The sequence below is a fragment of the Podarcis filfolensis genome (assembly GCF_964270895.1).
Source record: "Podarcis filfolensis genome assembly, chromosome: 8".
Taxonomy (NCBI): domain Eukaryota; kingdom Metazoa; phylum Chordata; class Lepidosauria; order Squamata; family Lacertidae; genus Podarcis; species Podarcis filfolensis.
The window spans coordinates 72,941,158-73,011,369 of NC_139611.1; the positions used below are offsets into that span (position 1 = coordinate 72,941,158).

General features: G+C 45.4%; 3 protein-coding genes and 1 long non-coding RNA gene across 10 annotated transcripts; 2 read left to right on the plus strand and 2 right to left on the minus strand.

Annotated features, from left to right (window-relative positions):
* The first annotated feature begins 237 nt into the window (after positions 1 to 237).
* On the plus strand, positions 238 to 32,292 carry LOC310768822 (free fatty acid receptor 3-like). Of its 2 annotated transcripts, none has more exons than XM_083627647.1 (2): positions 238 to 529; positions 23,685 to 32,292. In XM_083627647.1, the coding sequence occupies exons 1-2, from the start codon at positions 322 to 324 to the stop codon at positions 24,665 to 24,667; spliced, it is 1,191 nt and encodes a 396-aa protein (XP_083483773.1). In that variant the 5' UTR covers positions 238 to 321; the 3' UTR covers positions 24,668 to 32,292. The 2 variants fall into 2 exon arrangements, with proteins under 2 accessions (XP_083483773.1, XP_083483774.1); XM_083627648.1 differs by lacking the exon at positions 238 to 529 and adding an exon at positions 17,389 to 17,471.
* Positions 32,293 to 32,736: 444 nt separating this feature from the next.
* LOC310768913 (immunoglobulin kappa light chain-like) lies at positions 32,737 to 39,297 on the minus strand. The gene is made up of 5 exons (XM_083627826.1): positions 39,061 to 39,297; positions 37,701 to 38,039; positions 35,809 to 36,093; positions 33,893 to 33,994; positions 32,737 to 33,138 (listed from the first exon to the last, which is right to left on the minus strand). The coding sequence occupies exons 1-5, from the start codon at positions 39,128 to 39,130 to the stop codon at positions 33,035 to 33,037; spliced, it is 900 nt and encodes a 299-aa protein (XP_083483952.1). The 5' UTR covers positions 39,131 to 39,297; the 3' UTR covers positions 32,737 to 33,034.
* Positions 39,298 to 43,785: 4,488 nt separating this feature from the next.
* Positions 43,786 to 54,995, plus strand: LOC310768522 (uncharacterized protein). Of its 5 annotated transcripts, XM_083626656.1 has the most exons (12): positions 43,786 to 43,954; positions 45,683 to 45,739; positions 46,574 to 46,597; positions 47,585 to 47,641; positions 48,232 to 48,255; positions 48,884 to 48,940; positions 49,702 to 49,725; positions 50,355 to 50,411; positions 51,620 to 51,643; positions 52,558 to 52,614; positions 53,907 to 53,933; positions 54,843 to 54,995. In XM_083626656.1, exons 1-12 carry the CDS (start codon positions 43,880 to 43,882, stop codon positions 54,846 to 54,848), a joined length of 489 nt encoding a protein of 162 aa, XP_083482782.1. In that variant the 5' UTR covers positions 43,786 to 43,879; the 3' UTR covers positions 54,849 to 54,995. The 5 variants fall into 5 exon arrangements, with proteins under 5 accessions (XP_083482782.1, XP_083482783.1, XP_083482784.1 ...); XM_083626657.1 differs by lacking the exon at positions 46,574 to 46,597 and having other exon boundaries at positions 43,799 to 43,954; positions 45,683 to 45,763; XM_083626658.1 differs by lacking the exon at positions 49,702 to 49,725 and having other exon boundaries at positions 43,799 to 43,954.
* Positions 54,996 to 60,601: 5,606 nt separating this feature from the next.
* LOC310769134 lies at positions 60,602 to 64,377 on the minus strand. 2 transcript variants are annotated; one of them, XR_014551420.1, is made up of 4 exons: positions 64,282 to 64,377; positions 64,160 to 64,185; positions 62,123 to 62,173; positions 60,602 to 60,803 (listed from the first exon to the last, which is right to left on the minus strand). It is a non-coding gene; the product is annotated as an uncharacterized lncRNA (long non-coding RNA). The 2 variants fall into 2 exon arrangements; XR_014551421.1 differs by having other exon boundaries at positions 64,160 to 64,179; positions 64,216 to 64,377.
* Between the last annotated feature and the right edge of the window lie 5,835 nt (positions 64,378 to 70,212).

Below are 70,212 nucleotides of genomic sequence, written 5' to 3' on the forward strand. Positions count from 1 at the left end.
GGCTTACTCGGAGCAAGGATGTGCGCGGGTAGGATTGCCTCCCCAGCCCCATTTTCCAGATATGGCTCGGGAAGGTTCCAGGATCTGCTTACCTGGGAAGATGGCCTCGCACGCTGAACGTGCCGGGAGTTACTTCCGAGTAAGCACGAAGAGGATCGGGAGGCGCGCTCACTCACGGGCGCTCTCCTGGCAAGCCCCATTCAGCATCTCCCGCGCCACGGCTCTCCTCGAAGTCCCGCCCACCCTCTTGGCAGCTCCGCCCCCTGGCTCTTCGCGAGTCAGACGTCTTCCAAGCGGTCCGCTGGGACACTTTTCGGTTGGATGCAAAGGGTCCAGGTGGAGCGGCGGGCGAGATCCAGGACTCGAGCGAAGAGAAGCCAGCAAGGGGTCTGCTACCTCCAAATTTACAGAGCAGAGAATCTTGCAAAAGAAATATCGAGGACAAGACTGGGCGGTGGTGATGCAATAGAGGTTTTCCTTCCTCCTTTCCTTAAGGGACCCAGGTGTCCGGTTTCCCCAACCCAGGGAGGTAAGTGCTAAGGTGGATGTCAAATATATGTTCGGGAGGTGCTGAGTGATTGATTTCTAATATCTAAGATTCTCCTGCATTTCTGATCCCCATTCTCTTAACAAACCAAGAAATGAGTAACCAGTTGTTGATTCAGGTCCTCCAAAACTTGTGCTCCAAAACTTGTCCTCCAAATACATATGCATTTCCCACCCCACACCCCACAAAAAGAGAGAAATCTTTGTAATCTGCTGCAGAGCCAGCTGGGAAGAGAGCAAAAGAAAAAGGGTCCTGATTATGCCTGTGAAAGGCAAGAGATACACATGGCATTTATTCATCATTTTGTATCTGTCTCTTTCAGTCCAAGAAGCTCAGAGATGGCGTATCAGGAGTGGGGATTATCTGCACAACAACCTTGTGAGGTTTAGTCATATACAGATAGATGAGAATTATTGGAGGCAGTGTGGTGTAGCAGTTAGAGCATCGGACTAGGACCTGGGAGATCAAGGTTCAAATCCCCACTTAGCCACAAAGCCCACCTGGGACCAGTCACTGCCTCTCAGCCTAACCTACCTCAGAGGGTTGTTGTTCAGATTAAAGGGCAGATGGCAGGGGGAAGAACCATGTAGCCACCTTGAGCTCCTGGGAGAAAAAGGTAGAAGAAGCTTACTCAAGGCAGTAAGCTTTGCTGCTGAGTGAGGATTTGAACCCAGGGCTTCCTGCTGTGCAAGAAGCCACACATCTAAAGTTCTGTTGAGTTTGCACGATTTGTTGGGTGGTGGTTTGGGATATTGGCCAGAAACTCTAGAGCTGTTGCCTATTCTACACTTCCAGAAGTGATATCAGGAGGGGGTTGGGGTGGGAAGGAAGCAACTACTGGAGTTCCATCTCCAAGGATGACATACCTTCTGTGAAACTGACTTCCAAAAATGGGGTTTCCAGTTCCCACAGTGCATAAGCTCTCTGCAAGCACATAGGAGCATGTGTAGAGCCCCTTCCGACGTGCTGCAAACACCCAAGAACTTGGAGAAGGCTGGCTTCAGCCTGTGGTGCCAAGAGGCATACCAAGTCCATGTGTCTAAGTGAATCCCAGCATATAGGAATTTATATCCTTGGATCTTGTTCTCAACCATTCCTGTAAGTGGTAAGCTCACAGCAGAGAGCAATTCCCTTTCTGGACATGCTTGCTTTCACTGCTGAGCACCCCATTAGTCACTAGCAGCTAGATGACTTGTGCCTATACCAACAAAGTCTTAGATTCATTTGATTGGATTCTGTTTTCATTCAGGCTCTGCATAAGTACTTTGGCACTCCTCCAACCATCTAACTCTTACACTGTTGGTGTTTGAGGGGCAATATTTTTTCTTATTGTGCGTGTAGCCAGGATATTTATACCCTATAAGTTATTGCTTTATGCATGCTCTGGCCCATAAAAACGTTTTGTTGTTTAGTCGTTTAGTCGTGTCCGACTCTTCGTGACCCCATGGACCAGAGCACGCCAGGCACTCCTGTCTTCCACTGCCTCCCGCAGTTTGGTCAGACTCATGTTTGTAGCTTCGAAAACACTGTCCAACCATCTCATCCTCTGTCGTCCCCTTCTCCTTGTGCTCTCAATCTTTCCCAACATCAGGGTCTTTTCCAAGGAGTCTTCTCTTCTCATGAGGTGGCCAAAGTATTGGAGCCTCAGCTTCATGATCTGTCCTTCCAGTGAGCACTCAGGGCTGATTTCCTTCAGAATGGATAGGTTTGATCTTCTTGCAGTCCATGGGACTCTCAGGAGTCTCCTCCAGCACCATAATTCAAAAGAATCAATTCTTTGGTGATCAGCCTTCTTTATGGTCCAGCTCTCACTTCCATACATCACTACTGGGAAAACCATGGCTTTAACTAAAGCCATAAAAACATATGCCGCGATAAGCTTGTTCACCTTCAAGATGCAGTAAGACTCTATGTTTCCTGTAACCCACAAACATGGTTTCCCCTCCAGAAGGACATCCCGCTGAAACTCTCAACCTCCAACAGAGGCTCCAAGTTTGACGGGATCCTTGGCAAAGTGTCTGGATGGGCTCATGCAGGAGTCATTGAGCACCCTGGTGGACTCACCTGGCTGCGGTAGAAATGGCAGTGACATCAGAACTGCCATCAGAGCCAAGCGGCAGGCGGCCATTTAAATTTCCCACAATGCCCTGCAGCAATGCTTCATTGGAGGAAATCAAAATGGTGACTTGGTGGCTTGCATCCTTGTTGATCATAGGGCATAGGGCACTGGTGCTAGCATGGTGTCAGCAAGGAAGTGTGCTTGTTCCCGCTGGATGAATTATCCCCAGATTTCCCACCTTCCTTTAAAAAAGAAAGAAAAAGAGTAAGTTTCAAGCATTTGTAGAACCTGAGACACCATATACAGGAACTATCTTCTCATTTTTGCTAGGAGAGATGACCCTGATCTCCTCTTTCAGTATTTAACTTCTGCCTCCACCCCTAAAATACATGCAGACTCCTGTGGCATCTGCCCCAAGATAACACCTGTTGGAGCCCGGCCTCTATGGAACTGACAACTGACAACTACCGTAGTTAACATAAGAATATAAGAAGGCCATTCTGGTTTAGACCAAAGACACATCTGTTCCAGCACCTTGATCTCACACTGACCAACCAGATGCCTATGGGAAGCCTGCAAGATGGAACTGAGTTCAAGAACAACTCTACCCACTTTTTATTCCCAGCAAATGGTATTCAGAGGAATGAGTAACCATGGGGTTGCATGATCAGATGTGATGAGCTGAAGCTCTTAATGCAGCAGGTGAAACAGCCCTCAGGTGTCTGCAGAGCACATGGTTCATGTATCTCGCCACCCAAGGGAGCTGCAAATGAACTTCCTGTCTTCTTTCCCCATTTTGTGGGCAAGTGCAATCCCAGTTTCCACCATTCCCCTTACATGGCAACCAGGTTGTATTCCCCCCCAGAGGTGGCTGAATTCCAGGCACTCTTAATGTCTCCATTTATAATCCAGAGAAGTCCAAATACACTTGAGCTGATTTAGGGAAGGCTAGGGTTTAATTCATGCCAGGGTTCTTCCCAGGCATCTGTTTTTCAGTGTTATGCCTCTCTGAAGCCTGAAACAGATGAAGTAAAAACAGATGAAATTGACAAACCACTAAGGAGTATCCCAACACTGTGAAAGGAAGATTAGAGACAGGTATTGACATCTGATGACTCCTTTCTTCTTGAAATTAAAGGCCATCTACAAGGATGGTGGTTGCCTATCCCTGTGCAACACGAACCACCAAGCTGGCCTCAGCTCATCAGCCACAAACCATAGTCTGCTAGAAAGTCATTCAAATTGATGTTTTCCTTGTTTTCCTGGGAGAGCTGAAAGATGGGGTTGTTGAGTACAAGGCAGACCACAACACATTGGGGAAGTGGACTGTGTTCAGCTTGGTGGGTCACCGGTTGTGGAGGCCCGATTTTGGTACTAATTGCACCAGCTCTGCCATATTCCTCAATCCTAGGGTTGCCATATTGCAAAAAAGTAAAAACCAGGACACCCCACAAAGTTGTTGAGCTTTTGGGCCATGCTCACAGGTGACTCACATAACCTGTGCGAGATTGCAGCCTCCTAAAAAGCACTTTTTCAGGCCCATGTGCTTGCATGAGAGCATGATGCCCCAAAACACATGTTTTGGAGGGCCACACAAGTTCACAGCCCTGGAGAGGGGGGGGGAAAGCTTGTTGAGTGAGATTGTGGCACAAAATCATGAAAGATTGTGATGCCATAAATTGCTGCTGTGCTCTCCTGTCAAAAAAATGTGATGTAACTAATAATAATATCCAGTGACTGATTGGTTTAACATGTGCACTTAGCTTTCTCAACAACAGTGTCAAGCTCAATGCAGCTCTCACAATGATAACAATAGCATTAAAATAATAATAAATAAATGACTACCCTGTGCCAGTTGACTTACTCATACACACACACACACAGAGAGAGAGAGAGAGAGAGAGAGAGACACCCTCCAGGAGGGACCAAAGCAGCTTCGAAGCAGTTACATCCCAGCCACGTGCTCAGAAGGATAGTGTGGCTGATAATGGTACTGAAGCGTCACTGAGAGGTCCACCAGAATCAACAGGAATACACTCCCGTTGTCTGTTGTTGTTTAGTCATTTAGTCATGTCCGACTCTTCATGACCCCATGGACCAGAGCACGCCAGGCACTCCTGTCTTCCACTGCCTCCCGCAGTTTGGTCAAACTCATGCTGGTAGTTCCAAGAACACTGTCCAACCATCTCGTCCTCTGTCGTCCCCTTCTCCTTGTGCCCTCCATCTTTCCCAACATCAGGGTCTTTTCCAGGGAGTCTTCTCTTCTCATGAGGTGGCCCAGCTTCACGATCTGTCCTTCCAGTGAGCACTCAGGGCTGATTTCCTTCAGAATGGATAGGTTTGATCTTCTTGCAGTCCATGGGACTCTCAAGAGTCTCCTCCAGCACCATAATTCAAAAGCATCAATTCTTCCGACAATCAGCCTTCTTTATGGTCCAGCTCTCACTTCCATACATCACTACTGGGAAAACCATAGCTTTAACTATACGGACCTTTGTTGGCAAGGTGACGTCTCTGCTTTTCCCAGCAAAAGTCACACACCAAAGTAATCTCACCACTGCAAGTACACAGGAGCCAGGTTTCCATGCAGGGCAAACCAAGCCTGAGCTCAATTTAAGGTGGTGCCAGGCACCTAGATTCCATTCCATCTGCCACTGAGTAATGCAGACCTCTTCGGCAACCAGGGTTGACAGACAGATCCTCTGTGCATTGGCCTAATTCCCTTCAAAAGACGTCAGAGCTAGTGACACAATGCCACACCATGATGTGCATAGGATCAGACTGCTAATTCTTTTTTATCTTAGCTGGGGTTATATATAAGGATTTGGCACTTGTTTTCTTGAAAAGAGAAGTGGTGTGACTCAGGCTTGTGGGAAAGCCGTAGCCTTTGAACTAGAAGGTGTTCTCCTCTGTCCTAAGTCTGCAGGGTCTTGCATCGTGAGTGATGCGGGGCAGTGACTCTGCGCATGCTCCTGGGGTGATCTTGAATGGTACGAGTTGTTTGAGAGTGGACCAGGTTGCCTTGCAAGGTGGTGGGTCTTCTTTTTGTTAGAAGTTTTCAAGCAGAGGCTGGATAGCTGCCTATCAAAGACAGAAGCAGCTGGGGTGGTACAGAAGAGTTTTCCAGTCACCCTCTGGGCATGGGTGCCGCGGCAGCTTACCTGGATGGGACCAGGGCAGCAGCAAGGTTAGGTTGCATGGATACATGGGTGGATTGTCTGCAGGTGCTTCTGTGCAGTCAAACCTTCCTCGCTGCTCTACCCAATCTATCCAGGTAAATTGCACTGATACTGGTGATGAAGGGCAGCTGTGCCCCACCTCACCCACTGCCACTGATCAGAGAATCTCCTCTTACATTGGCAGGGAGGGATGGACTAGATGAGTGTGCACTGTGCATTGTATCCACCTGAGTTCTACTCAGAATACACCCATTCATGGGCCTAAGTTAGCCACGCTGAGCAATTTCAGTGGGTCTGCTCTGAGCATGGCAAGTGATGGGTTTAGCCCATGGGGTCTACATTTTTTCCCCATAAATAAGATGGCGGGCTGGAGAAGCTTCATTTACTACTCAAGGGAGAAAGCCCTCAAAGCTGGCTTGCTTGTTTCCTGCTTATCCCCTGCCCAAGTGCCTTAGCTTTTTGAAAACCTTGCGTTGAGCATCCAGGGGAAGGGTCAGCTTGGTCTGCATTGAGTGGCAGTGGCTCTCAGGCAAAAATGGGCCTTTTCCTGTTCACCTGCCGTGTGATCCTTTGGGGTGACTGGGAGGTTCTGCAGGTGATATGCTCTCTCAGCCTTTGCAGCCAGCCTCTAGATGAAGGCATGGCCAAACTTGGCCCTCCAGATGTTTTGGGACTACAACTCCCATCACCCCTAGCTAACAGGACCAGTGGTCAGGGATGATGGGAATTGTAGTTCCAGAACATCAGGAGGGCCAAGTTTGGCCATGCCTGCTCTAGACTAAGCAGCAAGCCCTGATCTCCGGATTGCAAGGGCTCAGCTGCCTGCTGCCAGGTGTGTGTGATCATATCAGTACAGAGGAGAAAGGTGGTGTGTAATGTTTGAAGCTGAACAACTGCACCGTGCAATAGACTTCCTAGCTCGGAGGGCTGTCTGCCATCTCCCAGTAACAGAGGTTAAAGACCATCTTGTTAAGATTGCTGACAAGCTCATTGTTTTTGCTGGCGTATAGCAGAAGAGCCTCTGCAATTTGCAAATCCCATCATGCCTTAGGAAGCATAACTGGGCAACTTGCCATCTGCCCCCCCCCTACAACTTTATCCCATCCAGAGCTGTATGCCTTCTGTGCTCTGTAGAATTTTCACAGGTAAAAAACAGTTTTTCCAGGTAGGCTATCCCAGACAGGGAACAGTCTGTTGGGCCACATTCACACAATATATTTAAAGCACAATGATACCCCTTTGAACAGTCATGGCTTCCCCCAAAGGATTCTGGGAGCAGTAGATTGCTGAGAGATGTTAGCAGGCCCATATCCTTCCCTAAACTACAATTCCCAGAGTAGTTTATCTAACAGTTCGCTCTTCCCAGGAAACTCTGGGAATTGTAGCTCTGGGAGCGGACTTGGGGTTTCGCCTAACAACAGCTCTCAGCACTCACCTCAAACTTCAGCTCCCAGAATCCTTTGAGGGAAGCCATGACTGTAGCACAATGCTCTAAAATTTAAATATATTGTGTGAAAGTGGCCTTGGATTAGAATGTGGGGTATTTGGGTTCAGGCAGCCATGAATGAAACAGAGGCTGTTTCTTAGCAGTTAGAGTGCCTACTTTGCAGGCACAAAGTCCCAGGTTCAGTTCCCAGCACCTCCATGCCGAGTTGGGAAAGGCAAATGTCTGAAGCACTGGCGAACGCCCCCTACCTGCAAAAAAAGACCCACTCTAATATGGATTGAGCATGCTCCGTAGCCATGGAGTGTTGAACATCAGTTGAGAGCTATGAGGAAACTGACAGGTGAGGGGAAGGGGATGCTGGGAGGTGCAGCAACTCACCAACGAGGAACGGTTGCAGCTCTTTAGGATGTTTTAGTTTAGAGAAGAGGCAAGGAAGTGGCAACGTGATACAAGTGTATAAAATGATGCATGGAAAGGGGGCTAGAGAGAAGTTTTCTCTCTCTTTCTCCTAACAGCAGAAATGGTGGGCATCCTATGAAGCTGATTGCTGGACAGGACAGGCAAAAGAAAACACTCCTTCCCACAGCACATGGTTAAACTATGGAATGGCCACCAACTTGGATGGCTTTAAAAGAGGATAAGTAAATTCATGGAGGATAAAGCTATCACTGGCTACTGAACACAATGGTCATGATGATGATGATGATGATGATGATGATGATGATATATTATTTATATCCCACCCATCTGGCTGGGTTTCCCCAGCCACTCTGGGCTGCTTCCAACTGAATATTAAAAATAACAGCATCAGACATTAAAAACTTCCCTAAACAGGGCCGCCTTCAGTTGTCTTTTAAAAGTAAAATAGTTGTTTATTGCCTTGACATCTGGTGGGAGGGCGTTCCACAGGGCAGGCGCCACTACCGAGAAGGCCCTCTGCCTGGTTCCCTGTAACCTCACTTCTTGCAGTGAGGGAACCGCCAGAAGGCCCTCGGTGCTGGACCTCAGTGTCTGGGCTGAACTATGGGGGTGGAGACACTCCTTCAGGTATACAGGACCGAGGCCATTTACGGCTTTAAAGGTCAGCACCAACACTTTGAATTGTGATCGGAAACATACTGGGAGCCAATGAAGATCCTCCACTGTCACAGAAAGCATGTGTCTGAATACCAGGTGCTGGGAATCGCAAGGAGGGAGGGCGCTGTTGTGCTTAGGTCCTGCTTGTGAGCTGGTTGTCCACTGTAAGAACAAGATGCTGGGCTGGATAGACCATCTGCCTCACCCAGATGGCTCTTCTTATACCAGATTTAAGCTTTTTATGGCTGTCAGGAACCCTAAAGAGCAGTACACTGCAACATTTTGCTGCAGATCCCACTTATGAAGCTCTTAAGACAACAAGCATGCCCTGGCAACCACTGGCACTTCTCAGCCAATCACATTTCAGAGAAGGAGGATATGAGAGAATGCCTATTCAAACCCTGAGGGGCAATAATGTTCCAAGGCACATTCACCTCTGCGGAGCCAGCCAGCCAGGGCTTCCTATGATATCATCAAAAACAAGGCACAACACTTTTGATCTGACAGCCCGGTTCTATTGCATGAATGACCCTGGAAGAGGTGCTGTCAACAAAGCGCAAATCTTCCTGTCGCCTTCGTCATGTTCTCAGAGCAAAAGTAGCCAGCGCTTCTAGGTCAAAAGCAAGGAGGTTAGAAGATCTGGGGTGGGTGGAACAAAATGGCTTGGCATCTCATGCTGTCATATGAGGCTTCTGTAGTTTAGGCATCTTGCTAAAGAACTATTGTTTACAGATTAGGATTCTGGACGCTTAGTGGGGGAAAGGGCTCCCCATCAAGGCCCAATCAGTGGCTAGGGAATTGAAATGTTCCTTCTGCCCTAGATTCTGTGTAGGTCTTGGTTGGGACAGGAAATTAATCACAGATCAGACTGGCTCCCCCAATACGTCTCCCCCTGCTCCCAGTATCCTGAGTGTCATATGTTTCCCATGGGTTGCCTCACCCCGGTGGGATATTAATCGGCAAGAGAACTTCTCAGGAAACATATTGCAGATGTCGAATGCCAATATGATCTAGGCTTAAAATCAAATCACACATTCATTGACAAAGCACTCCAGCCGTATAAACCAGCAAGCATTCCCTGCCCCCCTTTAATGTGCTCTCTGTTGAAAAACAAAGCCTTTTTTCTGAACAGGCCCAAGTTAGTCACATTCATTAGTTTCAATGGGTCTCCTCTGTGTAGGACTAGCATTGGCTACAACCAGAGTGAGAATGTGGAGGAGACACTTCCGCTTGCTCTGGAGGGATAGGGCAAATGAGATAGGGCAGCGGTGGCAGAAGCAGAAAAGTGTAGGCTCACCCAAGACAGCAGACTCTCTGGAGGCATCTTGCCAAAGGCGCCCACAGAAACTGGATTGAACATTGCCAACTATTCTTGTGCAGTTGGCAGGTGTTGAGCATTCCATTTTTGATATGAAACTTTTTTGGGGTTGTGTGTGTGGGTCACAGGGTCTCCACACTTTTATTACGAAGCTCTGTCCATCAGTAGCCCTGTGCCTCCCTTTCTCCCTTAGGCCCAGGAGAAGCTTTTCAAGGGTCGATTGTCAAAATGATGGTGCCAGCCCACCCATGAGGCAAGGTGAGGTGACTGCTTCAGCCAGCAGGATCCATAGGGGCAGCAGATCCAGCCTTCAAGGAATGTATTGTCTGCTGCTGGTGGTGTGGTGGCAGCAATGGCTGTGGCATGCTCCTTGGAGGCCGAATCAGCTGCCCTCTCAGCAGCAGCCCCCATGTCACCTCTCCAGCAGCCTCTTGGTGAATGGGAGGAACTGCTGATCTCCTCCCACCCCTGGGGAGAAAATGGCAAGGGATGGTCTCTTGGGCTCTGTCCTACCCAGTTTTGATTCAGTGTGGGCTCCTTTCTCTCCCATAACAGCCTTTGATTCCCACTTTGATTCAGGTAAGGTTGATTCGATTCCTTGCCCCTTTTTCCAGATGTAGATATCTATTCCATACTTGACCCTGATGGAGATATTTATTCCCCCCTTGTTCTTCACTCACCCCCTTTTCCCTGGCATTTTGTGGTTCGCCTCAGGTGCCAAAATGTCTTGGGTCGGCCCTGTGCATTGTCCTGCCCAGTTGGCTTCCATTCAGACATCGCTTAATAGTGTCGGGCCACCATCAGGCCCCGCAGTAAATTGGCCTTTAATTGCCTGCCTTTTATTGGTCCCCAGACATCGGTGAGAATCATTACAGCTAATGGCGAGGGGGCCATCTGATTTCCTGGCTCACATATTCTTACGAAGTTGTGCCTTAATTTCCGGGAATCAGGAAGGAGCCCAATTATGACAAACTTGCTGAAAGCAAGGAGCAGTGGGGTGGGGTGGAGGGAAGCAAAGTAGGATGAGAATTCAAATGGGTACCCTCTCATTGCATAATCTACCCCCCTCTCCCCAGGAAAACATCCCATCTCCAGTCTTGGGTGCTTTTGCCTAGTTATAATGTGTCTTTGAACTCTGGACACATAACTCCGTGCTTATCTCAGTGGAGGATAGGGAGGAGTTGGTGTGCATACAGAGTGAGCTTACTGCACAAAGCTATGATTCACATTCCTTCCTCCACCCATCTTTGCGTTTGTTCCTGCCCACCATCAGTATGCGGCCCCTGCAAGGTCACCCAGAATGGAATGCGGCCCTCTGGCAGAAAAAGTTTCCCCTCCTCTGTTGCACAATTCCTGCTTTTTATAATTAAAACCAGCCCTGACTGTGAGATCAAATTCCAGGATTAATTCCTGGTGAGCTGCACAAGAAGAGTTTGGATTTGATATTCCGCTTTATCACTACCCGAAGGAGTCTCGAAGTGGCTAACATTTTCCTTTCCCTTCCTCCCCCACAACAAACACTCTGTGAGGTGAGTGAGGCTGAGAGACTTCAGAGAAGTGTAACTAGCCCAAGGTCACCCAGCAGCTGCATGTGGAGGAGCGGGGAATCGAACCCGGTTCACCAGATTGCGAGACTACCGCTCTTAACCAGTACACCACACTGGCTCCCTCATATTTAGCAAATCCCTCCTTCTATTCAAGACAGTGTAGAGTGGTCTTCCCAAGCAAGTTTCTCTTCTAGGTATTGACCTTTGCGAGTTGATGTTGTGTCCTCTCTGGGATCCAGTCGACAGAGTGAGGTCCTTAGGCTTGGAAGTGAATTTCCAACTTTCCCCGCAGTTCCTTCATCAAAGCCAGCATATGTCGTAGGAGTGATTCAACTCAACCATGCAACTGAGTGTCCGGAAAGGTCTTATTATTATTATTATTCACCTTAACAGGGACAGGAGCAATAGAGTTAGATCTGCAGCCACTTCCTCCCCAGTGATATGAGAACACAGAACAACCGCCGCAGCCAGCAACCATTTGCCATCTGATCTGGCATAATCTCATCTCCGTCACCTCTTGAGCTCATCTCCTTCCATCAACAGCTTTGCTGTCTCAGATGGATCATTTCAAGGAACAGGGCTGGCTGTTCATGACCTTTTGCACAGGGTGGTTTGGTGATGTATCCAGGAAAGTGGCAATTAGGCTGGGGGACAAAGCCTGTAAGTGATGCCATGCGCCAGCTGGCCCCTGCCGCCCCCACGGCTGCTCCCAGGGCACTGAAGAACATAGGTCACAGAACATAGGAGGCTGCCTTCTACTGAGTCACACCACTGACTCATCTAGCTTAGTACTATCTTCTCTGACCAGCAGCTGCTCTCCAGGGTTTCAGATAGAGGACAACCCGACTTGGAGATTCAACCTGGGATCTTCTGCATGTAAAGCAGATGCTCTGCCACTGAGTGACAGCTGTTCCCCAAACCCTTGGAAGATCTTGGGCCAAAGGAATTCCTCATACCGGGTGGCAATACTGGAGATGAACAAATCTCCCAATTTTGGATTCTCTTAGTTTCTCATTTTTTCCAACCTTAAATTTGGTTCTCAAAATACCGTATTTTTTGCTCTATAAGACTCACTTTTTCCCTCCTAAAAAGTAAGGGGAAATGTGTGTGCATCTTATGGAGCGAATGCAGGCTGTGCAGCTATCCTAGAAGCCGGAACAGCAAGAGGGATCGCTGCTTTCGCTGTGCAGCAATCCCTCTTGTTGTTCTGGCTTCTGAGATTCAGAATATTTTTTTTCTTGTTTTCCTCCTCCAAAAACTAGGTGCATCTTATGCTCTGGTGCGTCTTACAGAGCAAAAAATATGGTAGATTTGCAGTTTCCCTTAAATTCCACATGGAAATTCATCAGTAATTTAGTGCGATTTTCTCCCGATCTACATATTTTTGGCATGCACATTTCATAGAATTGTAGAGTTGGAAGGGACTATAAGGATCATCTCGTCCAACCACATGCGATACAGGAATCTTCCTTTTCTTTTTTCTGCCCCATGTGGGGCTTGAACCCACGACCCTGAGATAAAGAGCCCCATGCTTTACCAGCTGAGCTATCCATCGCTGATTCATGGGAACAGGCACAGGCCACCAAGGTAGACTTTTACCCTGCCCTCCTGCCCATCAGATGATGTCACAAGAGACATCAGCTAACAGATGGGTGTAGTTTGGGGGAAATGGCCCTGTGGGGTAGAGGTTTCCCACCCCTGCACCATACCATCCAACTTCTTCAGAAATACTGGGACATGTGTCTTCTGGGACGTGCTCTTGGGCAAGTCCCATGACAATGTGTGCCTTTTTTCAATGTGATCTCTGCCCCCTTTTTTCTGGAGCCCTTGGCAGGTATACTGCACTACAACTTGCTGGCAGAAATGTCTTCTGAGAAATTTTGGCTCAGCTTTAATGTGAAATATAGGGGTATCCCCCACTTCCTTTCTAACGTGTGTGAGGGAGGCTCTCCATCTCCACCCAATGCACTTTGGCCCTTCGGTGCTTCCCCATTATTTCTTCCTTCCTTCCTTCCCGGTGCCAACCTTGCTCCACACCCAATGATGCCACAGCCCCGTCCAGTGTGCGTAAGAATCAGACACACACACCCCAGCAGCTCTTACCACCAATCAACATCTACTCCAGGGGGCATTTCATTAGCTTATTCCGATAGCATGTTATTATTGCCATTGGCTGGTGCATCTCTTAGCAGGACAACCATTAACAATGTCTGATAGCTTATGTCAACAGCTGGATTGTTTCAATTTATGGGCAATAAATTGTGTGCCAACTTGTAACTTGGGTTTTATTTGAATGAACTTTACACAGAGTTGCTAAACTTTAGCATTAGGAAATGAGCTTGTGTCATTTTGGCCGAATCTCTATATTAAATAAGAAGAGAACTAAAACACAAAAGCGGGATTAACAGATGCCCGAAAAACAAAAATTTTTTAACAAATGCAATGAAAACAAGAAAAGTCATTGATGATGTCATTGAAGGCATTATAGCAGTCTTTAAATGCCTGGAAGGCTAACAGGCAGGGGTTCTCAGTCTTTCTATCCTCAGGGTCCTCTTGAGATAGCTGAAAGTTACCAAGGCCCACCAGTCACAAAATGGTAGTGCAGGGGCAGAGACAGTCACAAAATGGTGGCAGGTGGAGGAAAAGCTTGGCATCCTTTTCTGCTGACAGCCTGATCCACCTTTGAAAACATTGCTAAATTCTTTGCTGCGGTGATTTCCTTGCACAGAGATCCTGAGTTCCATTTTCCTCAAGAAAAGTGTGTTCTTTTTCTGTGGAGGTATTTTGACTTGGTCTTTTCATGTCAAGCAAATCCAGAGACTCTAAGCGAAGAAGGCTTTTTTGCTTTTACATTTTCCCCTTAAAAGTATTTTTACCCCTGTTGTGTAATTTCTTCTCCCATTCTCCTTGCACATTCAAATTGTTACTTCTCCCCCACTCACCCAACTGCCAAGTTCTTCCGTTCCTCCTCCCTCTTTCTTTCACATTACGGTACTTCTTTCTCCTCTAACAGCTTTCCTAAGAGCATGAGAAGAGCTTGCTGAATTGGGCCAATGCGCATGCAGCTCCTGGGTGACCTTGGGCTAGTCACACTTCTCTGAAGTCTCTCAGCCCCACTCACCTCACAGAGTGTTTGTTATGGGGGAGGAAGGGAAAGGAGAATGTTAGCCGCTTTGAGACTCCTTCGGGTAGTGATAAAGCAGGATATCAAATCCAAACTCTTCTTCTATCTGAATTGGGCCAATGGTGAATCAGAAATCTGCAAGGTTTGGACTATAGCTTCCATCATTAATGAACATTGGCCATGATGGCTGGGCCTGATGGGAGTTGGATGTTCAGCAACCTCTGGAGGGCACCAGGTTAGGGAAGGATGGGTCAGCCCTTGAGCTTTATGGCTGAACAGGGATTCAAGGTGTCTTCTTATAGGTCCATCTTTCTCTGGACCACAGCCCAGGCTCTCTCTGCCTCTCAAGCTTGTCATCACAAGGAATTCACTCACCTGTTCACTTGGGCTTGGGGGGGGGGGAACCTCCTGATATCTCCAGAACCATTTTGTATTAATATTTTCATGTGGTAGGAAGGATGTTTGCGGAACAGTTTATCTCCCTGCTGCTTTATACAGAGGCTGTTGTATTGAAGTTTTATTGTATTTGACCATGTGCCTTACTGTCTGATAACATTGTTATTTTATTGCTTTATGCTTTGAACTGTGATTTTTAATGAAGGGTGGTATAGAAATTAATTGAGCAAATTAGGGCACAGTCACGCAAAGTAGAGCACAGAGACAGTAACCCAGTCATGGAAAATAAATCTTATTGATTTCACCCCTTCTGTCTTCTAAGATTTCAGCAGGCATTTTGCACCTGCTTTTCAGTACATCTTTGTCCACAAGGACTAGAAACCTGCCTTAAAAAGCAAGCCAGTATTCTTTGCAACTGGAATCCTGTGCTTCCTTGCACCCCTTTTGATGTGGTTCACCAGAATGGTGGAATATATGTACAACTGTGTTTATAAAATCCACATTACTTGGCTTGGGAACTGCATTGCAAACTTCGGTGGAGTGTAAATTTTGAAGGAAGACTGTGTTTTGGTTTGCATGCTGCTTGGAAAATGCCAATTACATAGATTTGCCTTTTATGCAAACAGAATCAAATTTGTCCCTCATCCCTAGGTGGAGGTCAACCACCATACCCCAGCACTGTGGTTCTGATCTGAATCTAAAAACTCAATGCTCAGATATTAAGAGACAGCTGCAGAGAGGGAAAGAAAGTGACTGAGTGTGAGAAAGGGCAGATCCACACCATGCCTTTAAAGCACACCCAGCACACATTTAAAGCACACAACTTCCCCCAAAGAATCCTGGGAAATGTCGTTTGTCAAGGGTGCTGAGAACTGCATCTCTGGGAGGAGGAAACTACAGATTCATGCTGTGGATCTGTCCACAGTGAGAGTGAGAGGGAAAAGATAGGCCTACTCCTATGTGTAGGAAGTTTGTTTGAGCTACCCTATACATTGCCCCTAGAAGAAGCAAATCAAGAGGTCTGCCATGCGTCACCGAGTCTCAGACGGGTCGCTTTCGTAGAAGTGGCAGCTCCTTTGTGTCTCTCGAAGCGGCTTTCGCAAGCGTCCGCTCTGTAAACAAGCGAAAGAACAGAGAGAAATAATCCGTGCGAAAATCTGCAAGATTCAGAGCTCCCATTTCCAAAGCAAACAGCAGTTCTGAGATGGAAAACAGTTTCCTCTGGAGTCCAAGCAGGCCCCCTGCCACTGTTTGGGGGCCAGCATTTGTTATGGAAAATGGTTGTGTGTGTGTGTCCTCCCCTGCCACCACAACGACCCCCATCCATCCTTGTGCTTGCTCAAAGAGTTTATTGACCTTGTTTACAGACAGCTCCAAATATTTTCTCTATCTCTCATTTTCGTCTTGAAGTTTCCGTTCTGATCCCATTCGCTAGCCTGGGACAAACAATGCAGTGAGTCTGGCCATCTGCTGCTCGCCAGTCTGTCCAGAGAGTCATGCTGACTAAGCACTTCTGCCAGGCGACCAATGAAGGTGCTGCTGGAACTCACAATGTTAATCTCAGAAATTCATCTCCCTTTCTAGAGTCAAGTGGGTTAGCGCAGCGATGAGAACATTTCCTGCTCAGCCACAAACCTTGCTGTGTGTCTCTGGACCAGTCACTGGCTCTCAGCCTCACCTACCTCACAGGCTTGTTGTTGTGAGAACAAAAGTGTAGGGATCTTGCATTCCACCCTGCGTTGTCCATGCTCACATGGGCATTGTGCCACCGAGCCTGAGGTGAAGAGAGCCAACAGGTGTGAAGGGCAGCTGTGCTCATGTGCCACTTATGGGTTTCCTGGAATCTTTGGCCTGTAGGGCCGGCCCTGTCGTGAGACAACTTCAGCCTCCGCACGCCCCCTGCGGCCAAGTGCCACCTTCATTCTACATGCTGCAGCCACCACCACATGCCCCCCACTGCCACCACTGCATGCCCACCACCGAAAACAATGTATGCCACCTCCACGGAAGCACGGGCACCATCCTGTTGTCATCACCGCGGCGCTGGAGGTCGCTCACTGCGCCATCATGACACCCACAGTGGGCATTGGGTGCCCACAGTGTGGGGCCCAAGTCAGCGTCCCTGTCCATGGGGACTAGTATTTGCCAGGCTGAGGCCTACCCAGATGGGCGGGGTATAAATAATAAAATTGTTATTACTACTCCTCTTCCTCCTGTTCTTCCCTTTACCTCATGGCCCTGATCCTTCTTAGGAACAGACCTTTCACCAGCATAGACCGCCAGGAGGGGCAAAAAGAAGATGGGAAGGGGAAAAAAGCCAATGATTGCCCAGGGCATAGTGCCAAGTGTGCCAGGATGGTTTATGCCAGCAGGCTGGCGCTGGACCAGTGCCCATATCACTCTGTCCAAACACATGGCTGCAGGCTTTGTAAACCAAAAGTGCCTGTTGACCTTTTCTGGGGATGCTGCCAGGCTGGAAGAGATTGTTGTAGATCAAAGCCAACTCTGGAACAAGCTGATTCTTGCAGTTGGCACACACACAGGGAGAGAGAGAGAGAGAGAGAGAGAGAGAGAGAGAGAGAGAGAGAGAGAGAGAGAATAAAGTAAGACCCTATTAATAGAGATGGGGAATTGGGTGTGATGCGAAAGAATTCCTACCAGTCATTTGTAGGAATGCATCGTCTTCTCCTGCGACACTTACCCCAAATTATCGTTTAGGAACACAGGAAGCTGACCAGGCCCGGTTTTCGGTTTGATGTGGCCCTAAGCTACTGAAGGTAATGGGGCCCTTTATATGTCCAGCTGTCCTTTGTCAACAACAAACTGTCGCTATTTTTTGTGTTGAATAGATGCTATATGGTAATATGGACCTAATAGGTATCTTAAGCTATTTGCACATCACAAAATAAGTAATTGTTGAACCGAAATACAATTAAGAAGTATATTAATAGTGAAATACAATTAAGAAGAAGTGTATTAATAGTGAAATAATTATTAAGCTCTAACTTAAAATGATTGGGGGCCCATTATTTACACCATAGGAGCCTACACAACACAAAACACTGTTGCTATACAGTGGTACCTCTGTTTTTTTTTTTATTTAAATATTTATTGGTATTTTCAAGAAACATATAACAAACAAAAACACAAAAATAACCAAATTAAAAACAACACTAAAATCCAAACTTAACAGAAATATAATTAAAAAAAAACACATAAAGTTTCAGATACTTATTTTCCTTAACCTTATTTCTCAGACCTCCTCACACCTCCCCTTCTTGTATTCCAATTTAAATTGTCAATTCAGCAAGTCCTTAACTTATTTCTTCACCCTAACTTAAACGTTTATTCTAACATACTATTATTTTACTTTGCTTCTTTTTTCCATTTCCTCAATTTATTTTTACTAACCTTATTTTCTTTTAATTTAAAAAAGAAAGAGAGGAGAAACCAATTTTACCTTATCAAAATTACACATCAATACTTATACCTCCTTACTTATTCTTAAACCTTTTTCCTAAAGTCGACCAAAATTTCCCTTCCACGGTTTCCCCAATTTCCATACAACTAACAAAAAAAATATAGCAAGAAAAGAAGAATAAAAGACAGATTATACTTATATACCCTTTGGATTTCCAACCTCCACCCACCCTTTTCCCGGTTCCAGTCCCCAACCAATACCCATCAGTCTTTATGTTCTTTAGCCTGGAGATCTCACGTCCGAGGCCCTTATATCTCTCTCAGTTCCTTTCTGCCGGCCTCTTTGATAGTCCTTGATGTTAAACCCCAAGTCTCGGAGAGGCTCCGGCCCAACAAGATCCATGTTACTTCCAGCCCGTCCTCCACACTTAAAAGCGAAGCCTACGGGGTATTCTAGCTCTTGCTTCAAATTTCTTACAAATCCATATGTCCCCGAAGCTCCAGCTTTCACCTTCAACAATTCTGTGATCCTCAGGTCTTCAGATCTCCTCCAAAGGGGATCTCTCCATTTTTCAGACTCCCATTCAGACCGGGCTTTCCACATCCAATTTTTATTGTCCTTTTTTGTCATCATGTCAGGCCTCCTATTACCACTCTCCTTTGACTCGTGCAGAATTCCAGCTCCTCCTTCATTTTCTTCAAAAGCAACATGTTGTTCCATCGTGTCTACACTTTCAGTTTCATTTATTTGTTCAGTAGAATGGGCTCCCTGTTTCAAATCCTTATCAGGCTCAAGACAGTTGTTTACTGTTAAGTGTAGTGCTGAGACCTCTGTAGACAAAGCACTGTACTCTTCTTGTAACTTTCCCAAGAGAACAAATGCTCTGTCCAATTCTGCTTGAATTTTACATGCTCCAGCCATTTTTGTAATGTAATGTCCCTATTACCCCTCTAGGGGGATTTTAGTTCCTTGATATTCCTTTCAGCTCAAAACCAAAAGTCCAGTTATTTTGTATCAGCCCTCCTTATTTTCAACAAGTTATACCGAGTGAGCCAGCAGAAACAGCAAAAACAATTTTCTCTTTTTCCAGCTGACAGCTAGTTGACTGGCAGCTAACTTGACAGCTGTCAAACTCTTCGATACAACAGGCTTTCTCCTAGGACGTTCCCGGGTCTGGGGGGGGGGGTGAAATTTCAATTTCCCAAAAATTCTTTTAATCCTCCGGTAAATTTTCTTATAATGTTAAAACCGTGAAGTCAAGATCTTTTATTAACAAACAAGAAACAGATTTCCTCGACCTTAGCTGCTCGGTCCTTTGCTTTAAGTTGTTTACAAAGGGGGGGGGGGTGGACTTCCTTTTTAGCCCCTTCCCGCTCGTTCCAGATCCAGAATAGAAAAATTTTTTTAGAGTTCCAATCTCCGTATTACTCACGGGTTGATGTTTGTAATCCAATCGATCAAAAGAAGAAGTTGGCGCTCTCTGTCAATGGCTTGCGGCTTCACTCCGTAGACGAGGGAGTACTCTCAGCACCACGCTGCCCTGCCTCCGTTCCGAAGCCTTTAAAAAGGCTCCGTCGCGGATTGGGGGGGCGCAAATGGTGCCCGCCGAGTCTCTGTGTTCACAGGCATCCGCGCCTGTGATTTTAAGGGTCCCCGCTTCGCCGCAGCGGCCAGACCCAGACGCTACGGAGCCGATTCCCTCCGGAGCTCGGAGGGAATCCGCCATTAAACAATGGCGCCAACCGGAAGTCTCTATACAGTGGTACCTCTGGTTACGTACTTAATTCGTTCCAGAGGTCCATTCTTAACCTGAAACTGTTCTTAACCTGAAGCACCACTTTAGCTAATGGGGCCGCTTGCTGCCGCCGCGCCACCAGAGCATGATGTCTGTTCTCTTCCTGAAACAAAGTTCTTAACCCAAGGTACTATTTCTGGGTTAGCGGAGTCTGTAACCTGAAGCATATGTAATCTGAAGCATATGTAACCCGAGGTACCATTGTATGTAGACTTTATTTTATTTTATTTTTATCTTATATTTTGGAATTGTACATCCAGTTTTATTTCACCTTTAAAATTTTTTTGGGGGGGCCCTGAGAGAGAGTGGGGCCCAGAGCTATAGCTTATTTAGCTTACATGTAAATCCGGCAGTGAAGCAGTGGCATCTGTGGCTCCATGCTAAGCTGTAAGAAGCTATCCCTTCTTACACACAGGGCTGGCACATTCACGAGGCAAGGTGAGGCGACTGCAGGATCCACAGGGGCAGCAGAACTAGCCTTCATGAAATGTATTGCCTATTGCTGCCACGGTGGTCGTGACAGCTGTGTCGCGTACTTTGGAAGCCAGATCTGCTTCCTCCTTGGCAGCCCCCCACCCCACCCAATGCTGCCACTACAGTGGCCGCTTGGCAAATAGGAGGCACTGTGGTCTCTTCGCACCCTTGTTTCGAATGTAGAGCTTCACTCGCTCCTTCTGCTTTTTATGGTGCTGGTTTTTATGAGGCCCTAGGAATGAAGAATGTCCTTGTGTGCATCCCTCGAAGGAGCCAGTTCAGGCCCCAGTGCAGAACTGAGAAAACAGGGGTGAATATGGTAAGGAGCGAAGCCTGGGAGTTTTATAGATGCTCTGGCATCTCCTCTCAGAGCAAGGTTTCCTCAGACCTCGCTTGGATAACCTTCAGCCACCATGGCGTGTAAATCAATGCAGAGAAGTAGAAGCCCAGTTTTAATACCCCTAAATTGCTGGGCTTCCAGACTTGGGGAGGAGAAAAATGTAAAGAAGGAGGCAGAGGCACCAACCCCAGGGCAGAAAAGAGACATTATTTTATTTTATTTATTTCATAGAATTTACATGCCACTTGGTTGTTAAAAAAGCAAGCAAGCAAGCAAGCAAGCAAGCAAGCAAACAAACAAACAAACCTCAAAGCAGTTTGCAGCCATTAGGAACAACAAGAGTGGACTCAGCTATACAGCTGCAAATAAAACATTTTAAATATGGTGTGAAGTGTGACACTAGATGGCGACAGTGAGCTATGCAAAATGCAATGTATTTTTCAAAACGTTTTAATAAGCTTTTTCACAGTGCTTTTTAAATATGTGTGTAGATTCCACCAGTGTAGCCCCATCTGCACTATGTTGTTGTTGTTGTTGTTGTTGTTGTTGTTATTTCTATAATACTCTTCATCCAAAGATCCCAAGGCACTTTACCATATAAAGACACAGAAATACATACCACAGTAACAAAAACAAAACCAATACACCCTCAAAAGTTTAAAAGGCCATAGATTGTTTAATTAGTCAAAGGTCTAGAACTTTCTCATACTCCTCAAACTCGTTCCTCCAGATGTTTTGAGAATACAATTCCCACCATCCCTGACCACTGGTCCTGCTAGTTAGGGATCATGGGAGTTGTAGGCCAAAACATCTGGAGGGCCGAGTTTGAGGATGCCTGGTCTGACTCTAAAAGAAGAGGAATGCTTTTGGCTGGCACCTAAAAGATACAGAATGAAGGCACCAGGTGAGCTTCCCTGGTGAGCGCGTTCCACACGCAGAGAGCCAGCGCAGAAAAGGCCTGTTATTGTGCTGCCACCCCCCAGACCTCACAAGGAGGGGGCTCATGGTGAAGGGCTTCAGATGATGATTGCAGGGTCTGAGTTGCTTCATCTGGAGAGAGAGGTGGTCCTTGAGGTATTGCGGTCCTGAGCCGTTTAAGGCTTTATAGGTCAAAACCAGCATTTTGAATTGGGAAACTAATTGGCAGCCAATGCAGTCAGGCCAGAATCGGTGCAATATGCTCAAACCATCTTGCCCTGGTGAGCGATCGAGCCTCCAAATTCTGCACCAGCTGAAGTTTCCAAACCATCTTCAGGACAGACCCACACATTGCAGCAATCTAACCTCACTGGAAGGACAGATCCTGAAGCTGAGGCTCCAATACTTTGGCCACCTCATGAGAAGAGAAGATTCCCTGGAAAAGACCCTGATGCTGGGAAAGATGGAGGGCACAAGGAGAAGGGGGCGACAGAGGACAAGATGGTTGGACAGTGTTCTCGAAGCTACAAACATGAGTCTGACCAAACTGCGGGAGGCAGTGGAAGACAGGAGTGCCTGGTGTGCTCTGGTCCATGGGGTCACCAAGAGTCGTACATGACTAAACGACTAAACAACAACAAACCTTTAGGTTACCAGAGCACAGACAACAGAAGCTAGGCTATCCCTGTTCAGACTGGGGTGGGCCACAAGCAGAAGCTGATGGAAGGCACTCTGCACCACAGACACACTGATACCAATTTAAACAGTCAAGGCTCCCCCCCCCAAAAAAAAATCATGGGAACTGCTGTAGTGGATTAAGGATGCTGAGTGTTGTCTGCAGACCCCTATTGTCCTCAGAGAGTGACAATTCCCAGAGTAATATAAAAAATCGAACTCTGAGAACTGTAGCCCTCTGATAGGAATAGGGGCCCCCTACAGCTCTCAGCACCCTTTGAGGGAAGCTACGTCTGTTTAAAATGGTATGATACTGCCTTAAATGCATGGTGCAGATGGGGACCTTAAAGACAAAGAATAAACCAGGCATGTTTTATTTCCCAAGTATTCACAGCAGAAAACTCCCAAACCAGAGCAGTCAGTCTGGCAGAGATTGGAACAGGCTGGCACAGAAAGATTGGCTCCAGACCTACCAAGGTGGACAAATAAATGCTGGGTTTGATTGGCTGCCCTCTCAATTTCTCCCTGGCTCACATGTATTGCAAAGCAAATAATAAATAAATAAACTTTCTTCACCTCTTCTTGGCTGACTTCCAGTCCCTGGCTGGATTACGTCTCACCTGCCCTACACAGGACCACTGTGGGGGGTAAATTCAGAGGGTGGATTAAAAATGGTTTGCGAAGCAAACAGAGAAGCAGATGCTCTGGTTGCCATCTTGTCTCAGCAACCTTCAGATACATCGCAGCTCTTATCCACAACCTCTCAGTGTATGTGTGTGTGTGTGTGTGTGTGTGTGTGTGAGAGAGAGAGAGAGAGAGAGAGAGAGAGAATAAATCCAGTTCTCATTTAAAGGCAAACCTACCTAATTTGCACTTTCTGAAATAATACCTGAGCAAACACAGCATCCTTTGAAATTTGCCAGTCTCTGTATTTTGAGATGCTGTTCTCTACCCAACTCATATGTATAAAGCCAGAACTCACTGGAACTCAGTTCCGGCACCTCTCAGGTGGGCGCCGTTGTCATTCTAAGAGACTGAGAGAGGTGTTCACGATGAGTTCTGGCACCTCTTTTTCTAGAAAAATAGCACTGCATATACTCAGGCGAGGCGTGCATAAGAATGCACCCATTAGTGAAAACAGCAGACCAAAACCCATTATGGAAAGGAAAGCTGTTTTGCTAAAATGTGCCATTGTTATCTATATATGTGCATATTAGGAATTTGCACTAAAATGCTGATGAACTTCCACAACGACATTTTTAAAAAGGAAATGTCTGAGGGCAACCGCTTGGCATCAGATTTATTTTCCCTCCTCTTTCATCCTCCTCACAAATGGCTTCTCTCACACACCTTATCTCCCCGCACAGGTGAAAAAGCATCTGGCATGCCTTCTGGTGTTTACCTCTCCATCTACCTGCTCACCATCCTGACGGGCTTTCCCACCAACCTTCTGGCCCTGTATGCCCTCATCAAGAAGCTGAAGACCAAAGCCACGCCCAACTGTGTCCTTCTCCTCAACCTCACTGTTTCTGACCTCTGCTTCCTGGCTTTCCTGCCCTTCAAGGTGGCAGAGGCGGTTGCCGGGCAGTGGCCTCTCCCCGCTCCCCTATGTCCCCTCAGCGGCCTCTTCTACTTCAGCACCATCTACTCCAGCACCCTCTTCCTCACGGCGGTGAGTGTGGAGCGCTACCTGGGTGTGGCCTACCCCATCCACTACAAGCTGAGGCGCCATTCGGCTTACGCGGCTGTGGCCAGCCTAGGCCTCTGGGCCTGCTCCTTTGCCCATTGCAGCATTGTGTACATCACCGAGTTTCAGCCATACAACAACACAGAGCCAGACAACGGCTCCCATAAGAACTGCTACAAGAACTTCACAGATGTCCAGCTCGCCATCCTTCTCCCCGTCCGCCTGGAGCTTGGCATCGTCCTTTTCCTGGTCCCGTCCTTGCTCACTTGCTTCTGCTACTTCGGCTTCATGAGGATCGTGATCTCCTCGCCGCACATCCGCAGGAGCAAAAAGCAGCGAGCCGTGGGGCTGGTGTCAGCCACGTTAGCCGTCTTCATCGTCTGCTTCTCGCCTTACAATATCTCCCACGTGGTGGGCTTCATCCAATGGGAAGATCCACGGTGGAGGGATGAGGCCTTGCTCCTCAGCACCTTCAATGCCAGCTTGGATCCAGTCATCTTCTACTTTTCTTCCTCTGCAGTGCAACGTTCATGCTGGGGCTTCCTGACCCGGGTAGAGAGGGTCTGTGCCTTGCCTTCAGTGATCCGCAAGGTGTTCTATAGAGAGAGTGAAAAACTGGGGAGAGCAGGTCCCCAGGAGCCAGTTTGCTGTTCCAGGTTATGAACATCTACATCTATGGACATGACCAGAGACTGAGACTTTCTTTGTGGGCCAAGCAGATACTACAACATTTGATTTAAGTCTGACAGAAATGGCTCCAGGCCCCCGAAACTGAAATCTCAGTATCATGCACCTCTGCGGTTTCTGCACCTCTGAGGCTAGCTGGACTGTGCCCAGAGAAGCTCCGTAAGTCCTTTTCCACGCTGGGTTGAGGAATCATGGAATGTAGAGTTGGACATCTAGTCTAACCCCTTGCAATGCAGGAATCATTTGCCCAACATGGGGCTTGAACCCACAACCCCAAGATTAAGGGTCTCATGCTCTACCAATTAAGCCTCTCCCCTCTTGGTTCTTGAAGGCTAGAAGTAATGATGGGTGAGAGCCACTTCCCTCCAGTTTTATTTTGATTATGTTTTGAAGAAAATAAGTTTAATTTGGTGAGTGCATGTAGGATGCAAGCTCATTCTGACTAGGCACCACTGTCATGAGCTCCACAAGGCATGGGGCTCTCCCTTCTCCATCCATTGAGCTCCCATGCCACGCATGAGCTTCCCCCCATGTCTTGCTTCTTGTCTGTATCCCCCAAAGTCAGCCAGTGGTGAATGTGGCTTACAAGGCCTCCACTAGGTCCTAGGCCAGGCATGGGGAACTCGGCCCTCCAGATGTTTTGGGACTACAACTCCCATCACCCCTGACCACTGGTCCTGTTAACTAGGGATGATGGGAGTTGTAGTCCCAAAACATCTGGAGGGCCGAGTTCACCTATGCCTGCCCTAGGCACTGCTCTGATAGTTATGGAGGAGACAAATAAATCAGGAGCCATGAGAAATGTTCCCATGGCTCCTGATATCCTGGATGCTGCTCCACATGTTCCTAGCGGCATTGTGGAGATGGCTCACAGCAGGGCGAGGTGCTTGGTGATGCCTAGCAGAGACTCTTATTCTCCAACTGTTTCCAGAAAAGGGATGATGTGACACTGAGTTCCTATTTTCCTTGCTCTGATGGAGAAGGGGCATATATGTGCTTTTCGGCACTCAGACTCATTTCTGGAAAAGGGTTTTCTGAAGAAACAAGGACTCTGTTCGCTGCCTCAAAGAACGCCAAGTGTTAAAACTGTAGAGAATCATGTTCCATGTTTGTGTGTGGTGGTGTTGGATGGGTGGGGGGCCAGATCCCATCGAAAGTGACTTCACAAAAGAAGGAGGGTGCACATCTCCCCAAGGAGGGTGGGGGAACCTGAATGCATATTGTCTACTTTGCATGTTAACCCATCAGTGCCAAAAGAGGAAATACGATTCTACGGTTCATGCCTTGGCACTTCCTTTTTTTTCGTTTTTTGTCATGTTTGAAGCTGCTCTCAAGATGTGTGAGAAATCTAAGAGGCCCTCTGGGCAGCCAGGATGGTCCCAATGTGGCCTGTTAACACCTCCCAGAGGACATGCGAGGAAGCCCATCCTTTTTACTGAATGCAAGTAATTTGAAGTGGCAAGATGCAGTGAACCCGTGTAACACAAGCAGGAGTTGCTAAGGAGTGTGGGAATGCTCAGGGTGGCAGGAGAGGATATATTGTTTATTAATATCCTTCCTAACTTGTGCTAGCAAGTCCCTGTACTTAGCAGAGTTTACTTTCCCCTTCTAACATGCAGCAGATAGCTGGTTGCAGGCTTGTGTAAGCCTCTCACTATCATACAATTCAGTATTGAATTGTATGTTCCTGGTAAGTTCCCCTTTATCCCTCTTAAAAGAATAAAGACATGACAATCTTACTGAAAGTCAATAAAATAAGTTTACTCACATTCAGTTCACAGTTGGATTCCTGAAGACAGACTTAGTTACAAATATGTACATGTGGATCTGCCCCATATTGGGGGGGGGGTTAATTCCAGTGACTGCAGACTGGCGAAAGGAAGATGGAAAAGAGAGAGAGTGGTAGCATGCCATGTTCTTTTGTTACCTGGACAGGTAAGGTCACACCCACATCTAGTCACATGCAAAGGAAGGATGCTCCAGCCAGGAGGAAATAGGAAGTTTTTGACTGGCTGGACCAAACATTCCCCCGCATGTCTTCTCTAGGAAAACAAAGAATGTTGTATTTGACTGCTCCCAGTGGATTACATCCCACAAGGATTGATGGTTAATGTTAACCGTCATTAATAACCATAGCTAAAGCTAAAATGGATTATTATAAAACAAAAACAAAAACATGACCAGCAAGCTTTGAGAGCTTTTTGAAACTTTTGCTGCTTCTCACTCATAGCTCTGTTGTTTTGGGGGCAGGGATAACTCCTTAACTATTGTTCAGTGAAAAGGCCAGGTTTACATGTAAAACGAACTTTATGAACCAAATACAACCCTTGGTTAATAGTTACTCAACCATTGCTAAGCTACTGTGCTAGGTTCACAAAAGCCATGGTGAGGACCAGGGGTAAAACATGGATAAAGAACAGGACTGCTCTACCATTAGGCAGAGTGAGGCAGTTGCCTCAGGTGGCAAATGCTGGAGGTCCACCAACCATTGTCCCATAAGGGAACCTGTATTTGCTGTGTTTGTGCTTAAGAGCGTTACTTTTTATTGTAATAATGTGGGTCTCCTTTATAAAATAAACAAATAATGACCGCAAAAACATCCCAGCTCAAAGCCATTTTTTTTCAAGGCCTCCTTAAAAGCCAGAACTGATGGGGTTAACCATATCCTTCAGGAAGGTGTTCTACAGATTGGAGGACACCACCAAGAAAGCCCTCCTTCAGCTCATCAATCTGAATCTGAACTTGCAGCACAAACAGCAGTGGCAAACCTGCCATAGCAAACCAGAGGATGACTGGTCTCTCTCCCTCTTAACAGTATAATTAATTCAGCCAGACTGATGAGCTGTAAGGGCTGGGTCAGGCTTGGAGAGATTTAGTTCACGGGGATATATCTCTGCTTCCCCTGAAGTTCAAAGTACCTAATTACAGTGGTACCTTTGGTTCTCAAACTTAATCTGTTCCGGAAGTCCATTCCAAAACCAAAGCGTTCCAAAACCAAGGTGCACTTTCCCATAGAAAGTAATGCAAAATGGATTAATCCGTTCCAGACTTTTAAAAACAACCCCTAAAAGAGCAATTTAACATGAATTTTACTATCTAACGAGACCATTGATCCATAAAATGAAAGCAATAAACAATGTACTGTAGTCACACAATCAATCAATCAGTAGCTGAACTGGGTTCCACACAGTCACAAAAACAAAACAAAAAGGGCTGCAAAAACAAAAACGCAAAATAAATAGCAAAAACAGGCAGACCTCAGTGTAACACTCAAAACAGAAGTGTGGCACTTAAATCGGAAGCATAACACTCAAAATGGAGCACATTTGGCTTCCAAAAAAAGTTTGCAAACCGGAACACTTACTCCCTGGTTTGCAGTGTTTGGGTTCCAAGTTGTTTGAGTACCAAGGTGTTTGAGAACCAAGGTACCACTGTAGTGATTTGGGTGACAGACTAAAGAGGTTGACACACACAGAGACCTTTGGAAAACAGCCTTTGGAAGCCAAATGTTTATTATCCTAGAGATCATAACCCTTTCATGGTGATGCAGAGTGGCTCAGGGAGTGATGCATAAGCACATCAGAGGGTGAATATGGGGGGTGGCAGTATTTCCTCTTTTTAAATTTGTTTCTTTAAATTGCATTTAAGGCAGTCTGTTTGGATGGAACCGGCTGGAACCAGGGCAAGGGGGGGGGGAGTTTGTGGCCTGATCCTCCTGGCTTTCTTCCTTTACACCTGAAAACCGATAGAAGTGACCAAAGGTGAAGGATGGAACAAGGGTGGGTGAAGAGAGAAGAGGGATGATTTCTAGGTTCATTGATTCCCTTTATCTCTCCTCCCTTCCTGAGCCTCTCTCCCATTGTACACACACAATTCAGCTGTCGCAACCTCCAGGGGGAGGTTAAGAAAATGCAATTAGCTGATGTTTGCAAAGCACTTGTAGCTCTTAGATGAGATGGTAATGTGATAAAGGCTGTACTGTTCTCTCTGGGAATAGAAAAAGGCATAGGCACCCCAGGGATGAAGAGGGAGCCAGCTGCCCACATCTGCAACACAGATAGACATGAGGAGGGACCACAGTTAGGGATACTTGGTGCGGCAGTTTGCACTTTGAAACAGAGGTGTGGAGGCCTGGAGGCTGTGGCCCTCCACACCTCTCTTTCTGGCCCTCAGAACTCTCCCTAGGCCATGCCTCCTCTCTAGGTCAAACCCTTCACCAGCCCTGCTTCACACCATCCTTGAGTGTTTTTGTCTGGCTACAACATGTCATTGAACTGTGATAATGCCCCTCACTTGCCTGGATGGAATTTGTGTGTGTGCACAGTAACTTGTAGGGACACGGGTGGCGCTGTGGGTTAAACCACAGAGCCTAGGACTTGCCGATCAGAAGGTCGGTGGTTCGAATCCCCGCAACGGGGTGAGCTCCCGTTGCTCGGTCCCTGCTCCTGCCAACCTAGCAGTTTGAAAGCACGTCAAAGTGCAAAGTAAATAAATAGGTACCACTCTGGTGGGAAGGTAAACGGCATTTCCATGCACTGCTCTGGTTCACCAGTGGATTAGTCATGCTGGCTACATGACCCGGAAGCTGTACGCCGGCTCCCTCTGCCAATAAAATGAGATGAGCGCCGCAACCCCAGAGTCGGCCACGACTGGACCTAATGGTCAGGGGTCCCTTTACCTTTACCTTTACAGTAACTTGTGGCTTTTGTGCGGTTGGAAATGTAGCATCATATCTAGCCACTTTTGCTTCTTGCCACACCCACAGCTGGGATGCAGACCCCAAGAGGGAATTTGGCCCCCTGGGCTGAAAAGGTCCCCCCCCCATACCTTTGCTTGACATTTTATACAAAAGCCACCATCCCCTCTCCTTGAGACTCCTAAAATTGCCTGGTAAAGTTGGTTGCATCATATTAGAGTTGATTAAAATATCGTTGGTTTGTCCAGCATTTGGGAGCCCTAATATTTGACTCTGGGATTAGGCAACCACCATAAGCTATCAAGAGTCATGTTTCCAAGCCAGGAAACTCAAAAAACCTTGAGGAACCTTACATCTGTCCTAAGCTTGGAGCATAATTTCATCCATTGTAACAGTGACTCTCATCAGGTCCTTCATTGCAAGGTTGCTTGCGTAATGTACAGAAGAGTCTGGCATAAACCAGGGCTGGTGAACCTGTGGTCCACCAGATGTTGTAACATCTGGACAGCCATGGCACCAACCCTTAAGAATAAACATGAAAGAGGAAACCCACTTAGGCTGGCTAGTTTGCATGCTCTGCCACATTCCCAACAGCTGTCAGGAGGAGAGATGTTAAGCAGGAGCCTGGGCTAGATAAGAATATTTTTAGCTCTGGTGGTCAGGGCAGCAATTGCTGATTGAAGAAGAACTCTGATGAGAAAAAATATGGGAACGTGAAAACTTCCAGGAATGTCCTTTCATCCTCCTATTAATAAGATGAGGGATGGGCAAATCATCCTGGAAGGAAATGACAAGACGGATGTTTTAAACAGGAATTGAAGACCTGTGGCTCTCTGGATGTAGTTGGACTACAACTCCCATCATCCCTCTTCCCCTCCCAGAGCTAGCCAATAGAAGTTGGAGTCAAGCAGCATTACTTTAAATACTGGGGAAAGAATGAAGCACAACATTACTTTTCAAAGGGGTGGCCATTTTTGGTCTGCAGCAAAATAAGGGAGTCTTAAAATAAGGCATCTTAATAATGAACGCAGCAGCCTTAACCCCAGTTACCTGGGAGTAAGCACCATTGCATTCAACAGGACTTACTTCTGAGTAGGCATGGTTAGGCTTGAGCTGTGACAACTGTATTATGGCATAAGGTTCAATATCATCAGACGCATGAATAATAATCCTAAATTAGAAGACATAATCATGTTTTGGGGTGGGAATAGCAAAGAGTGAAGCCAGAGGATAATGAAATACACAAAGGACTGGGATAATTCTGTAAAAGGAAAAATGTTGCAGTGAACCTTAACAAGGGAATCCCAACAGCAAAAGATTGCATCCAACTCTGTTTCACTAAGAGTAAACCCATTGAAATGACTGAACCTAGTCATGTCCATAAATTATTCTGCAGATGACTAATGTTTGGATTCCACCCGGAGAGACTTGCAGTACATTATTTATTCACTGACTTATTTATTATGGCACAAACGTTTGTGGAGTCAAGCCCACTTTGTCAAATACTAGGCAGTGTGGATGATAACGCAAACATCCTGGCACTGGCCAGCTGATTATCTAACGTAAGAGATAAACTCGCAATCTCAATTCAAGCCACATGTGATTAATTTAATTTCCTGATCGTTTGGAACTTAGCAGTTTCACACAGTGCAGTTTTCTTTGGAAGATCCACTCTTAAAGTCTGCAGCAGACTGCCCAGTGAGGCTGAAAAGCTTTCTGAGCATTGCCAAAATCTGACATGTGCCCATTTATTCTGCTTGTCCAGCGAAGAACGGCAAAGGGCATTGCTGGCAGATGATGGCATGAGGGACGGACAGACACATTAAGTTCTGGCGACAGGACTAAGTTCATCTCATTTCTACCAGCCTTTAATAGCCATGTGCAACACCAGATCCACACAACACATTTGCAGCATTATGATATTACTTTAAACAGTCATAGCTCCCCCTCCCCAAAGAATCCTAGGAACTTAAAGCTGCTGAGAGTTGCAATGAGACCTCTCTTCCCCTCACAGAGCTACAGTTTTCCAGAGTGGTTTCTCAATCTCTCTTCCCAGAGAACCCGGGGAATTGTAGCTAAGTGAGGGAACAGATGTCTCTCAAGAACTCTCAGTCTTAAACTACAGTTCATAGGATTTTCGGGGAGAAGCCATGACTGTTTAAAGAGGTGTAATAGTGCAAATGGGATGCGGGTGGCGCTGTGGCCTAAACCACAGAGCCTAGGGCTTGCCAATCAGAAGGTCGGCGGTTCAAATCCCCGCAATGGGGTGAGCTCCTGTTGTTCAGTCCCAGCTCCTGCCAACCTAGCAGTTCGAAAGCACGTCAAACTACAAAGTAGTTTCAGGACTGCATCTTTTCCTCTGCTCCTTTCTTCCACTAAAAGAGATTTCTGTTCTTTCAGATTTTTTAAAAAAATGGTCCATTAGTCACTCACAGCCCTGAGCAACTAATGGACAGGGCCGCTTGCTATTGCACAATTTGATGGCAATTTAACTAGTCCCCCTGGGAGCAATGGATGGTGTCCCATCACTCTCGAGAACTATATGGGTGGGGGTGGGGGGAACATGTGTATGACAGTAGAAGAGAAAGCGGTTCCCAGAGAAGGACTGCTGGAAGACGCAGAGCACGAGTACCATGCGCAATTAAACTTGGGTCACAGGTTCTTTGCATCTAAAGCGATCGCAATTCCTGAAAGTTTCTTGTTAAGCAGACTATTTGTTTCTCTAGCAGCTCATTAATGAAACCAGAGCTAAACATCGACTTCTCTGGAAAATGCTTGTGTACCTCTTTTGGATTCAATGTCAGGTTGAGCGATTCAGCACTGCATCTCTGAACGTGATTTCCCACCCCCTCCAAACCAAGTGTCCAAAACGGATTGTGTAAATATAATCTAGTTCCCAGGAAAGACAAACAACCACATCCTAATAAAGTTTATGTGTTTTGATGGAGCTGGATCCATATTATTCTGCTCTATATTGTTTTGAATATCCTTCATTAATTTCTACTGTCACTAAGGTAGGGAAAGACTCCTTTAGATAGAGATGGACTGATGTGGCAATTTCAGCTCCCTCAAGTTGTTATTTTCCTAGTCTTAAAGTCACCTCTACACCTTTCCACATCAGCTTGGGAATTTGTTTTCTTAAAGTCCTCATGAGAACAAAATTGGGTGAAGGAAGCATAAAACTGGATGAAACCAGAAGTCATATTTGAAAGAGAAACCACAGAGATTTATTCATCTGCATGTGAAGACACATAGCTAATTTGCAGTTTCACAATTTACATTCTGGTGAGTTGAACTCTTCCACCCTTGCCTTCCATCCATGCTGCAATTGGACAGTCTGCTTAAAAAAAAAAAAAAATCGCCACCTATATATTCACCAGTTCCTATATGTTTAAATGAAAACGTTGTAAACACAGCTGCAAATCTTCTCCAGCAGGTACACGGAGAAGTGCCTTGGCAACATGACCGGCACTAGCCAATAGGTGCTGTCCACAGCTGGATTTTGCTACAAATATGCAGAGTGATAAGTCTCTCATCCACACCTGACTTCAGCCCTGGAAATGAATAGGAATGCTTATCTGGAATGCCGAGGAGGTCCTTCCAAACTGGCCTGATTCTTCTATAAAAACCTATATCTGCCTCTGCCCTTAGAAGTACCCCTTGATGTCAGATCCTAGGACCTGATGTTGCAGTTCTGTAGCCTGACCTGCCGGAGATCTTCTCGAATGCTTTTTGCAACAATCTATGCACCCTGTGGAAGAGAAACAAAGGCAATATATGGTCAAAGGAGCAAGTACCCATATGTGCTTTAGAACTGAGCCAAAAGCACCAAGAAAAACATGCTTTCTGCAAACTATGTGGGCATTGCTGAAAGCCATCTCCCCTCCTTGCCAATTTCCCTCCATGCATGTGCTGTAAAAGGTTTGCTAGTGAATTATGACCCCCTCACTTCTCAGTTGCCTTCACTTGCCCTGGTGACGTCCTCAAGTCTAGCTATGTATCTATGACCTCATTCCAGAGGTACCAGGTTGCCCCCAAGGCTGAGGAGGCTTGTCGTGCGTTGAAATTGCATGATGTTATGTGTGTTGCATGTATGTGACATCATGTACGTAACATATGTCATGATGTCGTATCCTCCGGAGGAGAAGCTGGGTACTGAAGCTGCAATGCTCAATGTGTGTCACATGTAACAGCACATGTGTGAGCTGCATGTTGGGTCCCCTCAATATTGACACCCCAGCCCCCTAGAGGTGTTGCACCTGCCTCATTCTGTTTATTGTGTGTGATCCCTGATGGAGCAGGACTGCCCACCAGAACTATTCAGGAAGGTAGAAGGAATCACAGCTGGAGAAAATTGTGTCAATGCAGTATACTCAGGGAAATAAAGAAGAAAACCCAACAAGGACAGCAGTCATGCTGTCAAAGGAAAACCAAATCACCAGATAGACTTAAGCTGAGTGCATGCTGGGAGATCTGAGGCAAGAAAGGAGAGGGCTGTCACGTACCTAGTGCAAGAAGGGCAATGGTGATGCCAAAGATTACCCCAATCTTCAGCAGGTTCAGAACTTCAATCACCAAGGGAGGGGAAGAGAACCGGCTCTGTGGTTCTGGAAGGAGGAGAGTATGATTGGTTAGAGTAGAAACTATTTGTGGGTTCTGGATGTAGGATTTGCCTCTGAATAATGGAAAGCAATTTGCAATAAAGTTGCAACTTTAAATGCCTCTTTCCCCAAGGGAAGGCAAATTAATGATAAAGCGATGCATCACAGGGAGAAGCAGTTACCAAATAATGGTACAATGAAAATCCCTGTAATAGTCCATAACAGAGTTAGGGAACCTCTCGAGGGCCACATTGCCTCATAGGCAACCTTCCCAGGGCCACATGCTAGTGGTGGGCGGAGCCAGGGGCAAACATGAGTGGAGTAAAAGGTAGGACATTTTCTTTTATACCATGTTTACACACATACCAGCACACACCACCCAGGCCAGTGAACAGCATTATGCCACTTCAAGCCTGGCAAAATCACTTCAGGCGATTCACAAAGCAGGACTAGTGAAAAGGAGTGTGCCCTGAGTTCCAGATAGGGCTGAAGGGCTGAATTTGGCCCTTGAGTTTGAGGTTGCCAACTCATCCTTGACAATAAAGTCGAGGATTCTGATTCTTGGCACTTTTATGCTAGTTTTAACTTCTGGACAAATGACTTTGCCAGATGAACTGGCACATGAGTCATTATTCCTCCTGTTTTCATTGCCGCGTGTATTCTTTCTTTTAAACATTTTATTTATTAATTTTATCTTTAAAAAGTGCTGTGGTGATGGATTTTAAGGCTATTGCACCAAATACAGTCTGCTAATAAAAACAGTTTTCAGAACTGGAACTATTAAAAAAAAAAAACTTGTTTGAGGAGAACATAAATTAGAGCTTTTGCAAGCCAGTTTGAATCGGGTGTAACCAGGGCTTCTTTTTTCAGCCAGAGCTCACAGGAGCTCCGCTGCGGCACCTCTCAGGTGGGCACCATTGCCATTCTAAGAGAATGAGGGAGAAGTTCATGGTGAGCCCTAGAGCCTCTTTTTCTAGAAAATTAGTACTGGGTGTAACTCAGGGCCAGATTTAGGTTTGATGGGGCCCTAAACTACTGAAGGTAATGGAGCCCTTTATATGCCCAGCTGTCCTTTGTCCACAACAAATTGTTGCTGTTTTTTGTGTTGAATATATGCTATATGGTAATTTACTGACCTAATAGGTATCTAAAGATATTTGCACATAACATGCAGAATGTAGGCACCCTATATATAGAAATGAGCAAACTAGTGATATTTTAGGGAGCAGGCTAGCAGGCGGGGCCCATAACTTACATCATAGGAGCCTACACAACACAAAAGACTGTTGCTGTATGTAGGTTTTATTTTATTTGTTTTTTATCTTATATTTTGGAAATGTACATCCAGGTTTTTCCCCTTTAATTTTTTTGGGGCCCCCAAGAGAGTGGGGCCCTAAGCTATAGCTTGTTTAGCTTATACGTAAATCTGGCACTGGTGTAACTGCTTGAGAAGAACCACAGTCCCTAATACAGTGGTACCTCTGGTTACGTACTTAATTTGTTCCGTAGGTCCGTTCTTAACCTGAAACTGTTCTTAACCTGAAGCACCACTTTAGCTACTGGGGCCTCCCACTGCCGCTGTGCCACTGCTGCGCGATTTCTGTTCTCATCCTGAAGTAAAGTTCTTAACCTGAAGCACTATTTCTGGGTTAGCGGAGTCTGTAACCTGAAGCGTATGTAACCTGAAGCGTATGTAACCTGAGGTACCACTGTATCCTGTTCTCCAAGGCAAGTGAGCTCCGAACCTTCTGTACATCCTCAAACGACCACAAGGAGGCACAAGTGCCCTGAGCAATTCTGGCTGCTCCTTACCCACTCACCATAAGAGTACTGAACGCTTATCGGCTCGGACACCGATGGGTGCTCCACGCTGCAAGTGTAGCTCGCCCTCTGGTCAGGATCAGGCAAACCTAAGAAGCTAGAAGCCTGGGAGAACCCGGTGGGATCTGTACAATCCTGCTGGGAGGAATTCAGCTGGAGTCCAGAATGATACCACGTGAGCCGCACCGGAGCAGGGTAGAAGCCTCCCGTTCTGCAAACGAGGGTCCATTTGGATTCAGGCTGAGTCTGGAGTTGCAGGAAAACGACCGGCTGGGTGGGGCGAGCTGCGGGAGGCAAAGAGAGAAGGAAAGCAGTTGCCAGCGGCGCAAGAACACTCTCAGCTCCCGCAGTTTCTAGCAACAAGTATTCAGAAGCAGTATGGAGAGTGGATGACTTTTCCTCTCCGTGCCCAGGAACGATGAGCTGCAAAAAGAGGATTTTTGGAATGGAGCGTGAACCCCGGCAAAGGGGTTCCGTGGCATCAAGGCTGGAAGAGAGAACTTTAAGAGGACATTGATTGTTTCCTCCAAGCCTTTGTTTATAATGTGGTCGCCAGATTGATGAAGGAGGTACCTGGCCAGGAAGACAGGACACTACTGTTAAAACAGCTTCACTGGCTGCCCATCTGCCATTGAGCCAGGCTGAAGTTATTAATTTGCAGAGCCCTGCCTGCACAAATTAGGTTCAGGGTACCTCAGGGATCTCCTGAACCTTTATAGCCCAGCTCGGTCCCTGAGATCATCAGCAGGAGCATCGCTGGTTGATCTCCATGTTGGCGAGGCTCACTTGATAATAACAAGAAATAGACTCAGTCCTGTGTACAGTGTGATACTTTGCCGACAGGGATTCAGCAGGCACCTTCTGTGCCAAGTTTTAAACGTCTGCTGAAAACTTGTCTATTCTTCCAGGTCTATGCAGGCAACTAAGAATACATCCTTCTACAAGGGTTAATTGAGGTGTGGTTTTAACTTTTTAATATGTTTTTACTGTGTGTTTTTATGCATTTTTGTTGTAAACAACAGTATAATTTTTTTATAAATAATAATAATAATAATAATAATAATAATAATAATAATAATAAATTTCTTTCTATCCCGCCCATCTGGCTGGGTTTCCTTAGCCACTCTGGGTGGCTCCCAACAGAATACTAAAAATACAATAAAATATCAAACATTAAAAACTTCCCTAAACAGGGCTGCCTTCAGAAGTCTTCTAAAAGTCAGATAGTTGTTTATTTCATTGATAAATAAATAGCCATATATGTGTATATAATTAAGACAGGGATTGTTTCAAGAGCATCCGGAGGATGAAATGAAAACAGTGAGCAGAGTGGAGAGGGCTGGTTTCTCACAAAAAAGTGAGAAGAATTGTGTGTGCACATTTGACCTCATATCTCAGGTTCTGCAAATGCTAAAAACCTTCTCTCTCTTTCTCTCTCTCTCATGCTCTCCCCCCCCCCCCATGAAATATGGAAAATTGGGAATGATGTTTCAACAGGAAGGGGGGGCTGCTTACGTACCCCTATGGAGGGCCATGTATTCTTTATGAGTGTTATTTAGCTTGGCAAGCACAATCATGTGCTGTGAGACCCTCAAGCAGGGGATGTTGCTGTAGTCCAGCTCCCACCTGTCCCCAGCCAACATGCGCAACAGCCAGGGGTTATGGAAGTTGTAGTTCAACAACATCCAGAGGTTGCAGCATTGGCTATTCCTGCCATCCAGACACCCTGACCAAAGAACCTTGGTTAAAGTATAGACATGCAGAGGGACACAGAGATTCATGCATTGCAGAGGGGTTTGTCCCTTACAATTCTATGATTCTATGAGCATTTTCTGAAGGAGAAAGGCTCAATGCCCAACAGACCTACCTACCTGTCGCTGGCCTATCTTACCATAAACATGGAGCTTGACCCCATTGCCACACATCTCCTCTTCACCCAACACCATCACTTGGCATGTGTAGCTCCCAGCATCCTCCAAGGAGACATTGGTGATGACCAGCAGTCCCTCTCCTGGGCTGAGGAAGGTGTCTGGATAAGACAAGCTGAAGCGGGGTCCTGGGACCACCACAGATTCTGCCGTCCTTGGGCCTTTCAACCAGGACATTCCCCCCTTGGCTGAAGTGAGCTTCCCAGTCTGGATGGAGAAGGCACATTTCAGGGTGACGTTGTCTCCCACGATGGCAGTGACCTCTGCTGGAAACTGGACCACCGAGTAATGGACGCCGAAGGCTGAAAGGAGGCAATGGAAAGGGTAAAAGAGTATTGGGAAATGATCTGCAATGAATTGAAAAAAATGTTTAAAAGTACTTCCCCGTCACCAAACCCCCTTCCCCGAGTCCTTTCTGTTGGGGATAATTCAGACTGAAATTCCCAGGTGTCAAAAAAGGTTATTTATGTTTGCTACTACTGCGGCTCGTGTTTTGTTAGACCAAAATTGGAAAACGAGTGAGGTCCCAATGAAAGAAGAATGGCAACTTAAGTTGACAGAATATGCACAACTCACAGACTTAACATATAGAATAAGGGAACGAGAAGAACATACATTTAGAGAAGATTGGAAAATGTTTATTGAATATATGGGAAATAACTGTGTACAGCTGAAAACGCTGGCAGCATTAAGATAAATTCAACAGTGTAAACAAGTTTTGATGGATGCAATAATGGAATACTGAATGATATAGTTTTTGTAAAATATGTAGGGATTTATTATATGTAAAATGAACCATGGAAAGAGAAGAAGGGAAGTCATTGATATTTTAAGTATATCTTAAGGATGTAAAATGAGTCTTTTAAATTTTAAAACAGAAAATTTAATAAAAATTATATATATAAAAAGAAAGAAAGGAGCCAATGAAAACTACAGTAAATGACAACATATACACACACATGTCTGCAGAGCTGGAGAACCATATTCATAGGAAACAAGAACATTCTTGCTAAAAGGTTGCAAGTGGGGAAGCCTGTGGAACTCATATTGCAAATGCAAAATCTGGATTGAAATTCATTTGCTAGTATGGGATTCCTAAGCTACGGTCGTCAACAGAAGAATAAAAATGTATTTTTGAGGAATCTCAAGTTTTGTTCATTTTGCAATAAATCTACTAGACATTTCTTCCTTCTCAGAGGCAAGCGACTCAATTCAAAAGACTTGGGCTCCTTCCATGCCCAATACTAAGTTTATAGCATCTCTGTTTAGGGATATCCCACATCAAAGCAGGCGTAGGATTTTCCCATCATCCCTCAGACTCACCTGTGGGAAGGCTTGAGGTGCAGAGCAGGAAGGAAATTCCCAGCAGGAGATAAACCTGTTTCAGCTTCATTGTTTTGTGGCTGCTCAGCTTTGCAGTTCAGAAAAGATAGAGGTTCCCCCCTCAGAGAAGCAAAGAGAGACTGCAGAATCACATGATACAAAGCGCAGCACTTCCTTTTCAGGTCAAGGCTGTGAATCAAAATAAGCTTCTCCTTCTTGGACCATCTGTGCTGTTCTCTTTAGGTTGAGAACCCCTGTGGGATTCTTATAAAAAAAGGCTTGCTTAGAATCAGGGCTGGCCCACGAGAAGCTCATCCCGTAACTTGTTCTATACAAACCAACTTGGAAGTAGGGGTGGAAGGATCTATGAATTTCGATTCTCTCAGTTTCTCATTTTCCTCCCAATTAAAATTCAGTTCTCTACAGTTTTCAGCAATTGTTAAAATATATATTTAATCATTGTGAAATTTCAATTCTTCCTAAGGTCATATTCCCCCCCCCCCCCCCCCAGTTCTCCAGTTAGCAGCAATTTGCAAATAAAGAAAATATTTGTGGCAATTCATTAGCATTTTAGCAAGGCTTTCTCCTAATAAACACATTTTATGTGAAAATTTGACCAATGTACACATTTTCTGCAAGTCGTTTCCCCTAATATAATGCATTTGTGGAGGCTGTTTTCACTATTTACATTTTTATTTAAAATGTTCAGATTTAAGACACTAAAACCTGGTGGGCAGGGGCGACTCATCTTGCTTTGCCACCTGAGGTGAAACAGGAAAGTGTCGCCATTGTCAAAGCTTCGCTTATCGGAGTTGTACTACGGCTTCCAGGTTCCAGTGAGTTCTCATGAGATTTCACAGTGCTCTCATGATATCTCATAAGAACCCAGAAGCTGCCACCACCACTTCTCCTTGTTTCCCCAGTGGCAAAGGAAGCATCCATGGTGGCCACTCATTAGATTCTGCTGCCTGAGGCAGCTACCTCTGTCCACCTCATGGATGTGCCGGCCCTGCTCTATGATCACACTCTATGATTTCTAAAAGCTATGAGATGAAGCCATATTTGTGGCTAGGGACAGGGTGGGATCCTCTTAGTTCCATTTAGTTCTGCATATCAGGTATTTTTTTCCTACTATACCACAATGGGCAGAGCCTCTTTTCTACAGACCCTTCCATACACAAATTTGCCCTTCAGTGCATAACACTTAGCTTTATAGTCCCTCCATAGTTCTCCACATCTTATCCTGGATCCAAAGTCCTCAGACTCCTCAGCACAGAATGTTATCTTGGGTGGTGTTGGAAGTCCAAACAGACCATATCTCCATGTCCTCTGGAGCCTCCTCCCTTGAAAAATTCTAACTGGGAGGGAGTGCTAAATATCTGGCCAAAAATGAGCCATGCCTAAAATAAGACAATAGGCCACTGCTGCTCCTTATCGATTCTTACGTATCTGCTGGTTATCAGGAGCTTGAAAACAAATTTATATTTTCTCCTGTACACATTAGCTGCCCCACAGAGCACACCATTTTCAGAGCAGGACTGGCTTCAAGTTTGCAAGAAAGTAAGAAGAACGTAGTGGATCAGGCCAATGGCCCATGTAGTCCAGCATCCTGTTCTCACCGTGGCCAACCAGAAGCTCCAAAGCAGAAGATCAGCACAAGAGCCCTCAACCCCTTCTGCAGTTTCCAGAAACATTACTGCCTTCAACCATGCAGACAGAGCATAGCCATTGTGGCTAGTTGCAATTGGTAGCCATCTCCTCCAGGAATTTGCCCATCCCTATTTTAAAGCCACCCAGGTTGGTGGCCTATCACTGCCTCCTGATGAGGGTGGGTTTTATAGGAGCTGCATGGAGAACTTCTTTGATTTATGTGTCTTGGATTGTCTAACATTTAACTTCATTGGGTATCCATGGGTTCTAGTGTTAGGCAAGAGGGTGAAAGGGCCCGTGCCTCAGCAAGGGGCCTGCTGCTGAACCCGGGGACCCTGTGGCGCTGATTCTGCCCCTCTGGCTATAGCCATCAGCTTGCTGCCTCCGACCCAGCCAGCAACAGGGGTGGATGATTAGAAAGAACAGCAGCCGCCATTGCTGGCTCCTTACCTGGGCAAGGCTGTTGCTCAGTGGTGGGGCATCTGCTTTGCGTACAGAAGGCCCCCAGTTGAATCCCCAGCCTCTCCAGGTGGGCTTCCTGTCTGATGCCCCGGAGAGTCATTGCCAGCACATATAAACAATACAGATCTCGATGAACCAAGGGTCAGAATCCATATGAGGCAGATTCCTATGTCACAACAGCTCCATTGGCTATCGGTCTATCACTGGGCATCATTCCAAGGGTTGATTATGGTCTATAATGCCCTAGAAGGTTTGGGTCCCAGCTATCTGAAGGACTGTATTTTTCTATATGAGCCTGCTCAGGCTTGGAGATCTTCTAGGGGAGGCCTTTCTCCCTGCTCCACTACCTCCATAGGCATGATTGGTGAGGACACTAGAGAGGACCTTCTTGGAACTCTCTTTCATGGGAGGCTAGGCTGGCCTCTTCTCTGCTTACTTTTCATCAGCAGGCAAAGATATGCAGGGCAGTTCTATCCCAAGGGAACCTACTGAGAAACGCATTGCAGAGGATAAGGCAAAAATGGGTGGTCCAGAAACTAGTCTCCTGGGAACTCCTGCTGATGAATATTGTCTGCTTTTTAATTATTTTTTTACGGATGGCATCTCCTGCTTCTTCCATGGTTTTTTTTTTGCTTTGGTCATGTTCCAGAGAGAGAGGGACAAAAGTCACGAGGGACTGGATCAAATCATCTTCCAGCCAGTTGCCATAGAGGAAGCACCCTGATGATCCACAACAACAATATTTGCTAATTGTCTCTCCTGATCACTTGCCATTTCTTTCTTGCTTACAGCTATCCTTCCGAATTCGACGGGATTAGAATCACAATTGCCCAACTGAGCAAATGAGCCTATTCTTAACCGCAGGTTTAACTTGGTTCCCTCCAGGGATGTTTGTCTTGAGATACAATGATTGCATTTTGATGGATTAACCATTTAGCTAAATGAAGTTACGCCTGCGTGGAAGCAGGGACCCATATACCTCCCGGCCTTTGGCATTTCATAGAATTGTTCTTTCAAATTGATTTTTTTAGAAGCAATAGCTGAAATAACCCATTTTCTTTTCCTGGAAGACAATTACACAACTATGGTTTGATCAGTCACCTTCTTGCTGTCAACAGACCGCTGGATTTCCATTCTGCAGGGCCAACAAAAGACATGTCTCCTGCTTGAGACAATTGTGCCTCCCTCTCTCCCATCCACCCACCCACCATCAGATCAGCTGCTTGCTGCTGACAAACGTGACATGGGTGCTCCATGCCTTGCTCTGAAGAAGGATTCTTTCCTCAAACAAGGCAATGTGAGTGAGGCTGCCCAGAGGGCACCTGCAAGTGTGTTGCTTAACTATTGCTTAAGGAGGCATCCCCAACCTTCAGCCCTCCAGATGTTTTGGACTACAATTCCCATCATCCCTGACCACAGGTCCTGTTAGCTAGGGATCATGGGAGTTGTAGGCCAAAACATCTGGAGGGCTACAGGTTGGGGATGCCTGGCTTAAAGTAATCCAGAACTATTAAATGAGCAATACTCCCAGCTTAGTATAGGAAGGATTTCAGCCTGACAGTTCAAGGAAGCTAATCAAGCAAGGATGGAGACATCTTTCCTTTCCTTTGATGGAGTAGCTTTTGCTCTTCGTGCTAGTAACTTAGATAGCAATGCTTCTTTGCAAGGTTGCTCGCACTTCCGATTAAAAGGTACAGGTTGCCTTCTAGAGGACTGAAGATCTTTGGTTAAAGCTCAATGTTGCACCTATGGAGTTAGAAGAAAGCACCACTGAGTTCAATGGAGCTTCCTTCCAGGAAACTATGCAAGGGTTTGCAGTTATGCTGATTCTAAACAATTGGGTATTATACTATATGCTATGTTTTGTGTGCGCACACACACATGCACACACAATTCTTATATCTCTGTCTGTTTGCCTATATATAATGGGTCAATACAAGTACCTGCATTTTTGGGTGTGGTTATAGGGGCTGTCAGGATGAGCTCCTGCAATTCAGAATTGCAACATCTCTGGAAAGTTGCAGGTTGCACATCATGCGCGTGGCTGATTGTCGCCAGCATTCAGTCTTCAGAAGCATGCCCTATTAACCCATTTTGCTCTATGACATGCTATCTAGGACAGACCGGGTGTGTGAGAGAGTGTGTGTGTTTCCATTGGCTAGGGCCGTGACACAGATGCAACAGCCTCAGCATCTATTGATTGTCATGCAGCTCTGTTTGCTGTGTGGCTGCCAGTCCGCTGGCGTAACCCAGAACTTTTTCTGGTTAGCGAAGCAAGCCGCTTTGTACGACGCAGGCCCCAGCCTAAGCCACAGCCACTCTGATGGCCTAGATGTGGTCTTCTATTCCATCATGTTTATGCAGGCGGTTAATAATTCCTCTTTCCATAACAGTTTGTGGATTTCTCATTTTAACATTTTGTTTGCTTTTTCTTGTGTGGATTTATGTATAACTGTCATAAATGGCTCAGATTTTTTATTTTTTAAAAAGCTAACCAGTGTAAATATTTTATTCTAAATGAATAAAATAAATATTGCTGAGCCCGAGGTTCCCCACCCGTGGGAGAGGGAGCTGCAGGCATGAGTCACTGGGCTTGGCCCACAAGTGTGGCACTGCCCCTGATAGGGCCCAGCATAAATAGAGCCCCACAACACACCATTATTCCCAAGCCCAGCTGAGAGGGAGAACAAAGCAAGAGAAACCCAAAATGAAGTTCCAGGTTGCAACTGCTTTCCTCGGCCTCTGCCTGCTGTCTCTGCGCAGCACCCAAGCTGCACCTGCGGTAAGAATGAACAAGGCAAAATCCTGAGAGCCCAGGTGGTGCCCGGGGGGGGGGGGGTCAGTGTGTATGCACAGATTGCTAAAACTTCCTAACGAATCTGTAGAAATCAGGGGTGTGTTTCACAGTGTCGGCATTTGCTAATGTTGTGCTTTGGGGCACAGGAGCCAGTAAGGAAATATCGGGCAACTCTAAAACACAGTTACTGAAATAGTACATTCCAGGAGTGACCATCCCAATTTGCTATTTCTGTACTTGTGAATTCACTCTTCTTCTTCCAAGGGTTACAGTGCAATGCTCTACCTAATCTTCATATTTATCATATTCTAAAAAGAAGAACCTGAAACTCTTCTACATAGCCCTGGAAGCACAAAGTTAATTGCTGGCTGCTCCTGGGCTCTCCACTGTGATGGAGTTTTGTGTGCCCCCCCCAAACCCTCTCAAAACTTGTCTTGTAGGTTTCCTCCTCGAGATACTTTGAGGTTTTTATGGCCTCCTAAGACACACAACCCCTTCATGGATCACTGCCTTGTCATGGCGAAGGGACTTGAATAACTCAGAGACTCTATGAGCTATGCCATCCAGGGCCACCCAAGACGGACAGGTCATAGCCGAGAGTTTAGACTAAATGTGATCCATCTGGAGAAGGAACTGGCAATCTGCTCCAGTATTTTGCCAAGAAAACTCCACAGACATAAAAAAGGAGAAGCTCTGAGAAGAAAACGAGAGTTTCCAAGGCATGCTCTGGTTCATGGGGTCACGGAGAGTCGAACACGACTAAGACGACTAAACAACAACAAAGACTCACAAATCTCATTTCCCACTTAAAGATAAATCAATAGATCACAATGCGTTTTTCTGAAAGCACTGCTAAGATTTTTCATTTTCTCACTGCATTTGGAATGCCTTTTTGCAGAGTTCACCCAAATGTCATTTTTTTTTGGTTGGCACACACCATTCTCCCCCTGCTTCCATTGGCTAGCAATGCTGCCTGGTCAGGGATACTTTGGAAGATGCAAAGGCAGCTGCTGTTAGCGGCATATGCAGAAGGAAGGAAGGAAGGAAGGAAGGAAGGAAGGAAGGAGGAAGAGACATTTTGTTATTGGCAGTGCTGCCTCACTTTTGAGAAACTGGTGGAGAATTTTCCCTTTCTTGGAAGAAATTTAATGAAACAGTCCCCAAGAGGGCAAAGCACTTCAATAGGTCACTTCTGCAGCATCTCACCCCATGTATGAAAGGAGGCAGGGATGAGGTCGCTGGCCAGCATATTACAACTGGAGGTCATGATACTATTTATCTTCCTCTTGAGCAAGTGGCCATGAATCCCCTTGTTCTTAATGTGTCTAGTTTGCTCCTTTGCTTTGCTGAGGCCTCACATCCCTTATGGAGTGCAAATTTGGCATCTGGAGCTTTCCTTGACTTGAGAGTAAAAATCATCAGAGCAAACTTTACTTGTTGAAATTCCGCATGCCTGGCAGACCACTAACTGCAAAGGGTATGGGAGCTCCACCAGGATCACCACAGCCTTCTGTGAGCCCTTGCTGCTTCTCTGTTTCCCTTGCTTGGTGTTTGCTTCCCCTGCACCCCTACAACCACAAACACTTCTCTGCCTTTAGGTCCACGTGCAAATCTTGCCCAAACTTTCATCCCAGACCCCAGTGCAGTCAATGCTGCTTTAGGGAGATGCTACAGTCCTCCACCTAACAGAATGCTCATTCTGTTCCCTTACAGAATGGAGGCAGCTTTGATGGCAACAATGTAGGATCTGGAAGCTTCAACAACAATGGAGTAAGTACCCCAGAACTCCTCTGTGTTTATCAGTATTCCCCTTTCCACTATATGTATAAAAATATTTTAAAGAAATGCTAGCAAACATTTCCACTGAAATGTTTCCTTTTGTTAGGTACCCTGCAAATTGCTATATATACCATATATATATATATATATATATATATATATATATATATATAAAAAAAATAAAGGATGCATTTGCTTAATATAAGGATGCATTTCCACTCAAGCTTAGATCTCCATTCATACTAGTCCTTCCATTGTGCTCTAGCATGTTGTTCCAACTCAGGGAGGGACTTCAGCTCACTGCTTGGTGCTTTGCATGCAGAAGGTCCCAAAGTCAATCCCTGGCATCTCCAGGTAGAACTTGGAAGCTCTCCAGCCTCAAGCCCTTGAGAGATGCAACCAGTCAGTGCACAAAATGCACTGCGTGGGTGGATGATCGGGAAGGGTGTGTGCATATCAAGAAACTAAGCTCGTGTAGCAAAGTAAACAAAACAAAACAAAACAAAAACTCCACATATTTATTTCTATGCTCACTTTTGTCTCTGGCCCCGCCCACCACTTGCACTTGGCCGCTGGAAGGTTGCCCAGAATGGAATGTGGCCCTCAAGCTAAAAGTGTATTCCAGCCCCAGTGAAGACAGTATTGAGCTAGATAGACCAATGTTGGGACTCAGTGTAAGGCAGCTGTCTATCTATGTAGAATGGATAGATCAGATAGCGGTTTTGATGTCTGAGAGAGGGAACTTGTAATCTGGTGAAATGTGCACTCTCCCAATTATAAATCTGGTGGATGTTCTTAATTTCTGGTTTTTCTTTTATGTTTCAGAACGATTACGAGGGATTAGGAGGAGTAAGTATCAGCAAGGGTGTATACATGATCCATCTCATGTAGCATTTCCCTAAAACAAAGCTGGAGAACCTGTGGGGCTCCAGGTATTGTTGGACTACAATTCCCATCAGCCTTGACCACTGGCTATGCTGAGCTAGGGCTGGTGGGAGTTGGGGTCTACCAGCATCTAGAGTTGGGGTCTACCAGCATATGCCCCCATCCTGCACTCAAATGTTATCAGCAGCACCTGCTCATTGAATTCTAAAAAAATATTCAAAACCCCAATGACAGTTCAAGTAGCAACTGAACAGAGAAATGTTGGCTGTTCCTTTGGATTACTCAAGCCCTCTAGAAATAAAAAATACATCAAAATTTGGGCAACGGTTGGCGAGTACCCACTGCGCTGGGTTGGGGTCCATATGGAGAGTTGAGGTGAATGTAGAGATAGGAGAGAAATATTATTCCATTCTCATTTAAAGGTAAACCTACCTAATCCATACTTTCCTAAACACTATATAGTCCAAAACACAGCCATCCTTCAAAATTCTTCAAATTTTCTTTCTTTCATTTCTCCAAAATTTGCAGTGCAAAAAACCACATGCCAATGTCAGCTGTGCATATACATGCATATTTTAGTTAAAGTAGCTACAGAACACCCCCCCCCCAGAAATATCTGTAAGGCAAAACTGTGTGCAATGGTTCAGAGAAAAAACACCAAAATGCTGATTGATTCTCATGAGAGCTGCTGTTGGCTTTTAAAATGCAGATTAATCTGGAAGAATGGGGAACTGAATTTAAGAAAGCAAGAGAAACCAAACTTGACAGAGGTTGCCTTTAAAGGGGGATTAAACAAATTGATGGAGGAAAAGACTATCTGGAGCTAATAGCCATGAAAGGGTTACTCTTGCTGCCCAGACTTCCATCCCAGACCCGGATCCAGTCATTGCTGTTTTAGGAAAGGGCTTCTCTTTCCAGCCCTCCACCTAACAGGATGCTCTCTTCTTGCAGAATGCACACAGTTTTGATGGCAACAACGCAGGATCTGGCAGCTTCAACAACAATGGAGTAAGTCATAGAATTCCTATGTGTTTTCTGCTGATCTGTATTTCCTCAGCCAAATAATGGTCTTAAAAAAATAAATAAGGTAGCAAACATCGCCACTGATTGTGCTTCCTTTGGTAACTTGCAGATGATTTTTTTAAAAAGATGCATTGGCTTAATAAAAAGATCATTTCCACCAAGCTTAGATCTCCATTCATGCTAGTCCTTTGTAGCATGTTGGCCCAACTCAGGGAGGGACCATGGCTTAATGTTTAGTGCATCCACTTTGCGTGCAGAAGATCCCAGGGACAATCACTCAGATATTCAGGGAGGGATTGGAATGTGCTCTGTATGAAACCTTGGAGAGCCACAACCAATTAGGGCCCAATATACACTGCCTGGATGGAGGATAAAGGGCTGGTGAATGTGAATAGATTAACACAATAATAAAGTAAAATGCACATTTATTGCTCTGCCCACTTTTGTTTCTGGCTGTGTCCACCACTGGCTTTTGTCCCCTGGAAAGTTGCCCAGAAAGGAATGTAACTTGTTGTAAATAGGGTATCTGGGGATGCTCTTAATTTATTAATTTTCTCCCCTGTTTTCTGTTGCAGAACGAGTTTTGGGTGTATGGAGGAGTAAGTATCAGCAAGCATATGCATGATCCATCTAGCCTTGCCCTAAAACAGAGATGGAAAACCTGTGGGCATCCAGATATCATTGGACAGCAGCTCCCGTCATTCTGGACCCAGGGATCATGGAAGCTGGAGTCCTTAAGCATCTGGAAGGCCACAGGTTCCCCACCCCTAAGTTAAAGCAACCCTAATCCTACAGATCAGCTGGTGGTTAGAACACGAAAAGACCCTGTATTGACTCAAAAGTGTTCAGCGCTGGGTGCACCCAAAGTGATTGAAACTGAAGCCAAAGAAGATATTTGCTTAAGTTAGCATTGCTGTTCAGTGGCTACTACCCATTCCACTTGTTAGGTGGGTGCGGACTCTGATGAGAAACAGTTTAACAGAACATAGATAGAAAACCTGAGGTTTTCAGGTATCTGTGGGTCCTTGCTCTCAGCTTCTTATCTGCTTCCCTTGCTAACTGTTTGACACACACACAGAGAGAGACAGAGAGAGAGAGAGAAGGTGGGTCACATCCAAATCCTTCCAAGAGTTCCATCCCCGATCTGATCCAGTTATTGCTGTTTTAAGAAGGGGCTCCTCTTTCCAGTCCTCCACCTAACATTATGCTCATTTTGTTCTCTTGCAGAATGGAGGCAGCTTTGATGGCAACAATGCAGGATCTGGCAGCTTCAACAACAATGGAGTAAGTCCCCTCTGTCTTTTGTGATGATCCATATTCCCCTTTCCTCAAATAATGGTCTCTTTTTAAACAATGGTAGCAAACGTTCCCACTGATTATGCTTCCTTCTCTTTGGTACCCTATTATTTTTAAAAAAATAAAAGGATACATTGGTTTAATAAAAGGATGCATTTCCACCCAAGCTTAGAGCTCCATTCATACCAGTCCTTCTACAGTGTTGCCCCAACTCAGGGAGGGACCATGGATTTATGGTTAGTGCATCTGCCTTGCATGCAGAAGGTGCCAAGACAATTGGTGGCATCTCCAGGGAGGTCTTGAAAAGTGCCCTGTATGAAACCTTGGAGAACCACAACCAATTAGGGCACAATATACACTGCTTGGAGGATGGATATACAAGGTTGTATGAATATGAAGAAAATATATTATAGTAATAAGGTAAAATGCACAGTCATTGCTCTGTCCACCTTTGTTCCTGGCTGTGTCCACCACTGGCTTTTGTTACCTGGAAAGTTGCCCAGAAAGGAATGTAGCTGTTGGTTTGAAGAAGGTTCCCTGCCCTGGTGCAGACAATATAGAGCTGGATGCACTAATCTGACTTGACACAGGACAGGGCTGCTTCCATAGAACCATAGAAGTAAAATGGGTAGATTGCAGTAAGAGAGCTATAACTTTTAGTCCAGTGAAATGTCTTCTCTGCTTGTTATAAATTAGGTATCTGGGGATGCTCTTAATTTATGACTTTTCTCCCCTGTTTTCTGTTGCAGAACCAGTATGGGGGGAATGGAGGAGTAAGTATCAGCAAGCATGTGCATGATCCATCTAGCCTAGCATTGCCCTAAAACCAAGATAGAAAACCTGTGGGCATCCAGATTTCATTGGACAGTGGCACCCATCATTCCGGACCCAGGGATCATGGGAGCTGGAGTCCTTCAGAATCTGGAAGGCCACAGGTTGCCCACCCCTAAGTTAAAGCAACCCTAATCCTATAGATCAGCTGGTGGTTAGAACATGAAAAGACCCTGTATTGATTCAATAGTGTCAGTGCTGGGTGCACCCAAAGTGATTGAAACTGAAGCCAAAGAAGATATTTGCTTAAGTTAGCATTGCTGTTCAGTGGCTACTACCCATTCCACTTGTTAGGTGGGTGTGGAGTTTGATGAGAAACAGTTTCAGAGAACGTAGATGCCCTCAGCTTCTTATCTGCTTCCCTTGCTAGCGCACATACACACAGAGAGAGAGAGGGAGGGAGAGGGAGAGGGAGAGAGAAGGTGGGTGGAGAGCTTTTCTACCTTTGGGTTCACATCCAAATCCTTCCAAGCGTTCTATCCCTGACTCTGATCCAGTTAATGCTGTTTCAAGAAGGGGCTGCTGTTTCCAGTCCTCTACCTAACATTATGCTCATTCTGTTCCCTTGCAGAATGCAGGCAGCTTTGATGGCAACAGCGTAGGATCTGACAGCTTCAACAACAATGGAGTAAGTCCCCTAGAATTCCTCTGTGATGATCCATATTCCCCTTTCCTGAAATATTGGCCTCTTTTTTAAAAATGGTAGCAAACATTCTCACTAATTATGCTTCATTCTCTTTGGTAACATGCAGATTATTATTATTTTAAATACATTGATTAAAAATAAAAAATGCATTGGCTTAATAAAAGGATGCATTTCTACCCAAGCTTAGATCTCCATTAATGCTAATCCTTCTACAGTGTTGCAGCACATTGTCCCAACTCAGGGAGGGACTATGGATTTATGCTTAGTGCACCTGCCTTGTATGCTGCAAGTGCCAGGGACAATTGCTGGCATCTCCAGGGTGGGCTTGGAATATGCTGTGTATGCTTCTGCTTCTTGGAGAACCACATCCAATTAGGGCACAGTATCCATTGTCTGGGTGGTAGGTAGAGGAGATTGTGTGAATATGAAGAAACTACTTTGCAGTATTACGGTAATTTACACACTTATTGCTCTGCCCACTTTGTCCCCTGGAAGGTTGCCCAGAAAGGAATGTGTCTCATCAGTTGAAAAATGTACCCTGCCCCAGTGTAGACAGTATTGAGCTAGATAGACCAATGGTCTGAGCTGATACAACAATAATAATTTATTTAGATTTGTATAATATCCTTCATATGAAAATGATAGGATGATTCACAACATAAAAATAAAAATAAAATAAAAAATGGGAACACGAGATGCATTTTAAAGCAAAATTAGAGATGGAATCTCTATAGACTACAGCAACTCCCCCTCCCTGACCCTCAAGTCTGCCCTGATGCTGCGCCAAGTACCTAGGTGGGCACAGCTCGGTGTGACCAACTCCATCTACTTATCCACCATCACTGGATGCAGACCAGGTCGTCTTCTTCATCTACAATCAGATTGTGGATGAGGGAGGTCTGATTCAAGGCTGACCTGTCATTCAACAGCATCAGCCACAGACCCAACGGCTAGATGATAGGACAACCACAATTCTCCAAGTTGGAGGGAGGGCTGGCACATAACACCATCACTAACTGCCTGTTCTGTTTGCCTGGCAGCTTCCTGCGTATAATGGATAGATCATATCGTAGATTCTCAGTGATAGAACTATTGATTTTAATCTAGTGGAATATGTACCCTGCTAATTATAGACTGGGTATCTGGGGGGTGTTCTCAATTTCTGTTTTTTTTTCTGTTTTCTGTTGCAGAACCAGTTTTGGGCATATGGAGGAGTAAGTATCAGCAAGGGTATACATGATCCGTCTAGTCTAGCATTGCTCTAAAACAGAGATGGAGAACCAGTGGGCATCCCGATAATTGTTGGACAGTAACTCCCCTCATTCCTGACCACTGGCTGTGATGGCCCAGGGATGTTGGGAGGTATAGTCACCCAGAATCTAAAGGGTCACAGGTTCCTCAACCCTGGGTTAAAGCAACCCTAAACTTATAGAATATTTTTTTTGAGGGGGGACTGTATAGCTTGAGTCAATAGTGTGAAGTACTGGGTACACCCAAATTGATTGAAACTGAATCCAAAGAAGATGTTTGCTTAAATTAACATTGATGGCTGGGGACTGCTACTTTCTCCACTTGTCTGGTGGGGCATGTACTCTGGAGAGAAAGAGTTTAGCAAAGAGGAATGCAGATAGAAAACTTGAGCTGTGCATCTGTCTAGGAAGCTACAAGCACGTGCCTTTTTGCCTCTGAAGGAACTCCCCCTGCTTTAAACACTGCCCTGGCACTCGTCTCTCCCCCCCCCCCCTTTCTGGCCTGTGTTCATTCTTGCAGGCAGGTCCCAGGTTGAGGTGTCCCTGGCAAGGTGGCCTCCTCCTGCAGTGGAGGACACCCTGGCTGCCCTTTTAAAATTCCTCGCACAGTGCTCCAAAGCAAAGCTATGCCAGCACTTTGCAGCAAATTGAAACAGTGGGCAGTTCCCAGTCACAGCCATCCACTGTGGAGAGCCTGGTTCCAGTATTGGTGACAGGTACAGGCACCTCCGGCACCTCCTTGCTGAACTTGTATATTTGTAGGTATTACCAAATGCCATAAGGGTATAATGCTCTCTCAAAGGAAACTGACCCCGTAAAGCTCCTTGCCACGAGAGAACTGCAGATCACTAATATATCCCCTTGTATTCTGTTTACAGAACAGTGGAAGTTTTGATAACAACAATGCTGGTGACAACAGCTTCAACAACAATGGAGTAAGTACCAGAGATAAGCCAACTTGACCATCTTGCTTGTACATTCGCTTGTCACACCAGTTATTCTCTTGGGCTGGCAACTGGCTACTTAAGACAGCCAAGCTTTGGGATCATCTTACACAGGGGCGGCCCCCTCTTGCCTTCCCGATGTTGCTGGACGACAGCTCTCATAATGCCTGATCATTATCCATGTTGGCTGGTACTGATGGGAGTTGGAATCCAACAACATAAGGGCCTCAATCCTGCCCTAGCATTTGAAATCCCCTTGGGGAATACTTTATAGAGTCATTTGCCTTCTCTATAATCAAACACACATACCTCAGCCTGCAACAAAATATTTCATAGTATCTCTTGGATGATCTCTGACATTGCCAGCTATACAGCCCCCCCACCACAAAGAAAATGTTGACAGCAAGCCTGGGCATTTCCAAGACAGCAATGAGAATGAATGGTTGTGAAGCGGCAGTTCTGTAGGGGTGGAATAAACAGAAGCTCCCACTGTCTAGTTACATCGATCCATGCACCCATGGATTCTCTCTCTTCCAGAATTCTTCTGCCACACATGAATTAAGGTTTCTATAACAATTCAAAACATAGCACTCCCTTGTGGAGCCTGGCAGCACTCTTCTTTTGATATTCCCTTTCAAATGCTCTCAGTTGCATCAATCACCATCTGTTCAAATGTCAAGCCTGTTTGTCTTTTACAAAAAAGAAGAAGCAGTAATTTTGACAGGCAGTCCCCAGAGTCCCACAGCCTAACCATGTAGCATAACCACCAATGCGAGATCTCATGTATCATGTGGATGCCTATCTTTTTACCCTGAGTACTTTCTAAGTATTACCTTTTTACCCAAGCATTTCCCAGGTACTCCATTTCTACACTTTGTACTTTATTCTCCATGCTGGGCATAAAGGGTAACACTTAATGACTTCACTTTATGCCATATTCCAAAAAATCTTGTGAGTGAGAGGAACTAGATCAGAGGTGAGGAACCTGTGGCCCTCTAGGTATTGTTAAAATCCAACCCCCACCAGGCCCAGCCAGCAGGGCCAGTATCCAGGGAAGATGGGATTTGCAGTCCACCAACATCTGGAGGACCAGAGGTTTCTCCTCCCAGGTCTAGATCTTTTTTTATGGATGGTATCTGGAAAAGAACCCTCAAAGTGATTCCCCCCCTTGCCTAACTGCAAATGCATACCTGAACATGCCGCCTAAGAGTCTGTAACTACATATTGAAAAACCACAAATTTGGATTAGTAGCTGAATGATCTGTCAATGTTTTGCCTTGCAGAATAATAATGATGACCCCATTGTTTGGGTGAGTATTAGTAATGCTGAATCTCTCCATTAGGATTAGGGTTCGATGGCATGGCTGTGTCATTTTGTTGCCACAGTATCACTGGAAGCATACAGGGTTGCCTTTGCATAAACAAGAGAAATAGATGCATCATGCCACCCAAGCAGAGTGTTATGGGATGGGGGCAGAACTAATGTATTATAAGAATGTAAGAGTTGTCTTGGTGAAATAGGTCGAGAAATAGGCTAGGTCCATCTAGCCTAGCATTTTGTTTCCAGTGGTGACTGGGGAGTTAACAGTGAAATAGGGATGTAAGGGATGCTTGTCAAGTCAAGCTCCCATCTAGTCTGGCATTTTCAGCCTATTAAGGGAACAAACAGAGGATGCTGTCTTATACCAAGTCAGATACATTGGCCCACCTACCTCCCTATTGTCTACATTGACTGGCAGTGGCTATCTGGGGTTTCAGAAAAGGGGGTTTCTCCCAGTCATATATGGAGATGCAAGGGTTTGAACATGAGATCTTCATGCAAAGTTGATGGCCTACTATTGAGCAATGGCTGTTCCTTGGAAAGCTTGTTGTGGGGGAAATTGGAGGAAAGACAGCCACATATCTAAGTCTGTCTAAGCACTTTGAGCCCACCTTGAGAGTGGGGTAAAAGTCTAGTAGCTAGCTAGAAAGACGCATACCTTCTCCAAATATTCAGGAAAATGTATGAGCCACAGATTAGTACCCTGATTTCATAATATGGTGGTTTTTACTGAAAGAAAACCTTTTTGTACCTGTGACAGACATCTGTCGTGTGCCGTAGCGCCCAGTGCAATGTGAGATGAGGAGATTTAGAGAGACAGACATATTGGGGAGAGCTGCCCTATCGGGTCTCTCTTGGCATTTGAATTCTAATGTGTGTTCCTTTTCTTCTTTTGCAGTATTAGACACCCAGGAAACTACTGCAAAACAGTGCCTTCTGCCCCTTTTTGTTTCGTAAATGAATCTCTCTTGTGGGATCTTTCCTTGCTGCTGAACAACCAAAACCTTTTATTGCAAATAAAGAACCTTGGCGTCACTTGTTGATCAATAAATCTGTTTGAGTATTCAGTTATTCCATAGCAACAAACCCAATGCATTGCATGAAGACTGAGTCTTCCTGGATTAATCCAAAAGTACTGTATATCTCAGGGTGGAGTCAGGTGAATTGGACTGGCCAAGTTATTTTGGCCCTTGAGACAGAAAATCCTGCAATCCAGGCAGTTGGATTAGGATTTCATGAAAGGGCAGCAAATTGTTAACTAACTGCTTAATTTAATACTAATGTATTCCATTGATACTCCCATGGAGAGCTAACAATTTGCTGCCCTTTTATGAAATCTACATCCAACTGCCTGAGGTGGTGACTTCACTCTGACTAATGCTAGGGTCAGCCTTGCATGCCTCTCTATGAGTGAAAAATATATTTCTGACATTCTTCTTCTATGTAAATATAACTGAGTGACTGGAGAAGGAGATGAATGTGGCAACAACTCTGGCCCTAACCTTTCCCCATTTTCCTTCTGCACCTTCCTAGTTAATCAGACAATAATACATCTTTATCAATGTCCAAACAAATCCAGCCTTATAGGTGAATTTGCTGACACCCTCCCCCAAGCTTTTTTTCACCTCTGCCTTCCACAGACCTTAATCTCCACATCAAGTTCCTCACAAATACTCAGTTTGATCTTATGCAAACCAGCTTTCCACCCACCTTCAGTAAATAAGAGAGACTTGAACAAATAAGGAAATCTGAGAGGTGGAGTGGTTTGAAAGTCGCATTAAGGTGGCAACCCTAACCCCATTTACTGGGGTGTAAGGCCCATTGAATTCAGTGGGACTTCTGAATAGGGATGGGAGAGAAATTCGATTCATTTCGTATTTAACTTTGCACTTCATGAAACAATAACCAAACAGAAGCGCCCCCCTCCTTTGAAATTGTCACTTTCATGAATTTTGTACTGCAGTTCTCCAGCCATAGAATTAAAGGACCCCTGGATGGTTTAAGTCCAGTCAAAGGTGACTATGGGGTTGCAGCGCTCATCTTGCTTCAGGCAAAGGGAGCTGGCGTTTGTCCACAGGCAGCTTTCCAGGTCATGTGGCCAGCATGACTAAACCACTTCTGGCACAATGGAACACTGTGATGAGTGCCTCAGTGCACTGAAATGCTATTTACCTTCCTGTTGGTACCTATTTATCTACTTGTGCTGGTATGCTTTTGAACTGCTAGGTTGGCAGAAGCTGAGAAAGAGCAATGGGAGCTCACCCCGCTGCGCGGATTCAAACCGCTGACCTTCCAATCAGCAAGCTCCATGGTTTAGACCACAGCACCACCCACATCTCCTTTCCAGCCATATAATGCATGCTCAAATGCAAATAAAAGTGTGCAAACAAATGTATACATCTGTGGAAGGCAATGTACAAAAATGCATTATATTAGGGGCCAGCTAATCCCTGTTTGTGAGTAGACACAGTGAGGCTTGCAGCTTGAAACCAGGGAAATGTGGATTCATGGACTTGCTCAGTACAAACAATGTCAGGAGCTGGCATCATCAGGCACCAGACAAGGTCCATGCCCCTGAACAGGGTTGACTATTGGAGCCTCCTGGACTTGGTGTTCCTCAACCTTCATTTTGCTGCCTGTCCTCTCTGAGCATGCGAGCAGTATCCTGCATAAGGAGATGGAGCACCAGCTCCCATTTGCCTGGAATGTCTTCCCTGGGAAGTTGTGTGGATTGGGCACAGAGAGGGAGGGCGATTGAATGGCCCACTCAGAAGATGGCACTCCAAGCATCTTGGAGCCATCATTACCATTCACCCATGAAGCTGACTAGATGAGTAGGCCATTCACTCTCTCTCTCTCTCTCTCTCTCTCTCTCTCTCTCTCTCTCTCTCTCTCTGCTTCTCTCTCTCTCTTTCCCACTATCACTTAGCCCATCTCTTAGGATGGTTGTGAGGCAAAAAGAGGCCAGAACCCTGTACACTGCCTTGAGTTGAGAGAGAACTGTCTCTGAAATTCTTGAGAGACATCGCTAATCAGGATAGGCAGGTGATTGAGCTCGATGGACTAAATCTCTGACTGTGCTGTTCTAAGGGTTGCTGGCCTCACTGTAATCTATCATCTCATCTCTGGGGGGAGGCAGGGTGGTGGTTTATGTTTGTTTCACTGTTCTTTAAGGATTTGTAACCTGTAATAGCAATAAAAATGTTACTTTAAAAAAAGGGGGGAGAAAGTGCCTCTGACTCATCAAGGTTGTTCAGTCCAAATTCTGCCCAGTTGTTCACCCCAGATCCCAGCAGATCCCAGTGATACAGAGTAGGAACCAGAGAGTTTGGTCGCTTTATCCAGCCATCCACCTGACAAGACGCTCTTCCTGTTCTTCCTGACTGAGCATGGGTCAGTACTCGTGTGCTTCCCAGCATTGCATTATAGAATTTTAGCAATGCTGAATGTATCTCTTTGAAGAGCACCATTATCCTCATCCATGTAGCACTGATTGCAGCTCAAAGTTATGGGGAAGCATTTTCATGTGCTTAGAACCTGAACAGCTCTGATAGCTCAATTGTTGTTATTGTTTTTAATATATATATATATTATAACAATTTTATCCAATTAATACAATTATTAATGCCAGTTATTCAATGTCAAATTGTACAATTTGCCATATTTTTCTGTGTATAACACAACCCCATGTATAAGACAACCCCTATTTTGGGGGACTCAAACTTACAAAAATGGGGGGGGGGAGATTGCCCTGAGTTGTTGGGCTTTTTTGTGGAGGATTGCCCCCAGAGTTTTTGAGCTTTTTCGGGGGGGGGGGGGTGGACCAGCCGCACCCACGCCTATCAGCTTTTCCCTTATGCCCACCCTATTGCTGCAGGAACACCAAATAGACACCGGCCCTTGTCGCAGCCACCTATAACACCACCGACAATCTCCAGCTAGCAGAACCAACCAATCCCATATCAACAATATGCACTGACCATATATAAGACGCCCCCCCCCCTTTCACATAATTTTTGTGGGGGAAAACCTCTTCTAATACACGGAAAACTACAGTACTTAAACTGCCCCCCCACATGCTAGAGTTGATGAGTTCATTCTTCTACATTCCAGTTAGATATAATAATCCCTAATATAACAGCTACAATCTTGTGATTTCAATTCATGTTGGTCTAATAGGTAAATTCAAGTGAGGAACTTTAGCTGTAATCCTTCTTCTTTCCTTTGTGTGGCAATTTCCTCCATGATGTTTTCCCATCCATATATGGTGTCATATCCTTTATTCCTGCAGCTGTTGATGGTTCCCGTTATGTCTCGGGAGAAGCAGTTATCCCAGAGTTTCCAAAGGTCACTGCATCGCTTCATCCCATGATTCAACTTCCAGTAAGCAAGCCATCTCCGCCATTTTTCCCAGCCTAGGAAGAACAGTCTGAATCCAGACTGCAAATTGTTAATCCAAAATTTTCTATTCTCACAGCTGGTAGACTCCTTTCTTCCCTGCTGCTAATTTATGGCCATTTATCCTTATCTCAAACACATTCCTTTGTGGATAATAGAGGTTAGGGAGGATTTTGCTCTATATTTTCAAAGCATAGCATTTATTCCCCCCTTCCCTCTCAGTTCGTCTCTCACAGACAAACAGTTCCAATTTTGTTAAATTCCATATGATATTACAATTTCTTCCATCCTCACTTGTGAAGATATTTTGAAATAAAACTTGCATTGGGGGGGGTTGCTGTATCATAAATGCAGAGAAAAACCTTAAGTAAGCAAACTGTGGGCTCCCCTCCCCCTGTCATCTTTTCGACCGAATGAAATCTGCTCTCAATCCAAACCTTTCACATCCTTGTAGCTGGGTTGTTTTCCCAGTTTCTTATCTCATTGTCTCTGGCATGGGCCTTTAGTTTACTCCAATTAAAACCCAATTAACAGGATAACCTGTGCTTCCAGGAATGGGATTGGGGTGGGGTCGCAACAGCCAGAGTGTTGCATGCACCCAGTGCCTTTGCCTGCCCTCGCATTCCATGGGGAAGTGAGTGCCAGACCACCAGGCAAACTGCGGATCAGAGCCTGGTTCCTCTTCCAACCAAAGAAGAATGCAGATAATGAAATTCCCCCATCATTATCTGATTATCTCTGTCTATCTCTCTCCCACGGTGTTGGTAGAGGTGTCTACTCCCTAGTGCACAGGAAACAGGAAGCCCTCTGATAGCTCAGTTCTGTGCTGAATACTGTGTGCTTTCACCCAGTGAAATCAATTAGGTTTCCACTCTGCCTGAATCTGCATAGGACAGATCAGGATGCTGGGTGTAACATTTTGACTTAGGCACTGCAGCTTTCATATTCAAAGATCCCTGTTTGGGTCCCTTGCAAGATTATTCACCTGAACGCTTGCCTACTCCTCTTTAGCAAATCAACACATATTTCAAAAAGGCCTGTAGTCTGTCAGTTTACCAGACGCTCTGTAAACAAGATTTCCCTTCCCATTCAAAGAAGTGGGGAGCCGCAGAGCTTTGGTGGCAACCCAGTTAGTGACAACAGCTTCAACAATGTAAGTACTGGAGATCTAGATCCATTTAATAGAATTGTCAAGTTGGAAGGTATCCTGAGGATCATCTAGTCCAACCCCCTGCAGTGCAGGAATATGCAGGCTTCACATTCAGGGATCGAACCTGCAACCTTGATGTTATCAGCACCATCCTCTAACCAACTGAGCTATCTAAGGGCTCTCCTCTACCGTTGCTCCCCCAGCACTAGTTATTTGGAGATATAGTGTCACTGAACATGGAGGTTCTATTAGGTTTTTACATAGGACAGGACCTTGATTCTGAATGGGTAAGTGCAGTTTCAGCACCTGCGAATGGGCTTCACAGACCTAGCAAGAGGCAGAATTCCAATGGAGGAGGTGCAGCTGCTGTCGAGCCCTTTCTCCTTACTGATGCTTCAACCTCAGTCCTAGATCGCAGGAAGGAATAATAGGAAGTGCCTCAGAGATAGCTTTCTCTGCCCCACTGAGGGCCTCATCACACTTTAGGAAGCGGAGAGGCACAGTTCTGCTGTTGCGGGAAGCACTCAAACAGAGCCTGATGAGAAGACTCATGTCTTCTCCAAATACTCCAGGAAACACAGTGAGGAAGGAAGTGACCAAGAGGACACAGGGGCACCACCACCACATGTTGCAGACCTGTGCCTCCCTGTCATAGGAGGCTGCTCTGTGCCACAAAAGCATAGTTAAACTATGGAACTCATTTCCATGGGTGGCAGTGATGACCACCAACTTAGTGGGCTGTAAAAGAGGGCCGAACAAATTCATGGTGCATCAGCCTGTCAACGGCTACTAGCTTGGAAGGTTGTCCATGGGGAAATGTATCTCTGATAAAGGTTCCCCCATTCCTGTTCTGTGGGGACACCTACAGTCAGAAGCAAACATTTGGTCTTTAGAAATGCCAAGCCCAGGACTGTAAGTGGATGATTTCCTGGCTGTCATTGCTCAGTTGCCTCCAGGAGATTTGCTTCAAGAGATTTGGTTCTCCATCCCACCTTGGCTCTATGTATCACAAATGACTAAGGTGGGAGCACGATCATTTCTGTTGCTGAGGATTTCTTTGGCCATATTCATACAGTTGTGCCAAATAAACAGACCCCACGCATTGGAAATTGGATGCTTGCTAATTTTTATTGTTTTGAAGCTTTCCTCAACCCAGCAGACAAGACGGAACAAAAACCATTCATGAGCAACTGATGATCACCATCACCACAGCAACTCTGGTTGTTTCACGATGCGATTTGTTGTCTTTGATTAGCAGGGAGAAGGATAGCTGGTCCAGTGGCCAATTCTTGCTTTAGATTTAAGTGAATGCTGAAAAGAGAGAAAAAGCCGCAAGCTGAGAGTTGTGCAAATAAATCTCGGTTCTCAGAGATCTGCACTTGTTGACGGTTTGCTACTAGACCAAGTTCAAGTTGTTTCTATTAATATACCGTATAAAACATTTAACAACTTGGGACTGGTTTACCTTCAAGATTGCCTTACCTCGTATATTCCCACTCAGCCCCTTTGATCTGTGTGACTGGCACAGTTATGAGTGTCACATGATATCCACTGCTCATTTACTGTCATTTACTTTTTAGTGTCTGCTACAAACATTTTTGTTTAGACAAGCCTACCCAGACACATAGAACGTTGATGTATGTCTTAATTTCCTTTTCGTTTATAGCTGATTTTATTATTTATGTTTTAAATACTTGTTTTCAACTGTTTTTGCCAATAATTTTATTTCTTTTCTCCTTGTAAACTGCTTTGAGATGTGTGTGTTTTTACAATCAAGCAGTGTATAAATTTCACAAAAAGTGAGCAAAAGTGTTCTCATTCATGGTTGATCTGGGACTATCAGCATGAGTCATGTTTAGGAGCCATTTGCTAGAATATACACATCATCCTTCTGTTCATTTCCAGTTTTCAGGCTCTGAGTGCTGTTGCTTATGTAACCCACGTGCAAGAAGAAGGAGTCAGCAGACTTGGGAAACTCTTGAGTGTTTTCAAAAGCACATAAAAGCTTAGGGGAGAAAGACCCTAAAGGGAAATGGGCCAATAACTTTGGTCATAGTCAGGGGGTACATGATGCAGAGTGACTGTTGTGGGCAAAACTGGGGAGGGGGCAAAGAACAGAGAATATGATGTAGTAACTTGAATCGTAGAGAGCAGCATTTTATGCAGCCTTTCAGGTTTGCCTCATCTGCAACAGAAGCCATTTCTGGTGATAAGAGTCATTCTTTGGCTGTTCCCGTAGGAACCCCAACTGTGCTGCCACACACACACACCACACCCCCAGGATAGAAGAAAGGAAAACACACAAAACACAAATATGTAGTACACACTGGCTCTGTACTCATTTAACAGTCATAGCTCCCAGTGTCTCACAAAACAATGCTCAAATCCTGAGAACTGTAGTTTAGTGCTAAGAATTCTGTAAGATATCTCATCTGCCCCACAGATCTGCCACTCCTTTGATGCTCTAGGGAGAAAGAATGATGTCTTAATATCAATGCGCATTGGGGTTTGGGGAAGGCAGAGCATAAGAATGAATGAAGTTTGTTAAAATACAATTAAGCTGGGTTTAACATTGAAGGCTACTGGATTTATTTTTATTTTAAGCAGATCATCTGTATTAGAGAACTTACAGGTGGTGAGGTCCTTTCTGCTTACTCCTCATTCTCATTTACTGGTTCCACCTAAAGAGAGAACACAAGTTTTATTACATCCTCATCCTTATCTCTGGTCAAGCAGACTTGAAAATTAATTTTTTAAAAATAGCTAAGAGTTCGTTGAGGGGCCTACTGGTATCTTACAATTTCTCATTTTAAAATAATTAAGAAGCAATCTCTCCCCCCCCCAAGCTGCTCAACAGATGTAGGGCTGCCATACGTCCTCAACAACATGGGGGGAGCTCAACAACTTTGTCCGGATTTTCACTTTTAGGAATATGGAAACCCTATTATATATTTAAAGGTAAAGGACCCCTGACTGTCGCGAACGACTCTGGGGTTGCGGCGCACATCTCGCTTTACTGGCCGAGGGAGCTGACATTTGTCCACAGACAGTTTTTCTGGGTCATGTGGCCAGCATGATTAAGCTGCTTCTGGCGAAACCAGAGCAGCGCATGGAAACGCCATTTACCTCCCCGCCAGAGTGGTACCTATTTATCTATTTGCACTTTGGTGTGCTTTTGAACTGCTAGGTTGGCAGGAGCTGGGACCGAACAAAGGGAGCTCACCCCTTCGCGGGGATTCAAACTACTGACTTTCCGATATATTTACTTCTCTGGAAACTTGCACTAACTCCCATTCTCCTCTCCAAATGGAGATGTTCAAAGTGGTTGATGAAACACATTCAAAACAAATACAATTCAGCCTGAGCAGTGCTAAACCCATCTACCAGTTTCAAGCACCTGTTGCTCTATTACCACCACAAAAGAGACAGTCATTTTTCCACAACTGCTTCCTGATGGTAGCACCAGAGTCTGATTGTGGTATAGCTGCAAGTGTATGTTTATTAAGATAAAAGAAATGCTTTTAACTTTATAGAGTGGGAGCACCACTTTCTGGCATGACCTCTCCCTAGATCAGAGGAGAACCTCAAGCCAGCAGTCAGGTGTCCGTGTGACTTTACAGAAGTTAGCTCTTCTGGAATTTATAGTCAAAGCAGTGGCGTAACATGGATTGCCAGTGTTGGGATACTGCCAGGGAGATAAAGCCCATCATGGCCCCCACGTCGTCTCCGGACGTCCATCGATCTCCCGTAGACACGCAGTATCAGCAATTAGCGACACGAGCTCCAGAAAATAGCTTGCCACATTCTAGAACTGATGCACGCTCTATCAGCAGATAATGCACAGCGAAAGGTGCACGCAGGAGAGCATTTTCCAAGTTTATTCAGCGTTGGTCAGAACAAAGAAAAAACATGACTGCCTGCTTCGGTCTGCTCAGGCAAAGAGAGAGAGAAACGAAAGCAATAGAAAACATAAACATCCTGTGAACAGGAAATACGCAGACTCTGTGACTCACAAAGCCTGCTCCCTTTTAAGGTGGAACGGAAATATCCTAACAGCCAGTCCCCGGGGCCACACGGAGCTGGGGTGGGAGGGAAATGGATGGAGTGCCCATGTGCATTCAACTGCCTAACAATGTCCGTGTCATCCAAGAAATTGAAGCTGCAGAGATAAGAAAAGATGAGTCATTCCGTTGTCTGCAGGGGTCACTTTCTGCTTTTCATGGAGAAGCTGTTTTCAACAGAGCCCAGCGGTGGAAGTGCGCAGCTGTATTGAGGCAGCACTGGGTGTTGAAATTTTGCACCCCTAACAATTTTGTGTCTGGGGTGACTGCCCCTGTGCCCCGCCCCCATGCTATGCCACTGATTCAAAGCTGTCCTCTGCTTGCAGGGTTGTCTGGCCCAAGCCCCTTCTAAAGATAATCAATGAGATGGGCTTGCAGAACAGTGACTGTGGTTTGAAGCTGCCCATTACGTTTTGCATGCACACATTTGAATGCCCATTTTGTTACTTCTTTTGTTCTGTTTGGCAGGGCTGCATTTCCTCCCTGGCCAGCAGCATGTGAGTGACCTATGCCTGCACCTGGTAGCCAGAAGAGAGCCCCAAAAGCCAAGGATCAGAAGGAAAGGTAGGAAAGAGCGATCCATAAAAATGTGCCCTCATTTCTCACCTCATTCTTTTTGCCTTTGTCTTTGCCTCTGCCTCTGCCTCTGCCTCTGCCTTCACCTTTGCCATGGCCATGGCCATGGCCATGGCCATGGTGATGCTCATGGTGATGGCCTTTGCCTCTGCCTCTGCCATGGCCTCTGCCGTGGCCGTTGCCACTTTCAGGCTGAGCTACCTCTTCTTCAGTCTAGGAAGCAAAGAACAATTACTATTAAGGATGGAATGGGCAGCTGATTTGGTCCATCGTTCCTGGTTCATCGTTCCTGGATCACAGGTCTCTTTCCATCCTGTCTTGATGTTTCAAAGGAACGCATTAGAAGTCTGCATTTAATTGTACACATATTATATGAAGTTTCTTAAGAACATAAAAACACCCTCCTCTCAACACATTCAATGCATTCAATAACTTTCTGATAGTAAGAGCTGTTCAACATTGGAACAGACTCCCTCGGAAGGTGGTGGACTCTCCTCCAAGGGTATATAAGCAGAGGTTGGATGGCCATCTGTCTGGTATGATCTAGTTGAGATTCCTGCACAGCGGGGGGCTGGACTAGACCCCTGGGTTCCCTTCCAACTGGATGACTCTATGAGTCTATGTTTCAACAGTAAGGTACATATTTTTGAATGCCTCTTTTATGTAATAGCCATAATTTTCTGCACACATTTTCTGCACTGGAACCTGTGGTGCTTGAGACGTTGGACTTCAAATTCCCTCAGCCCCCACCAGAGCGGCAAGTAGTCAGGGGAGGTGGGAGTTGTAGGTGTCCAACAACACTTGGAGCATCCCTAGCCTTGGGGAATATTAAAATTCAAATTTTTGCTATTTTGGGGATCTGAACATGAAAGCAGCTGTGTCCAGACAAAAATGTCATAATAGCAACCTGATCCTCCCTTTGTCGATCAAGGCAAAGAATCTCAAAATAGGACACTCTCCTCCCCAGTCAACCAAACTTCCAAACCCCTCCACAGCCTAATAAACCTCTCCCTGCCTCTCGTGGTCCAATGGCCATGTTAGCATTTTATTCCCATTCCAGGTGGTAGTTTCAACCAATTGGGTTATTTGGAACTGTCCAAGGTCATGCTTTTGCCTACCTTCTGCTTTGACCTGACTTAGCTTGTCTTCAGCAGATGCCACCTGCTGCCCCGGAGAACATCAAGCTACAATGGAACCACCCTATTCTCATTTCTTAGTGTTGCTGATGCCTAAGGATTTTGTAGGTTGAGTGGCATATAAATAGAAACCTTTGCATCCCCTATAATGCTCCAGATCTCCACTGGAAGCTGTCTTTACACATTCCCACAATGCTCCAGAATAGTGGGCACTAGGGGACAGAGTAAGAAAAATAAACAGCCCACAGATATGTACTGTCATTGAGTCAACCACATATTTGACATTTTGAAAGAGAAAATTGCTTTCAGTTGGCATAATGCACAATGGGATTATGTAAGAGAAGACTGTGATGGGAGGGATAACAGGAAGGACTGCTTAGATCTGCCAGCCCTTTTGGTAGTCACTAGGGGTGCTACACTTGAGGAGGAAAATTGGGCTGTTCCTGTGCAGGTGTGTGTCATTTGCCAATGTGCTGCATTACAACATGTTCACAAGATCTCTTTTTACCAGCGAAAGGGGGTTCTGAGGGATGAAAAATAAAACAATCCTGCTTTTCCATATACAACCTTGCAGACAGGCAAGACTCTCTTGGCAGATGTTCTGAGTCACTGGGCATGAAAATCCCATCCTTGGAGTTGAAAGGCCTTTGTTATGTCAAATCCTGCATGCTGGACATTGTGGGAAATTAAAATGGTGGCTTGCAGATCCAGACATCAAGGCAGTGCTGGTGCGCTGAGAGCAGGGCTGGCTCCCACAGGATGGTGCTGTATTAATGCCTGTGGATTGCCTCCTTTGGAATCATGGAGCGGAAATTAGGTCTTTTACTCCACCAATTAAAGGATAAGTTGTATAATACTACATTGAGCCAATATGCACTTTGGACTAATGGTCCTCTTTCCCCATTGCTCAGCTGTGTTCAGGCTTACACTCCTTTTTCAGGATGGCAGGCATATTGGCACAGATCCACCCTGGGTTCTTTTGTGCCTTACTAACAGAACAGTGCAAATTCTTCCATTATACGGCTGGATGTTCTTCCTCCTCCTTACATCTGTTGGCTTTTAAAAAATTCCATGGAAGCAGAATTCAAGGGAACCACAAAAGAGTTCCTCTGCCAGTTATTTTTTGTTTTTACACCATTGCAGTCCATTCATGACACAAACAGAGAAAGCTCACAGATACTTACTAGCACCAATGGATCGTCCACATCCTGAAAGAGAAAATTGCAGACAATGTATATAGCGCTTAACGCAGTTATATGACAGAGGAAGGTGAGGATGAAAATGACAAGAGGAAAAGGGGGTGCTGGCCTCTGCCCCCCAGGAGCTTGCACATCATAGGTCTACAGCTGGTGGCAGTGACAAAGGGGCACAAGCAGGGCTGGTCTAAGATGTTTTGGGATCTGGGCAATCTGCAAAATTCTCTCCTCCCCACCAGGGAAGGAGGAGTAAGTGAAGATCCACATTGGGAGCAAGGGGAGGAATAAAATAAACTACACCCAACAACTGAAGTGAGAATCTGAGGCCACTGCTGGGGTGGGCCTCTCAGTGTCACCAGCAGACAGTGCATTCCTTGGATGCCAGACCTTCTGTCCTTGTGGATTCTGCTGCCCAAGGCTGTCACGTCACCTTGCCTAGTGGTTGGGCTGGCCCTTGGCAGAAACATATATCAAACTCAATGGATCGCCACAGTTGATCACTGTTATTGGCTCTCTGTGGAAACCCACCTGAGACAAAGAATGCTCTTAATAACCTAGGGCAGTTTCACACCCTAGATTTAAAGCACATGACTTCCCCCAGAGAATCCTGGGAACTGAAGTTTCCTCTTCTCAGTTCTGTCAGTTCAGCCTTCCTTTCTATGGATAAATGCTCTTCCTCCTTCTTTTCCTCAATGACCTTTAAATATTCTGTGGTAACCCAATTAAGGGAAGAGAACAAACCAATGTGTTATTCTGCTCCTGAGCCTTTTGGTGCTACTCTAATCCATTATATAGGATGCAAACACAGAAAGCCCCACAGATACTCACCTCAAGTACTTCCTCCTGGAGTTCCTGAAAAAGAAAATGACCGTCAGTCCCCATAGTGCCTACCAGAGTCAAACACCATGATTTCCTTGCCCCAGTTGATTTACATTTCGTAAAGCTGTGTGACCTTAGCTTACTGTAGACAGTCCACATCTTGGCTACCTAAAGAAGGCCTTGGGGAAGTTTTGGAGGCAGTTTGATAAGAGGCAACCTGGGAATTAATTGATCTCTTATTCGGTGGTGGCAAGGGCCTCAAATGGAGAAAGGCAAGGTGCAAGAAAGAGGTACACTACTTAACAGACAAGATACTAAGCTTTTCCTATATGCAACAACCACAGCAAGAATTTTATTAGCACAGAAGTGGAAACAAGAGGAATTACTGACAAAGGAAGAATGGCAATTAAAGTTAATGGTGAATGCGGAACTGGCCAAAATGACGGGAAGAATCCGAGAACAGTGGGACCCGAAGTTCATCAAGGACTGGACTACATTTGTAAATTGCTTGAAAGACAATTGTAGTCAATCAAACACGTTGGTAGGATTGCAAGAAGCTTTGTAAGGAAAGGTATAAAAATCACCCCAGAGAAGAATAAGAAAATATGGTGCTTTGATGTTTTTTTATTTGAAAGCAATGGTTAAGTAGTGAAAATGCAGAAATTTGAAATGAAAGGTAGAAAATCATAAGGAAGGTTTGAAGGAAGTCATGGCCCTAAAAAGCCAAATTGTAAAACATAAGAGGAGAAATTGTAATGGAAAGCATTATTGTAAAATTAATAAAAATGATATGGCGAAAAGAAAAGAAAAGAAAAGAAAAGAAAAGAAAAGAAAAGAAAAGAAAAGAAAAGAAAGGGGTACACTAATGCCCGTCCCTCAGGCAGCACTGGACCCAGGAAAGTGGGATATGGCCATTGCAAGGTCAGTTTCTGAGCCCTGGCTCAGGTGCACCTAGAAGTAATGAGCATGTTTTGCTCCCTAGGCTGTGTTCCAACTTCACACTCCTTTTTCAGAATTCTAGGCCTATTGGCACAGTCCACCCTGGGTATTTCTTCTTCATCTCAGTTATAGTGCAGCACGCATTTACTCTCTTATTACATGGATAGAGTCTGGTGTCCTATCTAGCCTATTCTCACAATATCCAACCAGAAACCTGCAGGAAATGCACAAGCAAGATTTGAGTCCAAGACCCCTCTCCTCTTCTGTGCATTCTGGCATAGAATGTATTCAGAAGAAATGCTGCCTCCATCTGTGGAATTTTAAGTAATGCCTCTGAAGCTTAATTAGAGGGGGGCAGGGAACCAACAAGAGAGTATTTCTGCAAATTAAGTTTCTTGACCCTGTTGTGGTCCTTGCATGTCACAGAGAATACACATACTTACATCCACAACTTCACCCGAAGTTTCCTGAAAGAGAAAAATGCCAGCAATCTTGAGATTCATTTATTTTTATCTGCAGTATTTTATTATTATTATTATTATTATTATTATTATTATTATTATTGCGGCATAATGTACAATAGGGTTATATAAGAGAAGGACTGCTTAGATCTGCCAGTCCTTGTCATAGTGACTATGGTAGTCATTAAAGGGGCTGCACTTGAGGAGGAGGATCAGGCTGTTCCTGTAGTGGGGTGTGTGTGTGTGTGTGTGTGTGTGTGTGTGTATGTATTGGTGTCTCACAACTTTGACCTGTTGCAGGACCTTAGCTAGACCTTAGCAGAGCATACACAGAGTTCCAGAAAGCAATCAGTTGCAGGCAGGATGGACGAAGCAGGAACAAAATGCTGTTACTAGTAACTTGGTTACTTAGAGGTGTTTATTATTTACAGCAGGCTCTACAAGTTACTATACACAAGAACAGATACAGATATGGATCTTAACTAGCTCTCTCTGACAAACTCCAAACGACTCTCAGAACCCCACACTGACCAACAAACACTTCAGTCAGTAAGATCATAAGTCATCATGCCTGTGTGAGACCTCAACCAATGGTAGAGCTATATCCAAGGTCCCATATCTCCAGTCAGATAACTCCTCTCTGCTCAGTCATCCTTGGCCTTCGGCCAACTCTTAATTGATTCTGTGTGAGGCTGCACAGAATGGCACGTAGTCAAAAATCCCAAGTATTTGTATGTATGTTTGTGCGTTGCCAGTGTGATGCATTACAATATACTCACAAGATCTCTTTTGCTCTGCACATGTTTCTGAGGAATGAAAAATAAAACAAGGGTGACTCAATTCTGCTTTTCCATCAACAAACCTTGGGTACACGAAAGATTCTCCTGAAGGATGCTCTGGGTCACTGGGGTTTGAATGGACATGGAAATTTCATCCTTGAGCATGGAAGGCTCATTTGTTACATGAAATCTTGTGCGCTGACACAACCTGAGACCAGGGCAGGCTGCCATTTTGAGGTAGCCCCTAGGAAAGCAGCAGAATCCTGCCGATAGCAGCGGTTATCGTAAGAGTTTTAGGCAGGCATTGGAGTTTCCCCATGATGCCTTGCAGTGACACTCCATCATTTGGGGAAATCAAAGTGGTGGCTTGCAGATCTAGACACCAAGGCAGTGCTGGTGTACACTGACGAAACCTCAGATCAGGGCTGGCTCCCATTTGAATTTTCCGGTCTTTTTGAATTGTAAGCCTGAAGGCAGTGGTTCTCTTTTGTTTTTTCTTCTTGAAATTAGTTCTCTGGGAGTCACTTTTAGAGATAAAATAGAGTTCTTTTTTAATGTAAATAATAAACTGAGCAAAGGTAGGGCCCAATTACTCTGTGTCGGGCCTGGTAGGCAGGTTTATGCTTTGTTTTCCCACATAGCAATGAATGGCAGCTTTTCAACCCATGTGGGAGAGCTTAGGAGGAGTGGGAAACACCCGACCCTCCAGATTATGTTGACCTACAACTCCCATCAGCCTTCACTATTATCTAT

Excerpts from the sequence above, each read along its gene's own strand:
- LOC310768913 (XM_083627826.1), bottom strand. The coding sequence starts at position 39,130 with ATGAAGCTGAAACAGGTTTATCTCCTGCTGGGAATTTCCTTCCTGCTC. Across the intron at positions 33,995-35,808 it reads AAGCGTTCAGTACTCTTATG|AACCACAGAGCCGGTTCTCT; the intron begins GTGAGTGGGTAA and ends TCCTCCTTCCAG. Across the intron at positions 33,139-33,892 it reads CATTGCCCTTCTTGCACTAG|GGTGCATAGATTGTTGCAAA; the intron begins GTACGTGACAGC and ends TCTCTTCCACAG.
- LOC310768822 (XM_083627647.1), top strand. The coding sequence starts at position 322 with ATGCAAAGGGTCCAGGTGGAGCGGCGGGCGAGATCCAGGACTCGAGCG. Across the intron at positions 530-23,684 it reads GGTTTCCCCAACCCAGGGAG|GTGAAAAAGCATCTGGCATG; the intron begins GTAAGTGCTAAG and ends CTCCCCGCACAG.
- LOC310768522 (XM_083626656.1), top strand. The coding sequence starts at position 43,880 with ATGAAGTTCCAGGTTGCAACTGCTTTCCTCGGCCTCTGCCTGCTGTCT. Across the intron at positions 43,955-45,682 it reads GCACCCAAGCTGCACCTGCG|AATGGAGGCAGCTTTGATGG; the intron begins GTAAGAATGAAC and ends GTTCCCTTACAG. Across the intron at positions 48,256-48,883 it reads AGTTTTGGGTGTATGGAGGA|AATGGAGGCAGCTTTGATGG; the intron begins GTAAGTATCAGC and ends GTTCTCTTGCAG.